Source organism: Lissotriton vulgaris, chromosome 1_1 (assembly GCF_964263255.1).
Source record: "Lissotriton vulgaris chromosome 1_1, aLisVul1.2, whole genome shotgun sequence".
Classification (NCBI taxonomy): domain Eukaryota; kingdom Metazoa; phylum Chordata; class Amphibia; order Caudata; family Salamandridae; genus Lissotriton; species Lissotriton vulgaris.
This window is the reverse complement of record NC_141685.1, coordinates 1,646,488,754-1,646,560,842: the sequence shown is the minus strand read 5'-3', so window position 1 is coordinate 1,646,560,842 and position 72,089 is coordinate 1,646,488,754. Positions and strand designations below refer to the sequence as shown.

At 46.5% G+C, this 72,089-nt stretch overlaps 1 protein-coding gene across 1 annotated transcript; it reads right to left on the bottom strand.

Annotated features, from left to right (window-relative positions):
- Positions 1 to 15,485: 15,485 nt before the first annotated feature.
- LOC147750978 (uncharacterized) lies at positions 15,486 to 47,831 on the bottom strand. Its single transcript, XM_086931890.1, has 2 exons — positions 46,766 to 47,831; positions 15,486 to 15,628 (listed from the first exon to the last, which is right to left on the bottom strand). The coding sequence occupies exons 1-2, from the start codon at positions 47,829 to 47,831 to the stop codon at positions 15,486 to 15,488; spliced, it is 1,209 nt and encodes a 402-aa protein (XP_086788016.1).
- Positions 47,832 to 72,089: the final 24,258 nt, after the last annotated feature.

Sequence of the window (72,089 nt, the reverse complement as noted above, 5' to 3'; positions counted from 1 at the left end):
GTGTTAGTCTAGTATAGATTTCTTCATTTTTGTAGAAAACTGTTGTACTCCATTTCCAATAATCACCGAAGTCTTCTGTAATGAATTCACTTCACGTTTATTGGCAGAAAGGGAAACCTGTGTCCAATGAGCCAGACACCAACAGGTCGTTTGTCACGTCCCAACTAACCACCCTGGAACATCTCTTTGTCACTAGGCCCTTCCCTCCCATGCTCACATTCCATCCTCCCATGCAAATGCCACGGGCATTAAAGCAGTGTCCAACACATCTTATACTGTATAACACATCCCCTTCCTTTCAATCACTGCACATCACACCCACGTCCTTCAATCACAGACATCCGACACATGAAGACCAACTATGTACATGTGTGGGGAGAACAGGGACAATACATGATACATGGGGAACGACATGACCTACCCCCAAAACAAAATACAGGAACCCTACCTACACACACACACACACATACACAAAATCACATAGCCAAGGTAGAGGTCTGCGACACTTGACTATCATGCACATCACTGCCCTTTTCAGCAACCTGATCTCTGATAATCTCGCTCCCACACACTGCAGCTGCTTGGAAATCACCATCATTCCTCACCATTCACCCTGAACATGACCCAGAACCTTTATCCAGTACTGAGTGACTTTCACCCAATTGTGCCTATCAATATTTACTTTGTAAGGACCCCAAAACATTGACAAACCAGGTCTCAACCCACGCGGCGTAACCTTCACCCGGTCTCCCAGACAACCATGCCTTCCCTTTGACATGCATCCTCATGTCTTACCACCTGCTCACTGCAACCCTCTCGCAACTACAACTGAACAAACTTGGTTCCTGGTTTCCTAACCCTCTTCATCTCAAAGGGTGCTTTCCCTGTGGCAGCATTGGGGTGGCATGTGACTCCCACAACATGTCCTTTACTGCACTCTGTACACTCAAACCTACTCTTCTGGCCAACTCCATGGTTCTTTTTATCAAACGGTTCACCCTTTCCACTTAACCATTCCCTTGCAGGTTGTACAGTGATGTGCACAGGTGCTTCATACCAACACCATCCAAAAATGACTTTATCTCACATGATGTGAGCTACATGCCATTGTCGATACTTTGGCAGGTATACACTCTCGCCTGAAAATGTCCTCTAGTATAGCAAAAGAGGACTTAGTGGTCACATTTCTCAGAAACACTACTTCAAACCATCTCAATTTGGTATTCACTAGAGAACAGCAGCAAATTTATTTTGTTCGGGCAAAAACTCAAAAGTGCCAATAATATCTAGGCTATTCTTCTCCCATACTGAATTTGCCTCTGGCATTTGTTGAGGACTGTCCTTGCACCCACCCCTCCTTTGAACCTCTTCTCTGAAATGCTGTCTAATCGATTTTGTGCCACCCAGCATTTTCCTTCAATCTCCAAAAATCACTGAAGTCTTCTGTAATGAATTAACTTTACGTGTATTGGCAGTAAGGGAAACCTGTGTCCAATGAGCCAGATACCCACGTCCTTCAATCACAGACACCAGACAGAATCATGAGGAACAACTACGTACTTGTGAGGGGAGCACAGGGACAATACATGATACATGGGGAACGGCATGACCTACCCCCAAAACAAAATACAGGAACCCTACCCACACACACACACATACACACACACATACACAAAATCACATAGCCAAGGTAGAGGTCTCCAACACATGACTATCTTTTCTTTTCCACAATGTTGCTTTGCACAGGCCAGCATGGCGTACCATAGATAGAGATCACGAGCAACAGGAAAAGAGAATGACAGAGAAAGAGAAACAGAGAGACAGAAAGAACCCTAGAAATAGAGGCCCTAAGGAAGTGACAAAGACCCAGAGAAATTTTAAGATATGGGAGATCCTCGGACAGAAGCATAGAGGGAGAGGAAGAAATACATTAGTGGTTCAAAGTAAAGGAGGAAAGATTTACTTATGATTTTAAGGCAAATGGGCCTTCAGATGTTGTTCATGTTTATCTTAAGATGTTCTGTTGCTTATTTGATTATTTATATCGTTTTTGTAAGCCTCCATAAATAAGATCATCTCAAAGCACGGGGGAGTGGGTGAGAGAAAAAATGGAAAAGGCAGAGAGAATGCGAAAGAAGACTTGTGAATGTAGTAGGTATTGCCCAAGGCATTGGTATCTCACAGGACAGGCAGCAGTACAGGGCGAGAAGCCTTAGGCATGTTATAACAAGTAGGGAGTGAAGACCTTGTAAATCATGGTGTACTATTAAAGTGATGATGAGGTGGGTTAGAGATTGTCCCATTGAGGCAGGAAAAGGTCCAGCTGATCTGCATTATCAAAAGGCTGATCTCTCATGAGCCTCCTCCTAAAAGTAGCATTTAAATGTGTGCCCACTGCTGGAGATGGAGTTTTGGCGTAAGACCTGTGATCCTGTGTGGGCAGAGGGCATAAATGTTAGGGATTTTAAATCTGTTTATGGGGGCGTGGCCTGACGCAGATGAAGATGGCTGCTTGAACGACAAGCTCCGTCGGGGCCGAGCCCTTAACACCCTAAAATCTGTCGCTAATCCAGTAAGAGTGACCCAAATATACTCCCAACATTTGCGAAACAACTCCGGAACAGCTCACCACAAAATCTGGCCCCTTGCAGGACACTTTGGGGCTGCTCCATAACACCGAGGAGACACCCCAACTGCCAGTGAAGGCCGTGCGTGGCCTGAAGGTAAAACCCCCCCAGGCGCCTCCCAGCTCGCTCTTCGCGGAGGCCCAACATTATGTGACCCTACCGGCGCTGCCCTTCCACGCTCTTGCTCCCTTTCTCCCGCTACGGCGCCCGACGACCCGCTTCCTTCAGCACTCGGGCCTGCGTGTGTTTCAGCGGCCATGCTGGGGGAGCGGGAGCGCACGCCACCGGATTCCCTGACACTGCATAGCGCTGGGCAAGGAGGGCTGAGCATGGCTGCTCTCTGAGGCAACATCAGACGGAACTGAGTGGCTGAGAGTGGCAAACAGAATAGAATCAGCGGGGCTTCTCCTGGGCCCCTCCGTTCGTGGTACCACAGGCCTGCATTTTTCTAGGGTCAGACGGGCCCGGCGGGGCTCCTGCATGGAGATGAACAAGGGCTGTGGTGATTGGGAGCAGTGGACCCCTCCTCCCATAAATATGGAGGGCCAGTCGGCCCATCAAAAAGTATAGGGTGAAATTGGGACCCACGCCGGGAAGTTCGTGCGCCATCAGAGCCAGAAGTGGAAGCGTGCAGAGGGGGCCTATTTTCTCCAGTGTAGGCCGGGGCAGCCAGGGTGTAATCACACATACACCGGCCTGGATCAAATCATATCAGAACCTGTACGCGCCACCCACGCTGGAGAAGGTCGCGATCCACTGGACGCCTCTGGCTGGTGTCCCCGTGTGAATGGGGGGACGGATAAGCGAATTGTGGGCCACAGGAAAACTAATACCTGAGATAGAAGCGGTGGTATCACTCAAGACCTATCGGAACTGGCCCTTTCCCTATCGAACTGGCGCGCTCGCCGCAACTTCATTGGAAGGCGGCCACCGGGGACCATACCTGACGCAACCAGCGCTCGATCACCCCTACTGGTGCAAACTGAGACACTTCAAGAGAAAACACCGCAGCACTGCTGAGATACTCAGGCTATACGAAGGTAGAGAAACTATACTCCCGCTGGGTGGGCCGGATGTGTGTGCCCTCACAATGAAGCCCAAGGGCAGCGCAGCAGTACAAACGAATAAGGTTGACAAATATGCTGTCTCAAAACAAAGCACCACAGAGGAGGGAGACCAAGGTGGACCAACTGGAGACGCTGAACCATCCCTCACATCCATAATGGCGGCCATCCAGGTGCTGGGTGCCACACTCGAAACAAAAATTGACAAAGTCTCCATCAAGATGAACCTGCTGAGAGCAGATATGAGTAAAACCTCGGACAGAGTAAAGGTCAATGAAGCAAATGTTCTGGAACTTCGAAACTCCACGAAAAAGCTCGAGGAGCGGGTACAGCACCTGGCCCACCAGCACCGCCAGATGGCTCTAAACCTCAAAGATCCGGAGGGGACAGCCCGCCAAAACAACATAAGAGTGGTCAGGGACCTGGAACGCTCAAAAGGGCCGAGTATGGCTCTCTTCCTGGAAGACTTGATCCTTAATCACCTCAAGCGAAGCGGCTCTCCTCCCTATTCACAATCAAGTGGGCACACCGGGCACCAATTCTCAGGCCCAAACCGGGAGCAGCACCCAGGACTATAATTGCGAAAATTCTCAACTATAGGGACCATGACGCAATCCTACAGGCTGCTCGAACACAAGAAGACCTACAATACGAAAATGCAACGGTGCGATTCTTCCCTGACTTCACGCTTAAGGTTCAACAGGAACTGCGCTCCGTCGACAGGGTCAAGAAAGAGCTCAGAGAAAGAGAAATCAAATACATGATGTTCTTCCCTGCAAAGCTTAAAATCATAGTACATGGCAAATAACTTTTCTTCACGACTCCACCGGAGGTATAGGACTGGTTGGACAGGGTGCCCATGCGGAGATCAGCGACGACCACAGGTGTCAACTGGAGAAACACCCGCACCCATTCGTCGGGCTCAGCGGATGGCAGATCAGACATTGACAGGCAGAGTCAGCGTTCCTGGAGATCGAGGTCCAGTAGCCCGAGGACACTAGTGGCTCAAGGAGACTAAGCAAACTAAACTTTGTGGTGTTGAACTCATGAACCTGCCTCAACAAACTGTAATGTATAAACTTTACAATGAGAAGGTGGGCGGGGGATATTTCGTGAGTCGCTGAGTTGGCACGATTCTGGGGTCCTTAACCTGACATTTTGTTTCTCCATGGGTGGGGGTAGACCTTTGGTGGCCGGAGTTGGTACTAGCCCATATTTCCCCATAAATTGTTGACTTGTTCAAGGGGCGATAGGCACTCTGCTAGTTGGGGATGTGGGTAGTTTTAAACCTTCGTGGCAGGGTAGCAGGGAGGGGGGATGGCTTCGAGGGAAGGGTACTATTGTCAGTCTTATTGTAAGTTTCTTATGTCAAAGTTGGGGGGAGGGATCGGGGGATGATTATTGGTCATGCAGGAAACGACATTTCATGATTTAGTTTGGTTACATGATTCGCGGGTGTGACAGATCCTTGATTTTCGAAAGTGAATATGCAGTGGGATAAGAGTCTAAAACTCATCAGTTGGAACATCAACGGGCTTGGGGACAAGGTGAAAAGAAGCATAGTGCTCCAACACATAAAGCACCACTCCCCAGATGTAGCATTGCTCCAAGAGACACACCTAATATTAACAACTCTAAGGCACTAAACAGATGGGGATACACAATGGTGGCACACGCTGGCTTCACTTCCAGGTCCCGAGGGGTGGGTATCCTTCTCAAACGTAGATTTCCACTCAGTATCAAACACACATGGACAGATCCACTGGGGCGCTATGCAGCGGGTTCGGGACACTAGGAAGGGCAAACCCTTTATGCTACTAGTGGTATATATTCCACCAGGTCTCCAAACACAATCATATAAAGTTCTTGGGACACTTGTACTCTTCCTTCCTGAGGGGCAACTCATACTGGGTGGGGATTTCAACTCAGTTGTTTCCGGTGTTCTCGACTGCCAACCACCCCTGGACATTAGCACTGGGCACAACTGGCTCTCCAACTTCATTGAGGCTTTCGGCCTCACGGACCTCTGGAGAATGCACCATCCAGACCTCCGACAAATGCACTTTCTTTTCAGGGTCACATCACCCAATCTCTGGAATAGACTATATTCTCATGCCCATTCAACAAAACACGATTACGCAAGAAGTTAAGCACCTGGCAAAGGGCATTTCTGATCATTCTCCTCTCTGGTTCTACCTTACCTTTGGGGAAAAAATGGTAAGCTGCGTAGGGCCCATCAACCCATGGTATCGCCGCAGCCCGGAATCATTTTCAAGAAAACGAAGGCACATTTGGCTCCCCTACTACCTTATGGGAAGCGTTCAAAACAGTAATCAGGGGGCACAACCTCTCGGCCATAGCTGGGCTGCACAGGCAAAAGACGGTGAAGACCAAGCTGCTCTCCACAGAATGCAGCTCAAGGAAGTTGAGTATAAAGCGATAGCAACTGATGCTGAAAAAAAGACTAGCGAGAGACAAGGACGGACGCATACACAACCAAGGAGACAAAGCAAGCAAACTGATTGCCTGGTTGGACAAAAGAGAAAAGGTGAATAGGCTAGTGCCAGAGCTGAAGAGTAGTTCACGTACTGTGTTGACAGAAACCCATGACATAGTAAGCGAGTTCGCTACCTACTTCGCACAAGTGTACCGGAGTGGTTCAGCACTGCCGGAGGAGGACTCTTCTGCACTGCTTGCAGACATCCCATTACCCATCCTCACCAACTCCGAAAGAGAGGCATTAGAGAGTTCCCTTACCAATGATGAGCTAGCTACGGCGATTAGAGATCTACGGCCAGGAAAAGCCTTGGGGCTAAATGGTCTGCCCCTTGAGCTATATAAACTCAAGCCAGACAAACTGGCCCCCTATCTAAAAAGCCTGTTCGAAAATATTAAAGAACTGGGTATACTCCCACAAGACCAACGTATCGCCACACTAGTGGCCATACCTAAAGCAGGGAAACCAAAAGATGACTGTACCTTATACAGACCCATTTCCTTATTGAATGCCGAGCCCAAAATACTTGTGCAGCTACAGGCAAACCGATTAAGGCAAGTAATAGACAGATTAGCTCACCCCGACCAATCGGGCTTTATGCCACATCCAAACACCACACTTAATTTGCGAAGACTTCAAGGTGTTTTGGGGCGACATGCCACCATTCATGAAGACGCCAATGTTGTGTCGCTAGATGCAACAATGGCATTTGACACACTCGAGTCGGACATACCTAATGGCGGTCCTTCAAAAGCTGGGCTTTGGGCCCAATTTTATTGGATGTGTGCGGCTCCTATACACTGAATCACTGGCACATGTGGTAGTAAATAACAAAATCTCAAATGTATTCACCCTCGGCAAAGGGACACAGCAGGGGTGTCCCCTCTCACCCCTACTTTTTGCTCCGTCCCTCGAACCACTGGCAGTCTGGATACAGAGGGAGCCTTCCATTAGGGGATTTCGATGGGCCGAGGAATGGGAAGATCGAATCTCACTAAACACAGACTATATCCTCCTATATCTGACCTCCCCTCGGAAGTCATTAAGGGTGGTCCTCGATATCTTCACAAGTTCTGGAAAAACTCTGGCTATAGTATTAACTGGAGCAAGTCGCTCCTATACGTTGTGCATGGTGATTCCCCCACAGTACCAAAAGACTGCCCGATTCAAATAGTAACGGACGGATTCAAGTATTTTCATCTCAACAGATGCTAAGATCCGCTATGAACGGAACCTCCTCCCACCCTTACAAAGGTTCAAGCGAGACACAGCTACCTGGAAGACACTCCCACTCTCGTTACGGCGACGAGCGGCACTCTTTAAAATGATGGCATTGCCCTGTTTCCTTTACGCCCTCCAGAATTTCCCAGACCCAGTTCCGCCGGGATTTTTCAAAGACATCAAAACTACTCAAAGAAACCTACTGTGGGATGGTAAACAGCGCATATCACTCCAAAAATTGACACTCGGCTGGTAAGATGGAGGTATAGCACTACCTGATATAAAAAAATATTACTGGGAGGCACACCTCTCAGCCATAAACCAGTGCACTTACCGCAGTGGGGATGACCCGGGTTACAGGATGGACAAGTGGGTACTCCCAGGTGGTAGCTTCACAAGGACACTATTTTCCAGACCCAACAAACATCTCCTGACAGGACCCACACAGCATTCAGTACAAATCTGGCATGTGGTAAATCGCAATCTAGGGTGGGCCAACAAACTCACACTTGCCACTCCACTATGGGACTCCCAATCCCTGGGCACGCTGGGCCGAACTAAGGGGTTTGACAAATGGGACCTAACAGGACTTTCCCGAATTGGGGACATCTGGGGGCAGAACGGAATGATCTCATTTGCTTAATTACAACAGACACACGAGTTAGCTGGATCAGAATATTTTAGATACATGCAGGTTAGGCACTCCCTTCAAGCTAATTTCCCAGAGGGGTCCCACCTACTGGAGACTTCCCCTCTGGAGGACAGATTGCTCAATGGGCACCTGCCGGAAAAAGCTATCTCTATCACATACAAAAAGTTAATACGCAACACTACAGATCCTCTAACATCATTGCGGGAGAAGCTGGGGCGGGACGGCCTGGAATTGGACGATGAGGAATGGCAGGAAGCACTCTCCTCACCGAAGGAGGCCGCCATCTCAGCAAAAACTGAGGCTGATCCAATTAAAGGTACTACATTGTGTATATCTCTCTGGTCCTTGACTGGTACTGATGGGCAGGAGTGAGGAGGGGCTACCTAAAAGACATTGTGGCCTAGAGGGGTCCTTTCTACATATTATCTGTGAGTGTCCACTAATCCACAACTATTGAGTGAAGTGTGGGTGGTAGAAATGCGGCTCAAAGCCAAAAGATGTCTCCTGAATGTTTGGGAGCCCATGGACTTGAACACCAAGGGCAAACTCTGGACAACGCTTGGCCAAATGGTAGCTAAGTGGAATATTACCTGCCTGTGGAGAGCAACAACACCACCGACACTTATCACCTGGAAGATCGATATGGACTGGTGTATGATACAGGAGAAAACTATATGTGGCACGTGGCTGTCCCCGAAAGTGGATAGCGCTCTGGACGAAATGGAACATTTATCGTGGTAATATATGTGAGCCCCCATACGTCCCCCGACGAACCGCAGACACCTTGATATGTATAGATAACTGCTATCCTGTTTCTTTCTCACTGTGATAATGTAACAAAATAACTGATTTGCGAATCTGTGACACGACTATAATTAATGATATACTCTATGCATTGACCACTCCACCTGAACTGTTCAATAAAAATTATTTTAAAAAAATCTGTTTAAAATTATTACAGAGATGGGAGTGATATATTTAGGTTAATAGGGGGAGCAGTGTTATCCAAAACTGTTTTCTCAATTGTGCTGACTCGGCCTACTTCACTACTGATAGAAGCCAGTCTATCATTGTTCTAATAATACATTATTACACTTCTACTGAGCATTACCTCTAGAATGCATAACTCATCCTAGACAAAATCAAAATGTGAGTGTACAAAAGAGTAATTTGTTTGTCATGTGATGCCTCACCAGCTCAGGTACATCTAGAGTTCGGATTACACCATCAAATACTCCATATGAGGTATGAGACAATTAAATTCTGGTACAAAATATGGCTCAATCGTGACCTAGAAATCAACTCGGCACTCTGGGAAGCTTTGCAAAATGATCCAAAATCCTACTATGCGAAGTACCTAAATACCTCACTAAAAATAACAAAGATGGGAGACATTCGGCGAATTAAATGACCGTGGACATCATTTCAGCTGATTGTGAAAAAAGCGTCAAACTCGCACTCTCTAACTGAAGATAAAGCAACCTTAAGCCAACGTGCGCATGCATGGATAGTTTTACAATCCTATACAAGGATTGAGCCAGCAGCATACTTAGGCCTTGCTTTTTGCCCCCACCTAAAAACGAAGTATTTGGAGTTGCGCATGAGGAAATTGCCCTCCAATGCTGACCAACCGATTAGGAGGACTCCGGGCCCAAAGGATTGGAACCTATGTGGAGCATCAGTTCAGGACTTTATACACCTGATATGTATTTGCCCGGTATTGAGTGCAGTCGTTGGAATTTACTTAGGAGGAAGTTTAATGAAAAAGGCATCCGCACCTGTCGATCAGCAATACTTAAAACCCTGGACTCGGAGGACCCACAATTAATCTGTCAATTAATGAAACTTTTAACCTATTTTGAGAATTTACTAAAAGAATAATACAGGTCATAATAATAATTTAGCAATTCATGCTTGTTTTAAAAAAAGGTACATATTATGCAAACGAAATTCAAATTTTAAATGTGGTATTAATTGTTTATATCTAACAAAGTACGTGAAGGAAATACATTTTATGCTTTGTAATATTGTAATGATTTTAATTAACTGTACAATAAAGAATTTTTCACGTTCATATTTCATTCTATTTTGCTTCACACAAGGATTCCCTTTGCATAAGATATATGCACCGTGCCATCTGTAAAACATTATGTAAAAATTCCACCGACTTAAGTTTTTAAGTTGTAGCATTTTATTCTCAAAACACTGTTGCTAAATATTTCCAGAAATCATTACCATTAAATACTCTCATGCTAATAATACTCATGCATGTAAAGCATGCTAGTGTGTTGGTGCTCTTCTATATTTGTCTTGAAATGACTACACTAGCAAAGGGGGAATGACATCACACATCCTTTTACCATGAATGGCAATACAAGGATGATCCGTTCTCCTACCAAGCGTTTCTCCACAGCCTCCCACGACTACTCAGAGACCAACTGGAAGAACAGGGTAAACCAGAAGACGTTTGACTTATTTTTAATATCTGATCCTGCCAATGTATTAATGAATCCCCAAACCAGCAGTAGCAAGGACAATGCCATCATTAAAAAATGGTCTAACAAGTTTTATCGGTTGATACCCTAGTTAGCTAATCACACTTTACTCTCCGTGTCTGTTGTTTATGTGCTTTTAGCAGCAAAATCTTTCCAGACAAGAGTTGTATTTCAGCCTGTGGCGCTACCTAAGTTTTTCAACATGACGGATGCATGATGGGAGTTGGAATTCAGAATTACCAATCAGTAGCACTGAATATAGCTTTAACAGTTTGTGAGTTAGAGTATTGGCAATGAGGCATCCTTCTAATAGACAGAAAGAAAGCTGTCACTTTTAATAACCATGAATTCTGACATAAACCTATTGTGTGCTGAAAAAAGCACTATCAACAGAACAATCAAAAAAATGTGTTAAACTGCACCATTTTCTACCTCTTTTTAAAATCTTCCTTTGTGGGAGAATGTTTTAAGTTCCAGTAGGTTGAAACCACTTCAACCGGGTCTGGGCATTTTGGAATGCATTCTTTGCTACATATTGTTCATGAAATTCCACATCCTTTTCAGTCTACTCGAAATAATGTTTATTAAAATATGGCATTTGGCATTCATTATTCTAAAATTCATTGATGGAGTATCCGTAAACCTCACTAAAGAATATTAAATCGAGACCAATGTTACTCTCCAAGTGTACTTTAAAATGCACCAATGTTCACATACTGTCCAGATCAATCAACCAATCAATCAATCAACTGGATTTGTAAAGCGCGACTGATCACCCATGAAGGTATCCAGGCACTGGGGGTCCTACTGCATTGGTGGGCTAAGTTGAACACCCAGATCTTGAGTATTTACCTGAATTCCGGTAGAAGATGAGGTCCGAAGGTGAAGGGGTAGGTTGTTCCAGGACTTGGCTATGAGGTAGGGGTGGGAGCATCCACTGCAGTTGCTTTGACGGATGCGAGGGGTGTGAGCGAGAGAAAGGGAGGCCGAGAGCATGTGTCTGGCAGGTTGGTGGAAATTCAGGCAGTTGTTGATGTATGCTGGTGGGTGGTTGTGCAGGGCTTTGTAGGTGTGGTTCAGAATCTGGAAGTTCCATCTGTTCTGAATGGGGAGCCAGTGGAGCTGCTGTGGGTTCCTTTGGGAGGTCGAGCATAAGACTGGCTAATGAATTCTGTATTGTCTATAATCTCTTCAGGAGGTGCGAGGTAATTCCTGCGTTGATTGCATTGCTGTAGTCCAACTGACTTGTGACTAGGGTTTGAGTGATGGATCATCTGGTGCTGACGGGGAGCCAGCAGGCGGAGCAGACTGTGTGGATCTGGTTTTTCATGGTGAGCTTAACATCCAGGACGAGAGTGAGATTGAGGGGGTCGTCTGCCAGAGTGGGTGAGGATTCCAGTTCAAAAGACCACCAGGAGTCATTGCAAGAGGAGGTTTTGTTACCGAAGATCAGAACCTCTGTTGTGTCTGTGCTGACTTTCATCCAGTCGGTGAAGATGTCATACACCTGTGAAAATTGGCTCTTGTGGTGGAGGGCTCCTCTGAAAGCTAGAGGATGAACTATGTGTCCTTGGTATAGGATATAATGTTAAATCCATGGGGTCTGACGCACTTTTCCTGTACAATCCATGATCCGGGCACTTCTGTTGGAACACAAATTTAATCATTGTACAAAACAAAGTGTCATTATTGGCAATTGGATGTACTAACTGTATTGAACATTTTTTCATGTCTTACATGTTTCTGTCTGTGTTTTTTTGATTATGCGGGTCATAATCGATTTCGTATCAGTTTAATTTTATTGCATTTTTTGTCTAATTATTTTAATTGATTTTTATCTGATGTGTATTATATTGTTTTTTTATGAATTGTATAAAAAAACATTTAATTGAATAAATAAAACAGCTGTTTTCTTAACATTTTGCTACTTATTCTTGTTTACTAGTGTACTAAATTGTGATTTTAGATCAAGGGGATAGACTCTTTATAGGTGTTTCAACCTTAGTTCCCTTGATTCAATTGAGGGGTACCTCTCATTTCATATACATTGTCTGACAATGTTGGACAGGGGGGTCATGTAGGTGTTAAACAGAGTGGGGCTGAGGGATGAGCCTTGAGAGATGCAGCAGATTATGCTCTTCTGTTTGGCAGTAAAGGGAGGAAGGTGGATTCACTGGGCTCTTCTGATGAGGAAGGAGGTGATCAATTTGAGTCTGTTTCCTTGAATACCAGTGTGGTGAAGCCTATTGATAAGGTAGTGGTGGATACAGTGTTGAATGCCACTGAGAGGTCGAGGAGTATCAGGACTCCTGTTTCTCCTTGGTCCAGGAGGGCCCTGATATCATTGGTGGCAGCGATCAGGGTGGTTTCTGTACTTTAATTGCTGTGGAATCCTAACTGGGAGATGTCTAGAAGGTTTTTGTTCTGCAGGTGTTCTGTTAGTTGGCGGTTGATGGCTTTTTCAAGGACTTTGGTGGAAAAAGGGAGCAGTGAGATGGGGTGGTAGTTCCTGAGTTTGCTGGGGTTGGCAGATGGTTTTTTGAGAAAGGACTTGGCTTCTGCGTGTTTCCTTTCTTCAAGGAAGGTGGTGGAGAACCGTAGCCTTTAAGCTCGGCGGTGGCACGCACTTCTCTCTGCGTAGTAGGTACAGACATCTGAGAAATAGTCTGAATACGTTCTGGGGTCAATCCCCGTCCCTCCTTCGACAAGAGATTACCTAAATAGGTAACCTCTTGGCGGGCATGTTGCAACTTAGAGGGCGACACCTTATGATTTAAAGCAGACAAATGATGCAACAATGCAACAGTCACACTCTTACACACGTCTTCCGTATCAGCAGCCACCAACAAATCATCCACATACTGAATGAGCGTTGCACCTGGAGGCAAAGAAAAAGCATCAAGTTGTGGCTTAAGAGCCTTGCTATAGATGGAGGGACTTTCACAATAACCTTGAGGTGCTCTTTTGAATCGAAAACTTCGGCCACCTAGAGAGAAACCAAAAATATCCCTACTTTCCTCAGCAATAGGAATACTAAAAAAAGCATTTTTGAGGTATATCACTGAAAACCAAGCTGCCGAAGCAGGAATCATCGTCAATAAGGCTGTAATGTCTGGAACAACAGGAAACTGTGGCACAACAATTTTATTGACTTCTCTAAGGTCAATAACAAATCGATAAACAGGGGGCTGTGAAGGATCAGTTATCTTAAGAATTGGGAGAACAGGACTATTACAAACATTGCCTCCTGTTTCTTCGACCACACCCTTCTGAATAAAGTCATCAACAAAAGCCAAAAGCGCTCTCTCACCATCGCTAGAAATACGGTACTGGGGAATGCGTGGCATTCTAACGTTTTCTTTAACTGTGACAACATACGGCGGGATCGCAAGACGACCCACATCATTCGAACCCGTAGCCGAAAGACTGTCAGGAAGAGAGAGCAACTCAGGTGGAAACTGATCTCTGGATAAATACATAGGCGATGTCATTTTCTTCCCTAACGTAAGATGCATGCCAGATGGAGAACAATACAATGTTGCATGTAGACTTTCCAACAAATCCAAACCCAACAAATTCTCACCACAACCAGTTGTCAGAAGAAGGGAAACATCTAATTCATAGGGACCAATCGAAACAGGCAAGGGACAAGAAACTGGATTACGAACCGGGGCGCCAGAAAATCCTACAGAAGTATTTATTAAGCCAGCCAAAGGTGCCCCAGGGAGTTTAGAATGAATAATAGAACTTCTCATTGCACCAGTATGCAAAAGAAACGGCTCTGAAACACCCATAGCATTGACAGTAACATACGGTCCTTTTTGATCTACTGGAATCGACACAACTCCCTTACTTAGTCCTTGGCTGTCCTATTCAGTAAGGAAATCTTCAATCCTATCTTCAACACGACAATCATCATTATAATACTGCGCAGACTGGACTCTCTGCTGATCAAAGAAATTTGTAGCAGATGGAGGGAAAGAACGCTGCTCCTGAGAGGACACACCTCGTCCTCTACCACTAGATCCTGACTGAAAATTACCACGACCTCGTGGAGCAGAGATCCCATTATTACACTGCAATAAAACTGGACAACTATTCTTAAAATGTCCTTCTTCCTTACAGTACGCACATTGATTAGGACCTACCAAAGATCGCGGTACAAAAGACTCAGGCTTCTGGAACACCTTCTGAAACTGGGGAGGTTGAGAAAACTGAGACTGTGCAGGACTTGGAGGATAAGCCTGCTGCAAAAGAACCATCGTTTTCAGATATTTATTTTTCTTCTCTTGTCTTTCTCCTCCTTATCTCTATTCTCATTATACTGTACAATTGTTGACCACCCTCTACACTCAGATCCTGACCACTATGGTCAATAAACGTCTCTTCGAAACTAGTGAAGAAATCCAAAACGCTTTCGTCTTTCTTCTGCTTGCACGCGGCCAGCTTATCCCAATTTACTCGCACCGCAGGCATCATTGTCTTTATCAATTCAATTATTTTGCCAGGTAAGGCAGTACTCAGATCATCTGGTTTCGCACCACCCACTTGACCTGTATCAGCGGCTCTAATAGCAGCCCAATCACCACCTAATTCAGCAACATGATTTTCTCTACAAATTCATGCCCATAATGCTTGCGGAACAACATTCCCAAATAACATGTCAATATCAGCCAAATTCATAATACAAGCCTCAACTGTTTGAGACAATTCTTTAGAATACCCAGCAGGATTTTTCACGGGGGTCCAGAAGAGTCTGTTTAAGTGCCAATACTTCAGACCTTTTCCAGGGTTCGTGGACCCATATACGCTGGAAATGGGCAGGTATCTGTGGTGGACCAACTACCTCTTCTCTCCATACGGGAGGAACTTCACACATCGGATAAATCTTAATACCCTGTCCTTTAACAGAATCAGTCTCAGAAAGAGTCAAGGACAGAAACATGGCCGAAACGCAACAAGTTTATTCACCGCGTCTGCAACTTGTGTTCCTACAATAAAACCTTTATCAAAATCAGCTTGTAACTTCAGTAGCTCCAAATGAACTGAATCTAACTCCATATCTTCCCATCCTTTAATAAGAGTTTGACACATAACGTTAAAAACATATCTCTGAGTGGGCTCCACCCACTGATGAAAAGAACTCATAATGTCCTCTGTACTATATTCTAGTCCTTTCTCAATCAATTTATGAGCAAGAGATCCCAAAACTACTTTCTCGTCCGTAAGAGGAAGTTGTCAACGAGATTGTCGTCTAGAGAAAGCTGGAGACAGATTCAAAGATCCAAGAAGAGGAGAAGAGAAGTTCGAGACTGCATCTGCTATTCTCCTCTGTGAGGTAGGAGAATCCCTTAAGAGAATAGGAGGCGAGGGAGGAGCTTCGCGGGCAACCAAGATGGCTGCGTAAGCTCGGAGCTCCGCGGACCTTCCGATCCTCCGCAACTATCCTGCCCATAATCCTGATCCACGAGGGTGGATACTCGTTGCTGATGGCTACCTGAGGCGAGCACCGTTTTCAGAACTCAAATCGGTGTCTCCTACGCGGAGCTACGTCGAGTGGGACTCCGTGCCAGTCCGGTGCCATTGTCTCTGCGGACTCCGCTATTACGTCTTGCTGAACTGCGGAGTGCCAGCCTGTTTTCGTCACCGGAGAAGTGTGTTGGACAGCGGTACTAGTTGAGCGGCGAAGCGCACCTGGAACTGTCTTCCGCTGACGTCCCGGACACCATTCCGGGTTTCTGGGCTTGGACTCGCCTGGCATAGCCCTTTGTTCCTTGAGACCTAACATGGCGGGCAAGGGGGACCTCGACAAGCCGTCTAATAGAGGAGGGCGCACTAAACCGCAACAACAACAGCAGAATCGGATTGAGCGCTACACTCAGCTGAAAACACCGCCTGCTACAGGTCCCTCTGCCAAGGGTATCCCGCACTCGGGCTCGCCGGACGGCTCTGAGCCCACTTTGACCGACATTTTGGGAGCCATCACTAGTTTCCGGGAAGACATGCAGCAACAGCATGAAGTCCTCACACACAAGGTGGATGGCATGGCCGTTGATTTGTCCCTCATCAGAGCTGACCTGGGCAAGACTAACGACAGGGTTAAGAACCTGGACATTAAGACGGCCAGTCTCACAGAAGACGTTTCGGATATTGAAACGGAGGTCCGGAACCTACAGAGGACGGCGGAGCACTTCGCGAAGCGGCTGGACGATTTCGAAAGCCGGGCCAGGCGGCAGAACGTCCGCATCGTCGGCGTACCGGAGGGTTCGGAGGAGGCGGCGACGGACCTCCTCGTTGAAGATCTGATCAGAACACATCTTGCCCCGCCTGGCCTTAGCAACTTTTTCTCGGTGGAGCGTGCCCACCGGGTGCCGGGTGGCCCGCCGAAGACTGGCGTGGCGCCTAGACCCATCGTGGCCCGGCTGCTTAACTTTCGCGACAGGGATGCCATCCTGCAGGCCTCCAGGCGCCATGGCCCTCTCAAATTTCAGAACGCTGATGTTCATTTCTACCCGGATTTCACCAGGACAGTGCAGCGACAGCGCCAAAGCTATTCTGGGGTGAAGCGCCGGCTGCGGGACCTGGGCCTTAAGTATTCTATGATGTTCCCTGCTAAGCTCCGGATCGAATACGAGGGCCATGCCCTGTTCTTCGACTTCGCCGAAAACGTCAGTGACTGGCTGGACACTCTACCACCGCGCCGAGAAGCACAGGAGGACCACGAGGGTGGCGCGGCTGGCGGCCCGGGCCCATGAGACTTGGTTCTGTAATGGGTGACTAAATGACTTTCTTGCTTGCCTCTGGGGCTATCCAATGTCGCTCTAAGTTGCCGAATTATCTTTTCTGTCAGTACATGGAGGGTGGCGGGAGGAGTTCGCGGAGAGTCCTTACTCCCCTGGGTGTCTTTTTGTAGAGTAGTTATGGGGCGACAGGCACACTGCTGGTTGGGGGGGCTTTTTAGTCACATGCAGGGGTGCAGGGTGGGGGGTGCAATTTCGTGGGGTTTGTTCTGTGTTTGTTTTGTTTCTTTTTCTTCTTTAAGGCAATGGACAGTGTGTTTTGTTGAACAATGTATGATCGGGTCGAACGGAGTCGGGTGGGGCGGGTTGCTTGGGGATGGGGGGTAGGAAACTAAAAGTGCTTAGCTGGAATGTCAATGGATTAGGTGATAGGGTCAAGAGAGGGGTGGTGCTCCAGCTGATAAAAAGGAACATGCCTGATGTGGTTTTACTGCAGGAAACGCATTTAGTGGGCAACTCTTGTAGGGCCCTGAATCGCAAGGGTTACAAAATGGTCGCCCACTCTGGGTTCTCTTCGGGCTCCCGGGGGGCGGGCGTCCTTGTACGTGCGTCCCTTCCGCTTGAGATAGACGTCACCCTGCTAGATGATAGGGGGCGTTACGCTGCTGTGGCGGGGAGGTGGGAGGGGCGTTCCCTGGCCCTGGTGTCGGTTTATGTTCCCCCTGGTCTCCAGTCTAGCACCTTCCGCGACCTTGGTGGCGCCATTTTGTCTTTGCCCTCGGGCCTGCTGATTCTAGGGGGGGACTTTAACTCAGTCTGCTCTGGTACCCTGGATCGTCAGCCACCGAGAGACCTCCCGGGTTCCCACACGTGGCTGCCGACCTTCCTTGACTCTATGGGTCTGGTGGACTGTTGGCGACTTTTACATCCGGCGCTTCGCCAGTTCTCGTTCCTCTCCGGTGCTCATGGAAGTCTGTCCCGCTTGGACTATGTCCTCACCCTTGCGGCGCAATCGCCTGCATTTCTGAAGCGCGTTTTTTGGCAAGGGGAATTTCTGACCACTCGCCGTTGTGGATCTCCTTTGACTTTGGTGTCCTTTTGTCCAACCGCCCGGCAGCCGTAAATCCCTGGTACTTCCACAACCACAACATGCGAGAGCTGCTGGCCAAGGCCATAGCCTTATACTTCACGGAAAATGCTGGCTCTGTGGGCTCTGCGGTCACCCTTTGGGAGGCCTTTAAAACGGTGTTGCGGGGTGAGGCCTTGGCTCTCATCGCGGCGGCCAAAAGAACTCGTGATGCTGATCTCCTGCAGGTTGAGGAGGAGGTCTTGGACCTCGAGTCCCGTCTGGGGCCCGAGCCCGAACCCGCCCTCCTGCATGAACTCGCACTGAAGCAATCGAAGTATCACGATCTTGCCACGGATGCAGCTCTGCTCTTAGCGAAGGAGCAGCAAGGCCGCATCTATGACGTCGGAGACAAGGCTGGTAAATTGCTGGCCTGGCTGGACAGGCGGGAGATGGCGAGCCGAGTGGTTCCGGAGATCCTGTGCGATGACGGAGTGGTGGTCACTGATCCGAGTGCCATCGCCGAGTCCTTTGCTGACTATTTCCGGGGGGTCTACACCTCCGGGTCAGATTGTTCCGAGGCCGACTCGGCTGAACTTCTCTCGGCGATAGACCTCCCCTGCCTCTCTGAGGAGGACAGGGTGGACATTGACCGGGACATCACGGCGGACGAGATCGCCTTGGCGATCCGCGCTTTGCGTACGGGTAAAGCTACCGGACCCAATGGCATACCGGTCGAACTATATAAGATCCGGCCGGACGTGATCTCTCCTCACTTGAAAGACATGTTCCTCCGTGCCCGTGAGGATGGCGTCTTCCCCATGGACCAGCGACTGGCCACCATTGTGGTTATTCACAAGGATGGAAAGCCGCGGGATGTTTGTAGGTCCTACCGCCCTATTTCTCTCCTCAACGCCGAACCCAAGATCCTGGCTAAACTGTTGGCTAACCGATTGGTCGGGGTTATTAGCGACCTGGTGCACCCGGATCAGTCCGGTTTTATACCCCGCCGCAATACTGCCCTCAACCTGAGACGCTTACATGGCGTTATGGCCAGAGTTCACGCCCTCACTGAACCGGCGGTGCTGGCCTCCCTTGATGCCACAATGGCTTTTGATTCCTTGGAATGGAATTATCTGTGGGCAGTCTTGAAGAAGCTCGGTTTTGGGCCGGGCTTCCTGGGCTGGGTGCAACTTCTTTATTCTAGCCCCCTGGCTGCTGTTACGGTGAACGGTCGTATGTCTGCTCCCTTCGCACTTCAGCGAGGCACCAGACAAGGCTGTCCCTTGTCTCCGCTCCTGTTTGCGCTGGCTCTGGAGCCCCTCGCGGCGATGTTGCGCTCGCACCCCGACTTGCATGGAATCTCCTGGTCCCCGGGCTTTGAGGACAGGGTTTCCCTGTACGCGGACGACATCCTGCTGTATCTCACCTCCCCTTGTAAGTCGCTTATTGTGGCGTGCGATGTGCTCCGGCTGTTTGGGCGTTACTCCGGCCTGATTATTAACTGGGCCAAATCCTCCCTTTACATCCTAAAGGGCGACACGCCGCGCCTTCCCAGAGGCTGTAATATCCAACTGGCGAGACAAGGCTTTAAGTACTTGGGAATTTATATTTCACATAACCCTAAGGCAAGGTATGACCACAACTTGCTCCCCCCGCTCCACCGTTTGCGGCGGGACGTGGAGAGTTGGCGTAAGCTCCCTCTCTCGTTGCTGGGCCGGGCGGCGTTATTTAAAATGATGTCCCTGCCCAGATTCCTGTATGCCTTGCAAAATACTCAGGACCTTGTCCCGGCCCGCTACTTCAGGGAGGTCGAGAGTCTGCAGTGTGCCCTTCTTTGGGACGGACGACCCCGTGTCGCTGTTCGGAAGCTCACCATACCATGGTATGATGGGGGCATTGCGCTACCAGATGTGCGGAGATACTACTGGGCCTCTCAACTTACCGCCATCAATCATGGTTTTTACGGTCCCGTGGACAACCCTGGTTATGCCATGGACCGCTGGCTTTTGCACGGAGGCAATTACTATCGCGCCCTATACTCTAGATCCTTTGATCGTAACCTCACTGGCCCGACCAAGGCGGCGGTCCACACGTGGCGGACGATCACTAAGATACTTGGCTGGCAGGGCAGGCTGACGAGATCTACCCCACTCTTTGATTCCGATATTTTGGGCAAGCTTTGGCACACCAAGGGCTTCGAGAAGTGGGATCTCATAGGCATCTCGAGGGTTGAGGACATGCTCTCCAGGGGGGTGGTCAAGACCTTCCCACAGCTGCAGGCGGAGTATAAATTGAGTGCTACGGAGTTTTTCCGCTATGCCCAGCTACAACACGCAATAACTGCCGCCAGGCCGGAGGAGGGTGACATCCCCGAAAGTTCCCCTTTGGAGGACAGGGTGTTGGACGGGCATATGCCTGATAGCGCCATCTCTCTGTCCTACAAGAAACTGATCAACGTCCAGGTGGACCTCCTCCAGCGCTTGCGGGAACAGTGGGTGGCCGATGGGCTTGAACTGGACGATGAGGACTGGCAGAGTGCTGTGTCCTCCCCTAAGGAAGTAGCCATTTCCTCGCGTCTGAGATTGGTCCAGTTTAAAATCCTTCACCGAGTGTATGTCACCGGCCCTAGGCTGGTGCACATGGGCTTCTCGCCGGATGGCCTCTGCCGCCGTGGCTGCGGGTCCCTTGCCACCTTTCTTCATATACTGTGGGAGTGCCCCGTTATTGCCCCTTATTGGGAGAGGGTTCATAGAGTGATGCGGGAGGTGACTGGAGTGGAGTTGGCGGCGGAGGCGCGTAGGTGCCTCCTGAATGTTTGGGAGCCTAATGACTATGATACGGCGCAGACCCGATGGGCCACACTGGGCAATATGGTCGCTAAACGGGACATAGCGCAGAGGTGGGGTTCTAATGTGGCCCCCCTGGTGGTACAATGGAAGGCCAACATGGACTGGTGTATGTTGCATGAAAAGACTGTGTATACTGCCAGGGGGCGGCCTCAGACGTGGAACAAGGTGTGGGGTGCCTGGAATGCCTATAGAGGGGACTTGTGTTTACCACCTGCACCGTTGCCACGAGATGAACGCTTGTCACCATAGACGTTGACGACAGCTGTGCTACTCTTGTATTGATTCTCCTGTTCTTCCTCCCCCCCCCCCTCGCTTTTGCTACATTCTGTCTCAGTTCTTTCTATAACTTCTCCAGCTCCTTCCGCCTCCTACCGACTAGTGGTCTTCTTCATTTCCATTGCCTTCTTCGCGCCCTCGGGCGCTTTGTTTCAGTTTTTGTTTTAAAAAAATAAAAAACAACCTGCATTGTCCTGAAATGAATCGTTTGGCACTATGACCGTTCTATACTATGCTGCCTTGCCTCCGGGATGTTAGGCTGAATAGCTGTGTGCTTTTTACAATAAAGGTTTTAAAAATTAAAAAAAAAAAAAAAAAGAGAATAGGAGGCATTACAGATTTAGAAGGCAACGGAGACTGAAACGTAGCCGACTGAGAAACAGAAGCAGGGGATTGTAGAGAAGGTGGGGGCTGAATTACAGAATGTAAAGGCGGAGCAGAGGCAGGCAAAGGAGCATTAGTAGGTTGAGCCAGTTGCTGAACAACCGGAAATGGAGCAACCACTTGTTGAGCAACAGGAGGGGGTAATGGAGGTGGATTAGGAGTTTGGGCATAGGGCGGAGGTGAATTCAATAAACAAGACATTAGGGAATCTTCTTCCAATTCCTTACTTTTATCTGAAGGAGAAGTAGGCAACATCGGATAGCATCTATTGATCGCCATGCGGTGTTGTCTTTCCAGTATCTCATTCGCACCATCTACTTCATTATTTTTAAACTGCTGCGCAGCCTGTATAATTGACATGTCTTGTGCTTTCTTATCTTTTTTCGCTTGCCTAATTTCTTTCTGTTTGGCTTCCTTACGCCAAAGGCGGAAAGAGTCAAACATTGCTGGCCGGGTTTTCCTTCTAAACAGAATCGCTTCCAAATTATCTAATATGGCGGGGTCAAACCTACCATTTTGGGGCCGTCTTAAAACTCCACTATTTTTTGTGTATCGGACCCATGTCTCATTAAAGGTAATGGGACCAATATCATGTTTCGAATAGAGCTCATAAGTGGGAGTTCCACCTGGAGGAATCGGACATGAATCCTCTAACTGGGAATCCCTAGTACAACCTAAACAACAAATTCTTTTAAACTTACTCAGTCCAGGTATCGCTATTTCTCTAGACTGCTCACAAACAACAAGGGGTATGAATTAATAAAACAGCACAAACGTACTCACCCCTTGCCTTCAGGTATTGCAACAACTGAATAAAAACCAAAAACAAAACCAAACAAAGTTTGTGGGAGCAACCCACTAAATACTTAACTAAGAATCGTCCTACACCAGCGAAGGTCCGTCTATCGTCTCGCTTTACCAAACGTCATCAAAGGGTCCAAGGCAGGGCGACAGTCAGGGCAGCAGTCGTCAGCAGCCGTCAGAAAGAAGTAGCCGTGCTGTAAAAGACCTTCGGTCCACTTTTGACATACAGGGGTCGATCACGTGGTGCGCTTCCTCCGGAATTTTCTTATGGGCTCCTCACGACCCTCGGGCTTAACCGCTACCGCTGAAGTCGCCCCACGTTGGACGCCAGTTGGAGAACCGTAGCCTTTAGGTTCGGCGGCGCACGGTACGCCTGAAATCCCCGGAATTCACCTGCCTTGTCAAATACAGAGACACGGACCCTTCGTCTGGCGTAGAAGATTGTATTTATTAGCTGCAGCTAGTACAGTGGTCTTAGAAGTTGTTGATATAACGAGGTTCAAATGAGACTGCCACTTAACTCCGTGGCGCACAGGCTTATATACAGTACAATACAATGCCAAATACAAACACACAAGAGCATAAGGCAAAGGCAAATGTTATAGACAATGCTTTAAGTCTCAAGTAACCCAAGTTCCCGTGGTTATGTTTGTCACTCGACCCCTTAAGTAAATTTCAAACGAATCCACACAATTCAGTTTACGAGTAGAGAAAACACAGTCGTATACTCTAGAAGGACAGTCGTGAAACAGGAGAATGCATGAGACGTGTAGCGAAGGACAGCAGATAAAATAACCTACAGGAAAGAATGGTGCAATCCAAAAAATAGTCCGGACGGGGATTAATCAGCTCAGACAGGAATTAGTGTACTCGGCCAGACCCTGACACTCGTTAGTAAACAAGGGCGAAGAAGCCACCTGACACGTAAATGCAGAAAGGACAAAAACATCGGGCTCGCCGTGCTGCCTGAGTGAGGGCAACACAAAATGGCGGCGGCTACAAAATGGAGACTGAGCACGAACGAATTCGCAATTTACAGAACCTCAGTGGCAGTGGTGATAGACACATTGAAGATGGTGGTGAATTGGTTTCTGATCGACTTGCTTCCTAGGTTGAGAAGGTGGTAATGACAGGGGTACGTGGGTGCTCCTGAGTAGATGGAGTTCATGATGTCATTGGTAGTTTGTGCAGTGAGCTGGTTCCAGGTGGTCCGCAGGTGGTCGGGGTTTAATGGTTGTGGGAGTGGTGAACATATAGGCAGCAGTGGGCTGGAGTTCGAAGTTTTTGTAGATAGAAGAGATCTTGTCGTGGGAGAAGTCTGCCAGAGTGTCTCAGAGTTCCTGGAAAGGGGTAGTGGTGTTTTCGGTGACTGAGGGGTTAGAGAACTCGTTAAGGATATTGAATAGTTCTTTACATCAGTTCGAGCTGGCTTCAATGTAGTTGGATAAGGGATATTTTTAAAGAGGTTTGGTCTCCGGTCTTCTTGCTGATATGCCATTTCCTTTCAAGTCACTTGCAGTTGCGTTTAGTGGTTCTGAGTAGTGGTTTTGAGTTCCGGGGTGTACCAGCTGGTTTGTTTGGAGGGTTTCTTGGGCATTAAGGTCTTGACAGGGGCGACTCAGTGTGCGCTATCGCTGATCCAGGCTGCGAAGTTCTTCACCACCTGTTCCAAGTTGGTTGAAGCTTTCGGTACATTGGTTCTCTGACACATTATTCCAGCTTCGGTAAGAGGTGTTGGGTGGTTTGGTGGCAGTATTGGGGGGACCTATGATGGTGAAGCGGATGATGGTGTGGTTTCTCCTGTTGCTAGCTGTAAAGATGGGGGGTCCTGTGATGTGGGTGGGGTTGGTGACTAGTTGAGTGAAGCTGATGTAGGTCATGCTTTTGAGGAGGTTGGCAGAGTTGGTGTTGTTGAGGTGGAAAGTGAGGTCTCCCAGGAAGATGCAGTGTTTGGAGTCAATAGCAAGTGGGGCGATGAAATACGGGATGGTATCGCAGCGGTGGGGCTAAGTCCTGGGGTCTGCAGGTGATGGTGCCTCTGATGGTGGTTTTGCCGTCGGCATGGAGTTGTAAGTTGAGACGTTCCCTAATCAGGGTGGAGTTGTCAATGGTGGTGGATGGTTTCCTTGTGGATGATGGTGATCATCCCTTCGTGTATGTTGTTGTGGTCTCAATGTGCTATCTTGTATCTGTCAGGGGTTTCTGAGACTTTGTAGGGTTTGGGAGCTGGGTTGAGCCAAGTGTCTGTGAGAAAGATGACATTGGGGTGAGGGAGGTGGTGGTGTCCCCGATCTAGGTAGCATACTTGCAGAGAGATTTGAGTTGAGCAGGAGGTAGCGGAGTTGGTCCGGGTGGTTGTGGTTGCGGTCGTCATGTGTGCTAGTGTTCTGGTACTGCCGAAGAGGCCAATCCTACCGTAGATCGGGGAGAGGTGCTGCAGCAGTTGTTGTTGCGGAGTCCTGAGTCCAGGTCGTGGAGCTGGGCAGCGGTGTAGCTTCAAGTGGTGGGAGAGTCAGAGTTCCTGGCACTGGATGCAGTCCAGGCACACTGCGGCCTCCATAAAGAGGTCTTAGGTGGTGGGCATGAATCTGCTAGAAGCTGGAAGTGGGAGGGAAAGAGCGGGGGAAATTGGCAGAAAACTGAGCGGGGATTGATTGTAAAAACAGAAAAAATGGTAACAGGAGGGCAGATACAGAAACAGAAAAACAATAACAGAAAACGACAAATCTAAGATAGCGTATACAGAGTAAAATGGACTATGAGGGCTAGACAATGATAGAGCTACAAAGCAACATGCAGAATTATGTCTATGCAAGTGGGGACAATAACAGTAGAGTCAGCTGACAATCAGGATTAGTAAACCAAAACAATGGCTAGAGCACCCGAGGTTACAGCAGCGAGGGGGAGCTGCATGAGGACCTGTCAAGAAAAATACTTATTATATTATGCAGGATTCAACAATAGTGAAGGGAGCCCCAACAAGTCTTTTTGACCCAAGTTCTGAAGATGCCACCCGCCATTATTCAAACAAGGCATTTGACAAGGACACCAGGGACCAGATACTAGCAGCATGCTAGGGAAACAGCTTCCAGTTTCCAGGTTGCAGGCGCTATAATGTAAGTTCTGTTTAAGGGATCTGGATTCTGGGAGCCCTATGTAGGTTTGTATGCAGACGTGTAAATTGGCTGATATGATCTAGTAACTTCCTCTGTGAAGTTATGCACCACAAGGAAGCAACTGTGCATCACCAGCTCTGCAAAGATTGTGTGGGAATCTTCAGTTGTTAAAACTTGCAGCAGTTATAGAGTACATTTTGACATATATTCATGCATAAAATGCACAGACAGTGAAGCCAGCCTGATAATGCCAGGGCCATTCCCTAAGAAACGAAAATGTTGACCTACAAATTGAAATATAATAGGATACCTCTTTTCACTGGAACATCGGCCATTTAACAAAGGCACCAAATAAACACTTTGGAACGAGAATCAGGTTCATAACTAAACAAAAGCATATCTCATTTGCATTCAAACCAAGGCGGCAGCCATCTTACTTTTCAAGTATTTACTTTCTGATGGCGAAAGAATGGCTTTAGTGCTTTGTGTAGGACATCGTAATCTGGAATAAATAACAACGCTGATAGACAGCGCCCCAGCTCAGAAAACTGCCCTGCTGTTAATACGTTTCATAGCTATTGCAAAATTATCACTATAACAAAGAGAGCAGGAGTCTGTTTACAATGCCTACATGCATCTGACCCGAAGGGCTCGCGAGCTACAGGGAGTGGCGCTGGTTTGTATTCATAGACATTTTATTCTCGCTGCTGATGTTTTATCTAGTCATTCGCAGCAAGGTATGCTTCATATTGAAACCATGGGGTTTTCCGCTGAATCTGCTTTTTCTAAACCTCCAAGGTAGTAAAAACGAAAATGGCCCTATAATTTTACCCCAGGCATAATCTGAAAATCAATTTGCGCTGGAATGGTGCCACGACACAATTAACTCGGCTCACCTTTACCAGTCCCTCCCTCGTCTGAGATATATCGCTCCGTCAAGTTGTCCCGCATTCTCAAATGAGAATGTTGGCAGCCCTGGATTTAACGGGGCAGGGGGCAGCGCGGAACCACTCGCAGCTTACCGGAAGCACCGGGATGGAACGCCATCAGGAGAGAGCGAGAGGGTTTAGAGTGGGTGGGAGACATTTGGGGATCTCAGGAGGAAACAATCATTGGCAAAGCCAAACGGCTTCACATTTGGGACTTATTGACTTTGCCAATGCTTTTTTTTTTTAGCAAAGCTGTAGAGCATCCTCGATCCTGTGCTTTATGGTTAAAGAGGAAATAGAAAAAGGTGCCACAACGTGGCCATATCATTTTCTAGGAGTGTGCACAGGGCACGAGTCGGGGTACCACGCGGGTGGACGGCATCCCCCCACTTATTTTCGAGGGTTTTTCAGGGTGGACGCCGTCCACCCTGCTAAATCAAAACCGCGTCCACCATTAAAAAACGGGAGCGCGGCGCACAAAGTAAATAAAGTATTTCCGGTTGGGCGAGTGGCTGGCTGAATCCTGAAGTTACCAAGCACGCCGGTGGTCACCACGCCCCTGCCATTTGTCCGTAATTTTAACCGGGCACAGCTTGCCCCCACCTCGCTACTTGACTCCGATGCTGTATGAAAGCTGACCCCCAGCAGTACTGTAGAGGCACAGCGGGATGGTAACCCTCACACCTCCAGCCCTTGATGAGCTGTTAAGAGGTGCTTGAAGGTGACAGAGGGGGGGGGGGGGGGGGGCGGCAGCTTCGGAGCAGGAGGCATCCATTCACACGCAAACAACCCTGAATGCGTCTTGTATCTGCTATTTAGAGGGGGGCTCACACATTCCATTTCTACCCAGGGCCCCAAACATCCTAGACTCGGCCAGATTACACCCCAGATTACACCGAGGCAGCACCTGCTTCTCTTCACCGAGCTTAATTACTGTCACTAATTTGTAAGCAAACCTCGGTTCTTCCAACATGCATAATGTAATACAATAAAGAAATGGCACAATCGCACTCACACTGATTAACAAAGTATGGAGGACAATCAGTTCCATCAGTTCTCTCGGAGTATCTCCTGTAAGTACTGTACATCACAATGGGGGATGGCATTTTGGACAGAGAGCCTGTCTTCTCGTTGTCTTGTGCAGGAGGGGGCAAGAAGCCCAAGATGATACTAGAATACTGCATGCCCACCCCTGTGCCCACCCTGGTGGATCACGTTCCCTCTCCTGTGATGACTCCTGCTCCTGTCCCCCATGTGGTGGCTCCAGTCCACCCCTGCCTGTGATGGCTCTTGTCCCCCCCTGCGGTGGATCCTGTCTCCGCTTTGGGTGGCTTCTGTCCCAGTCCTGGACCGGCCCCTGCAGCGAGGGTGAAGTTCTTGATGGGCCTCTTCTCAAAAGGGCTCAGCTCAAAATGAATATGGAAAGGTGGGCCTGTAAGTAAGTGAAGGGATGTGTGAATGGCTGGATGAATTAGTGAAAGGGTGAATGGATGAATGAAAGATTGAATAAATGGATAATGAGAGAGGATAGATGGATTGATGAGTGAGGGGAAGGATGGAGAGAAAATGTAAATAGCTGGATATATGGGTGGAAGGCTAGCTGGATGATTGATGAGGGGAAAGATGGATGAGGGGAAGGATGAGGGATGGAGGGGAAGGATGGATGAGGGGAAGGATAAATGGATGAGGGGAAGGATGGATGGATGGAGGGGAAGGATGGATGGATGAAGGGCAGGATAAATGGATGGGATGGGTGACGGGAAGGATGGATGAAAGGAAGGATGGATGAGGGGAAGGATGAAGGATGGATGGATGAGGGGCAGGATAAATGGATGGGGTGGATAGATGGGTGAGGGGAAGGATGATATATGAGGAGAAGGATGGATGGATGGAGGGGAAGGATGGATGGATGAGGGGCAGGATAAATGGATGGGATGGATGGATGGGTGAGGGGAAGGATGGATGAAAGGAAGGATGGATGAGGGGAAGGATGGATGATGAGGGGAAGGATGGATGGATGGATGATGAGGGGAAGGATGGATGGATGGATGGATGGATGATGAGGGGGTGGGTGAAAGGATGGATGATGAGGGGAAGGGTGGATGGATGGATGATGAGGGGATGGATGGATGGATGATGAGGGAATGGATGGATGATGAGGGGGTGGGTGAAAGGATGGATGGATGATGAGGGGAAGGATGGATGGATGATGAGGGGAAGGATGGATGGATGATGAGGGGAAGGATGGATGGATGGATGATGAGGGGAAATGATGGATTGGCGATGAGGGAAAAGGATGGATGGATGATGAGGGGAAGGATGGATGATGAGGGAAAAGGATGGATGGATGATGAGGGAAAAGGATGGATGGATGATGAGGGGAAGGATAAATGGATGATGAGGGGATGGATGGATGGATGGATGATGAGGGGAAGGACAGATGGATGGATGGATGGATGGATGATGGGTGGGTGAAAGGATGAATGGATGGAGAGTGGGTGAAGGGATGGATGGATGGGTGGGTGAAAGGATGGATGGATGGAGAGTGGGTGAAGGGATGGATGGATGGATACGTGGGTGGGTGAAAGGATGGATGGATGATGAGTGTGTGGAGAAAAGGATGGATGGATGGATGGATAATGAGTGGGTGGGTGAAAGGATGGATGGATGAGTGGGTGGGTGGATGGTGGATGGGTGAAAGGATGGATCAGTGGATTGGATGGTGGGTGGGTGAAAGGATGGATGAGTGGGTGTGTGGATGGTGGGTGGATGATGGAGGGTAGGTGGATGAGTGAAATGATGGATGGATTGATAAGTGCAAGGGTGAATGAATGGACATATGAGTGAAAGGGTTGATGCAAGTATGGATGAGTGAGTGAAAGGGAGGGTAGATGGACAAAAGGATGAATAGATGTGTGAAGGAGTGAAATGATAGATGGATGAGTGATATGGGCAATGGATGGATTCATGAGTGGATGAGCAGATGGATGGATGGGTGGGTGGGTGGGTGGATGGATGGATGGATGGATAATGGAGGATGAGTGAAAGGATGGATGAGGGGATGGATGAGTGAAATGATAGTTGGAAGGATACATGATGGATAGGTTTGCAAATGGTTGAATACTTTTGGAAATGGCTGGGCTTACTTATATACTATTGAGCGACCTCTGATGTGTCTGTAAAACGTACCTATTGTCCTGAAGTTTTGTCCTGAATTTTGACCTCCTGTCCAGAATTTGTGTCCTGAATTTTGACCCTTTGGCCTGAATTTTTACACTCACCATCCTGAATTTGCACCAATGCCAGTTGGTCACCCTAATTCTAATAAAATAAATAAATCTAGCCACAGCTAGAGAGAGGCAGCTGAGACAAAACTATTTAATACGGAGTCGCTAGTTTACAATAGGTGGGGAGATAACATATAACACTCATCGATAGAATAACGTGAATATGGAGCCCTAATGTGTGTAATAGTCATTGTCGAGTGTGGGAAGCAGCCTCTCTGGGAACCTGTAATGTATACAAAATCTTGCAGTCAAACTTTCCTGTAGCGTTTTGAAAATGTGTTCATGTCAACTTCGCCAAACTTCATCCACATTTGGGCTGCTAATTCCTCCAGGCAGGGACCTTGAGTCACAGGCTTAAGAACCAAGCAGCTTCAATTGTTAAATCTTGCATTATATGCAAATGATAGATCTGCCTTACATGTGATGCACTTCCTGTTGTGATGTCACTTCCTGTTGTGATGTCACTTCCTGGTGTGATGTCACTTCCTGGTGTGATGTCACTTCCTATTGTGATGTCACTTCCTGTCGTGATGTCACTTCTTGTTGTGATGTCACTTCCTGTGACCACGCCTACCTTGGAGAGTCCCCCCACTTCTTTTTTTAGGACTTGTGCCCTGAGTGTGCACCACGCAAATCCACAAAATGAAGCAGCCGTGTTTTTGTCTTTTTAATTACTGAGACGCGATGGAAGAAACAAGCATTTGCAATGCAATTGGTCTTGCATTTGCGAGAGTTTAAGCTATTGGCATTGTAAATGATAATGCCTTTTACTTATCTGTTTTGATAATTAACCCATAAATAAAAGGCAATGTCATTTACATTGGTATTAGCTGAAACTCTTGTAAATGCGAGACCTATTTCATTTTAAAGAAGTGGCCACCATTGTCTGCTTGGAAAGTGAAATTGCGCATGGCGCAACAAATGTTGCAGGAAAGCATGTTGTGCCTGAAGTAGGAGAAACTCTTTAAAGAAAACAGTGCTTACAGACTAAATAAGACATACCAGTGTAACAAAGAAGTAAAAGGGCGAGTCCTCATAGGAAGTTTACAAATGAAGACAAGGCGGTACTAAGGAGGGACTAACAAGCCTATTAGCGAATCAGAAGCCAGCATTTACAAAGGACAATGACACAAGCCAATGATAAATATGGGCAGAGAGTGGGCAGAGCTTCAACTCCGTACTCGAATACAGCATGCCTCGCTGAGCAGTGCATGCGCTGCCCAGGCTCTAACCTGAAAACATTCAAGTCCCCCGTCTTGACAACAATGTCACTAGTGCACAAAAGGTTAGAGGTAGGCAAGGCGAAGAATGCTTATTCTGCTTTTCACGCCTTTCCAATGCCAACAAACTGGGAACTGTTAAATTGGGAAAAAGAAAATCAAGTTACTTGTTAACACTAAGAAAAAGCAAACTGCAGCAATTTGCGTGATAATAAAAACAAGCCATTATCAATTCCTGAGAGAAGATTAGAACAAAACACTCAAATTCCCTCTGCCTTTCAAAGACTTTGAAGTTCTCTGTGTATTGTAAATTACTTATAAAATAGTATTGGAGCTTTAAACTTGGTGCAGAGTTCCTACTGAAGAGGGGCTGAGCTGGTGTTGAAGAGCGATTCTTCTAGTACAAATTACAGGGATTTTAAAAAGTGCCTTTTTTAAGTCAGGAGGGCATGATGTATACATAAATACATCTTTGTAGCTGATTTCTTACCTTGGCTCAGAGTGATACCCCAGAATATAATCATTTATTTTTACTTCAGCCCGCAAGCACCTTTTTGGTGTTACAAGGCGCTACATACACGATCTTCTTCCTTTCCCCCCAGATCCATTCCTTTTCCCTTTTGCACTGCCCCCTTTCATGGCCTCTCACTTATAATTTAGCATCTGAATATGTGTTTCAGGTGAGGGGGGGAGAACGTGATCTGTGAAAACGAAAGCCACACTCGCCACACACGAAAATCGCCCAAGCCCCAACCTTGTCAAAGGCCAGCCCTGCATGTACTCTCCCGGCACTCAGGAGCCCGAGGAGGCCTTGCAGGTCAGGAGCCACCTTGAAGCTCGACCCACAGGGGGCACAGAGGCATGTGTTTGTTTTTTCCAGTTTTTTTATAGAGTGATCTCGACTCAAAGGTATTGGATTGCTTTACATGAGCACCAGTCACGTTACACAAGGACACATTAATTTCTGACGGAAGGAATTGAAGATGAGCACTGTTTTTTCCTTTTGTCTGAAATGCATCCCACATCTCAGCAGACCTGAGATATTACAGACAAAAGGAAAAATAATGTGCATTGTGCTTCTGGTGTAATGCAACAGGTAAATGCACTTCATCATGCAGAGAAGGAATAGTTGGAGACCCCACGGGATGAAGGGTCATTTTGGGAGCCAGTCGCGGCTTGTGTTCCGCTTGAGGGTCCAACAGGACCTCACACGGAGCCATAAGCAGACATCCTGCTTGAGCCATGGTCGAGGTTGCAAGGGCTCACCCACCGCTAACACTTCAGCACAAACATTTTAAGGCAGGGGCAAAGTGGGCATTTACCCAGGTTCCCACCGGTCAAGGGCCCCCTGAGAAAGTGAACATCTATTTTTGTAAGTCAACCACTATCCTCTCTGGCTACCGCTACATCTGACTCTATATCTCTTTGAACACTGTTAATGTAAATATTTTTTGGGGCAGCTGGAAAAACATATTTCAACTGTTTTTGTATGACCCACGTTCTGAAAGATTGTTTACGTGGGCTTGAAGTAGAATAACATGGGTAGTAATATTCAATATTGTTCAGAGCAAGGGACATCAAATATGTCTTACCCGGCCGGGACCCCAAAAATCCTTACGCTAACACTTCTGTACATCTGGTGCAAAAAACACCCTTTGCCCTAGGTTATCACCGCTGGAGACCACTTACGCGGTCACGAACGCTCTAACTTGATTTAGACCCATGCGTTTTTGGCATTATCCTTGAGATTGACTCCTCGAGCGCTTCAACGAGTGGTGAGTGGTAGTAAGCGCTATATAAATCCAATTACAGTTACATCTCTTGACCTCTGTTTGCTCAGACACTGAACTCCTGCTGGCCCGTTTCCGAGTTTTCTCCTGTGGGAGTGCGCTCCTTTGCACTGCTGTCATTGAGTATGTCCCTCTGACCAGTGTCTCAATATCTACGCTTGCAGTATGAACCCAAAGAGGTCTACTTCCTCCATTTCTTTCCCCTTCCCAAAGCTCATGCACACAAAAGTGTGATCAGAGTGTTTGGTGTCTTTTGTCTTGGTACATATCGGACGATGACCTCTAACCTGGAAAATACAAGCAGCCGAGAAATGTTCCTACAGGATTCTATAAGGTGCGTGGTGACTTCACAGGGGAGCTGGTCATTTCTATATTTGTGATCAAGAATTTGAATACCTGTGTGTTTTTTTCACAAAAATGCTAATTTTGCTCACCCTTGTTTGTCTGAGGGCCCCACAACTTGTTTTTTCTACAGCGCCAAGAGGCCGTATCTTGAGCTGAACATGCGCTAATAATAGGTCGGCTTTCTGTGGTCATGATGAGAGTACTTGGACTGAATATAGGAGAGGAGCCGTTGACATTACCGAGCATGAGGAAAACATTTGAGTGACGTAGATTGACATAGTTTGGGCTGAATATGTTTAGGGGATCTGTTAATTACCTTTTTGGTTAGCCGTAAGAACGCAAAATAAAAATCAAACAAAGTCTTAAAAATAGTCAAGCCTTCCAGTTATATCCTAACAAAACAAATGGACATCGATTTAGTTAAATGTGTGGCCCAATTAAAAATTCAAGAGCGATCTATAGAATGACAAGCATTTGCAATGCAATAGGACTCGCATTTACGCGAGACCTAGCGCATTGCATCACGGGCAACGGGAGGGGAGAGCACGGACAACAGGAGTGCGGGGAGGGGGAGGGGGTAGAAGGGGTGAGAAGCATGGACAAAGTAGTGCTCACAGTCTAAATTACACATAGTACCCTACTGTGTAACACTCAGAGTAAAGGGGCCAGTAGCCTTGGGAGGGTACAAATGATGTATCAACAAAGAAGACTAGCTGTATATGACTTTATGGGTTAAACTCTGACTAGTTTTGTCAGTTGGCACCTTAAAGGTGTGTTCACGAAGCCCTCACCCACCAACCTATTTGGTGGCATGCTTCATCATCGGGCCCAGCCAGTAACACCTAATGTGTCCCGGGTGTGCTACAACGCCTGATTACAGCGGAGCTGGTATATTGCTGAGAGTGCAGTGTTGGGGTTTTGTGAAGTGACAGTTAAAACGGCTTGGCGGAGGTACCAGTACCCGAGGGTAAATGAAACTTTAATAACTGGGCCGCCGTCAGCGGTTAAAATAAGGGAAGAGGATGTTTGGCGATGAGCTACGACCTCCTACATCCATTATTGGTCGACATGTTTCAGCCAGTGCATTAGGATTAATCTGGCTTTCATCAGGACCTATTAAAAGAGTGCTGGTGCAAGTTAAAAAAGGTGGGTTAGTGAAATACAGACTATGTGTTACACTCAATAAGGTGTTTTTCTAGGTGTAAAAGGGGGATTCCCTTATCATGCATATTCTGTGAATTAGCAGCTAATGCTTCCTTGATTGAAGCGACAAGGGGTTGACCTCTTGTTGCTTCAATCCAGGAAGCATTGGCTGCTATTTCACACCTTTTTTAACTTGCACCAGTACTCTTTTAATAGGTCCTGAGGAAAGCCAGATGAATCCTAAGGCACTGGCATCCTCTTGCCTTATTTTAACCGCTGACGCGGGCCCAGTTATTAAAGTTTAATTTACCATCGGGTACTGGGACCTCCGCCAAGCTGTTTTAACTGTCACTTCACAAAACCCCAACACTGCACTCTCAGCAATATAACAGCTCCGCTGTAATCAGGCATTGTAGCACACCCGGGACACATTAGGTGTTACTGGGTGGGCCCGATGATGAAGCATGTCACCAACTAGGTTGGTGGGTGAGGGCTTCATGAACACACCTATAAGGTGCCAACTGACAAAACTAGTCAGAGTCTAACCCATAAAGTCATATATAGATAGTCTTCTTTGTTGATACATATAATCCCACGGGGACAAGGACTAACTATCTAGTCCTCTCTCTCTCTCTTGATACGTCTATAGGGTACAAATGATGACATGGCCATAATAAGAAGGGACTAGCAAGCCCCATATTCAATCAGACGCAACATTTACGAAAGTCAGTGACACAAGCCAATTAAGAACCGGGCCAGAGAGAGGCCGCAGCTTATACTGAGCATCTACTCCATACTCCATGACTGCATGCCCCGCAAAGCGAGCAGCGCATGAGTGCTGCCGCTATAGGCTCGACCTAAAAAGTAATGCAAAAGTGTTTTTTTCCCCAGGCACGACTGTGGGGAAGAAACGAGGGGAGTCAACACCGGAAAGAGGACGCAGACAGAGGGGTGCGGAGACAGAAACAACATGGAGGGTGCTTGTGGGGTAAGCAGTAAAGTGTGTGGCACAGCGAGAAAGAGAGAGGGGAACATGATACAGGGGGAGGGAGAAGCCCATATACTAAAGAGAGGAACATGGAGCTGGCAGGGAAAGGCACATAGGTGAGAAAGTAACATGATGGGAAGCCCATTAAAGTGAGCACAACACTGAGAGGGCAGGGGAGAAACACTTGGGTGACAGAGAGCAACACAGAGCTCAGCAGAGGGGCTTATAGAAGTGCACACGGGAGACAGCAGGAAAAGATATGGAGTCTCAAGGAGTGCTTAACCCTGCTCCCCCCAAAAAAGTAGTGCCCAAAAAGTAAGAGTGGAAGGCTCAAATAATGAGGCCGTGCTGAACGGGAGTGACAAACACAAGAAGAGGAACGAATCCCACACAAGCTGACAAATAAAAAGCAAACACATGAGAGTGACAATCAAGCTAAGGAATGGTAAGGAATGGGTGGGCTTTCACCCCACTGTAAGCTGACAGTAGGTATTTTTACAAACAGGCAGCTTGCACTTAGTGGTAGGTGAAACCTGAAAAAGGACGGGTGGGTAAGAGAAGCAAGAGAAAAGAGTCTGCAGCATCTACTAAAAGTGGTCACCAGCTTTGGGGTATATTCCTTTACACTGAGTTGCTTCTTTATGAAAATAGTTTTATTTAGCATAAAACAGAGTCATACCAAAGAATGGATTAGAGTGATGTTCAAGTTTCTTCGGGAACAAAAGAAAACTCTAAATACAAAAAGTTAAAATAACAATACAAACTGTGTGTGCTGAAACAGAACAAGAGCAATTGTGTCTTTAGCTGCATATGTAACTCGAGAGGTGATTCGGAAATTTTGACAGAGTCCACTCAAGCATTGTGGTGCCCTCCCTATGTTTTTCTTACAATTCACCATGGGCAACGATACATTTAATCAGTAAGTCATCAGTCAGTTCCGGATCATTTTAGGAGCCTTAGACATAATGGACCTTATTTATGAAGGACTTGCGCCACTTTTACGTGACTTTTAAAATGGGAAAAAGACACGCACCGGTGGCGCAAGGCCTTCATAAATAAGGCCCAATATGTCTTGGGGATGTCCTATACATTCTTGCAGGGAGTAGGAGCAAGAATACAGCGGAGATGGTAGTAAAATGTACTTCCTTTAAAATCTGCTGGTAGTCAGCGTGGCTTTTATTCTGTGTACAGAGACTGTGAATACTGTAATCAGGACTTTCATCCAATAAACAGTCCCAGTACGGCAGTTACCTAAAGTGTGTCTCTCTAGCAGGCGTTTTAAAATTCACATGTGAAAAATAAACTAAAATATTAAGGACTCTTCAAAATCCTCGCTGAGCTTTTAAGAAAACAGTTTATACCAGGTATAATAATCCCACACAAAATGAATCTATAATAAGCATTTTCAAAGCTTTTACCATTTCTAAAGAATGATTTAGTTTCCTAAAGCCGCTTTTACAGTGTGATGCTTTATCCATCTGCAGGTATGTCTTTTTTGCTATCAAAATCAAGACTAGAGTAATCCGTTTATAGGGTGTTCATGGGAAGACAACTCCCAAAATGTGATGCAGGTGTAGGTGAACGGTTTACTCCATGGGAAAAATATTTTCTCGTTGAAGAGAAAGAAATAAACAATGGTGCAGTTTCCCTCATGCATGGGCATCCCCCATCCCAATTTAGCCATGGTGAAAGGCCATTGAATGCTCGTAAAATGGAATTCAAACACATTTTCAGACGCACTCCTGGAAATCATTGTACATTTTAAGAATGTATAAAAGTACATGCATGTGGGGGGAGTAAACATGCAGGTGCGGATTTCCATTTTTGGGGGGAAATACGCCCTACCTTTATTGCATATAATGATTTGCAGTATATTAATTTAAAATCACCATTCCCTGGAGTAAGCCTGGACTGCTGCTCTGGACCACCTTTGGTTGCCTAATTGGATTGCAAAAGTACCTGCAACACCATTGGTAAATAACAGTCCCACCACAGACACAGCCCACTAAAGACTCATGGGAGATATTCACAAGAACGTGTGATAATGACAGCAGAATTAGCTTAACGCGACTCTTTGTATCGCAGTCTATCGCGGGACAATAACGCTGTGTTAACGTAGCATTCACAACATGGCGGTACCATGCCATAGGCCCACAATAAGGCGTGAAATGTCCATGATAAAGTCAATGTGATGCCGCAAAAATGTGAAAAACAAAGGTAAAAAACTTGTGATGAGGCCAATCGCGATACAAAAGTCAGTGAAAACCAGTGACAGGCCTGCAATCCCCACATGTAAAGTGGGAAAAGGCACCATAAAAGCAGAACAAAAACAAAGGGAAACAAAAAGAAACCACATAGCAACATGGATACACCCGGACCGAGTGCAGAGGTCAATGCAAACCCCACAAGCCCCACAGACCACCAGCAAGGAACAACGGGGTCGGTGAAGGCCAAGGAGAAGAGGGAGAGGAAGACTGGGTGCAGTCAGCAGGAAAACCAGATCAGCGTCACGGAGGAGACAGAACACTACCATTGACTTACCTACAATTAGACTAACGTGAATGCAGTCGGAACATCGAGGAGGTCAATGGAGGAGACCAAGAGGCGCTGGCATGATGTGAAAAGCAAAACCAAGCACAAACCCGCTGCCAACAGGAAGGCTTTTTATTACAAACAAAGGTCCTTAAAGAACATTTTATCATAATAATGAATATAGACTAGGATCAGAGCTATATTGCAGGATGTCCAGCTGGACAAACAATTTAATAATTCCAAGAATTGTTAGGCATATTTAAGAACACAAAAAAGAATAGAGTGGGACACAATCCTGCGTCCTACATGCAAACAAAAGACAATTACATTTGGACAATTAGTATATCAGGTAAAAAAAGAAAAAGAAGCTTATGGTCAATGATGATAAATGACAAGCTTTCTATAAACAATATTCACACTGGTTTTAACGCAATGGTTTAACGTGTAAATATGTTTCAAAGGACGTTGACGTTTTGATCCCCTTTTGCACAATATTGGGATCATCATCAGGACAGTATAGTTACATGCCTGAGTTTAACATACTGCCAGTAAAAAGAAGGAAAAAATAGGAAGGCAGGAAAACAACATGTTATGACATGGAGCTGAGAATGAGCTCCTTTCAAGGAACCCTGTACTTGCTACTTTAAACTATTGTTAAACCATGCAAGGCCTTGAATGTGGGGGTATGAGGACGGGCTCTCCGCTGTGAACCATGTGTGAGGGCATGGTTTAGGTGATGTAGCGGTCTATCTGAAGGTGTGTGAATTAAAGACATAGTGGATGCCATGGGGAGTTGGTGTGACCAATCAATTAAAGTTCCCATCGAGTAATCATGCCATGAGCAATTTCTGCGTGTTCTGTGGCCAGAGATTGGTTGTAGGCTTGAAGGTGAACAGGCGCGTGAACATATAGAGGAACTAATACATGCGATGCGAACTTATGAGCAGGTAACGCGTTAGGCGGTGATCAAAAGCATGGAGCTAGCTCAAAGCCGGAGGTGAAGCTGAATTAATTTGATAAGAACGTGACGCTTAAAGTTAAAACGAATCTACATGCGGAGCGGACCTTAGACAAAGCCATGACAAAAAGGACGCGTTAAAGCGGTGGAGATCGGAGGTTAAATAGCTATTGCTAAGGCAGGCTGCGTTACTGAGGTAAACATTGGTAGATGTGAGATGCTGGTTTAGTGTCAAAGGTTGATGCATAAAAACTAAGAGATCGGAGGTTAAATAGCTATAGCAATTGCCGGCCTCGTTATTACAGTAAACAACGGTAGACACAAGATGCTGGTTTAGTGTCAAAAGGTGGCGCATAAAGACTAACCCTAAGAAATTAAGGGCAGAATCCAGGAAAGGCGGGGTTGACATCGGCCCCGCCGCAGTTATGGCGGGGCGCACTGGCCCCCACCCGCCCCGGGTCCCCTGATGACCCGGAAGTGATTGAGTCACTCTGGGTCACGAAGGGAACAAAGGCCAAGCCGGTTAGATCCAGCCTGGCCGATGAAGGGTTAAAAGGCCGTGGAGCGCAAGAATCTGCCTCTTTGAATCCTGCGCGCCACGGCCTGCCCTTCCAGCCTCTAGGAGGCTGTAATGTAGATTTTCCTAGTTATTATGACAGAAAGTCTTAATTTTATTAAAGACACTGAGGCGAGTATTATGCTTTCTTATCTTGCATTTATTTAGATAGCAGCCAAGATAAGTGCAAGAACTACAGTTCCAAGAGGTTATACAGCTAAGAGGGTTTTTAGGGTGTTCCAGAAGGACTAGGCGCACAACCTGAGTAACCGCAAAGTGTAAAGTAACATAAAGTAAACAGTATAGGCAAAGGGGCGAGCGGTAATCCCTCACAACCGCTCAAGGTTGGACCAAGGAGATCCACACAAATTGCAAAAACACAACGCAGCCCCTGCACTATATATGGTCAATCCTTTCTTGGTAAATTTGGTCTTGGTTAAGCTAGTAAATTGCGCACATCAAGACTTTCAGCGTCAGCATTCAAGGTAGGAAAACATTAGTGCAAATATAAAAGTTCAAAAGACGTAATGTTCTTGGTGTTGTCCACCAGTTTAATGTTCCTCTGTACAGGCCAACACGTGTTTCATCGCAGGGAACAGACTGCGAATCTTCAGGGCCTCATAGAATGTGGGCGAAATTTTATGGTCAGAAACACCCGGTTCGGGTGAAGTATAAAATGCGTGAAAGTTGCTTGCGTAGTTAGTTGTATCTTTTTTATTCTCAATTAGAGCTTTAACCGGGAGGAGAAGAGATGAGAGTGGTGGTCGAGATTTGTTTGAGGCAGTAGCGCTCAAATAGTAAAAAGGCGGGTACACCTCATTGTTTACATTCCCCCTCCTAAAGTTCCCGGCGCCGTTTGACGAAGACGTCTTCGTCAAACGGCGCCGGGAACTTTAGGAGGGGGAACGTAAACAATGAGGTGTACCCGCCTTTTTACTATTTGAGCGCTACTGCCTCAAACAAATCTCCACCACCACTCTCATCTCTTCTCCTCCCAGTTAAAGCTCTAATTGAGAATAAAAAAGATACAACTAACTACGCAAGCAACTTTCACGCATTTTATACTTCACCCGAGCCGGGCGTTTCTGACCATAAAATTTCGCCCACATTCTATCAGGCCCTGAAGATTCGCAGTCTGTTGCCTGCGAAGAAACACGTGTTGGCCTGTACAGAGGAACATTAAACTGGTGGACAACACCAAGAACATTACGTCTTTTGAACTTTTATATTTGCACTAATGTTTTCCTACCTTGAATGCTGATGCTGAAAGTCTTGATGTGCGCAATTTACTAGCTTAACCAAGACCAAATTTACCAAGAAAGGATTGACCATATATAGTGCAGGGGCTGCGTTGTGTTTTTACAGTTCCCAGAGGGCCAGACAACAACTGGGCCATGGGAATGAGAAAAAACGAGAGTACAATAACCAATCAGCAGTCACCACATAGATAAGAGTACACACTGACTGCGCAGCTTCCTCTTTTCGCTGAGAGCCAGTCAGATAACAATTGAAAATAAAGGAAATATAGCCATAACCAGAAAGAACGCCAAAGTCCAGGAGCAGAAATCCTTAATCACTGGAATCCAGAGCCAAAGTCCAACGAAGGTATCTGTAGAAGGAGCTGGAAGGACCGGAGGGGAAATCCAAGCAGGAGAAGAACGGAGCCGCTGAAGGGAAGATCTTCTATGATGAGGCAGGCGGTAAGGCCGGATTTGCTGTTGGGAGGGAGAACACATGTTAATAGTGTAGCGGCGGGATAATACTCGCCTCCGTGTCTTTAATAAAAATTAAGACTTTCCGTCATAATAACTAGGAAAATCTACATTTTATGGCAAGACCGGAGGCTCCTATTATGCTTGTTCAAAGCAAGTCAATAACATCAGAAGCAACAGAATGAATAGGCTTACAGTAAAATATGCGGAAAATACTGTCATTGGACCAATCTGCTGATCTCAGTATGTCCTCTAAGCGGGAGCCAGTCCAAAAGGCCTTAGAAGCCATGGCTCCTCTAGCCGAATGTGCTCCGAATACAGAGACATCAATACCGGCAAGGGACATAATCCAGCGAACCCACCTGGCAAGGGTAGGGGAGGAAACAGGGAGGTGGGGTTTGCGAAAGGAAATAAGGTGTTGAGAACAAGAGGGCGTTCTGAGATCAGCGGTCTTTTGTTCATACATTTTCAAACACTGTCCCACACAAAGTTGGGGTTGATCGGGAAAATAGTGATAAAAAACAGAGTCTAAATTAGTCTTCGTGCATCTGCGAATCTGGAACAGCACACCTGTAGGGGAAAATTGGCGAGATGAAACATCCAAAGCTCTAACATCAGAAACCCTTTTAATAGACACCAAACAAAGTAACATAGTAAGTTTGGCTGATAACATTTTGAGAGACAAAGCAGAATTAGAGGGCCAATTCAAAAACAGTTTAAGTACAACAGAAACATCCCACAAAGAGGTATACTTAGCCAACGGTGGTTTAGAGCATCGAACACCTTTGAGGAGGCGACAAATCAGAGGATGAGCACCTACAGGTTTCCCATCAATTAGGGCGTGATTGAGGGAAATGGCAGAGCGGTAGAGGTTGATAGTGCGATAGGCCTTCCCAGCGCTGGCCTGAGAAGCTAAGAAGTTGATAACAAAACCTAGAAGGGCTGAAAAGGGATCGAGAGACCTTTCCAGACACCAGCTTGCCCAAAGAGACCAGGCGGATTTGCAGGCTTTGGAAGTGCCTGGAGCCCAGGCCTGGCTGATAAAGTGAGCAGCCTCTTGTGAAATGAGGACGTTAGAAGGGGAAGGCCGGAAACTTTCCAAGCCGACAGAGTGAGGGAGTTGTCCAAGATCAGACTGTGACGCTCGCCTCGAGGGTTGAGAAGCAGATCGTCGAAGGACGGCAGAAGTACAGGAAAATCCATCGCCATTTCTAGAAGAACAGGGAACCAGATTTGAGCTTGCCAGAAGGGGACTATCAGTACTAGAGAAGTTTCCTGACGGCGGACTTGCGCCAGCACTCTGTTGATCATTATGAAAGCAGGAAAGGCATAATTGAGGTGACGAGACCAATCCTGGACGAAAGCATCCGTGGCTAGAGCTAGGGGGTCTGGACGCCAACTGAAAAACTGGGGCAAGTGGGAATTGAGGCGAGAAGCAAAGAGATCGATGGAAAAGGGACCCCATAAAAGAGAAAGAGAGTGGAAGATGGAGGGACAAAGCCTCCAGTCGCTGGAGTCTCGCAGGAACCTCGAGTGCCAATCCGCCACAGAATTGAGGTCGCCTGGAAGGTATTCCGCTGTCAAAGAGAGATGATGGGCTAGGCAATATTCCCACAGACTTTTCGCTAAGTCTGCCAGAGGCTTGGACTTGGTTCCGCCGAGATGATTTATGTAGCGAACTGCAAAAACATTGTCCATACGTAAGAGTATGGAACAGCGGATCCTGTCTTTGGAAAGACTTTTGATCGCAAAGGAACCAGCAAGCATCTCTAAACAATTTATGTGCAGTCTGGACTCCTCTCTTGACCATGCTCCTCCAGTTGAGATTGGACCACAGCGGGCGCTCCAACCCGATAGACTGGCATCGGATTCTAATACAAGATCTGGGGATGTGGCGAAGATAGTGCGCCCGTTCCACGCATCTAAATGGTCTATCCACCATTGCAGTTCTGTGCGGGACTCTTGGTCTAGAGCAGAGGTCTTCAAACTTTTGGATGCCGAGACCCCCCTGTCAACATTTTCAAACGTAAGGACCCCCTCCTGACAAAAATTTCTAAACCTCTAGGTTATGAGGAAGGTGAGGACCAAATTATGCGACAGGCTTGACTAAATTGTGTGAGTAGAAAATGTAAATAATGTTCTGTGATGTTGCGTATTTTGGGGTAGCATTGCTTTATTATTTAGAATTTTTTTAAACACAGAAATACTGAGGAAAGATTTCACCCCATCAGTACCAGTTTATAACCAAAATACAGCAATTAACATCAGAAAGATGTCTAGTCAACCTCTGTGAAGGGCCTCCCAATCTGCAGGAATACGCGCTGCCACATTAGAAGCTCACCTGGCCATGGCCGGGAGCAGCAAGGGTGCATTCAAACCGTGGCGGTCTTGTGCAGAGTTAAACAGTTTACCCATGCCCCTTTCCTCTCACCCCCTTCCTTCCATCCCTCTCTTCTCTCCTCTCTCAACCCAGGATCCCTCTTTCACATTGCAGGCAGATGGTTATTAGCCCCAGGACACCTTTTGGTAACAGTAGCGCACTACAAATGTAAATAATAGGCAGAAGCAGGGGATCCAGTAGACCCGAACTTCGGGGGGAGGGGGGTTAACACTCCCAGCCAGGGATTGTCCAAGCACTGGTCGCACACGGTGCAATAGTCTTCCCACCTTCTCCATGAATCCCCTCACTACCACTCACCAACAATACACCTCATCTCTCTATAGCACCTGTCTGACAAACATTTCATTTTTTTATAGCGTTACTCATAGTTTACTCACACTCAGTTCTGTGATGTGCATGGTACATCTTCTTTGTACCAGGCACTTTACCCTTCTGCACTGTGTGCGTGACAAGAGTGCCCATGTGACTGCATGGTGAGCAATGCAACAGTGTGAGAGTAGGGTAAAAGTAGTGACTGCAGGGTGAGTGAGGTGACCATATGAATTTGGGTTCGGCTGTAAGTGCAGAGTGGGACGAATTAGTGCATGGTTAGTGATGGCCTTGTTTGAGTGAGCTACAGATTGAGTAGTAAGGGGGGGAGGACAGGTGAGTGGAGTGTCACATGAGTGCAGGGTGAGAAGTGTGCTCGTGTGACTGTAGGGTGAGGTACAGAGTGAACAATGCAAGCAAATTTTTAGTGCAAAGTGATCACTGTGAGAGCAGGGTGAATGGTGTGAGTGCATGGTGATCACTGTGAGTACATTATGATCACTGAGAGTTCAGGGTGAGCGGGTGAATGGTGTGAGTGCATGGTGATTGGTGTGTGTGCATGGTGATCAGTGTGTGTGCATGGTGATCAGTGTGAGTGCATGGTGATCACTGTAGGTGCAGGGTGAGTGGGTGAATGTTGTGAGTGCATGGTGTGAGTGCATGGTGATCAGTGTGAGTGCATGGTGATCAGTGTGAGTGCACTGTGATCAGTGTGAGTGCACTGTGATCAGCGTGAGTGCACTGTGATCACTGTGAGTGCAGGGTGAACGGGTGAATGGTGTGAGTGCATGGTGAATGGTGTGAGTGCATGGTGATTGGTGTGAATGCATGGTGATTGGTGTGAGTGCATGGTGATTGATGTGAGTGCATGGTGATCAGTGTGAGTACATGGTGATCAGTGTGAGTGCAGGGTGAACGTGAAAGTGAAGGCGAGAATGAGAAGTGAGTAGTCTGAAAGCAGGGTGCATTCCCAGAAACTTGAAGCGTAGGGTTTCAGATATAAGTTAAACTATTGCTATAATGGCATTAATCAGGGTTCGAGGGTGGAGGAAATAAAAAATGTGCTGATCCTGCAACAAACTTCCAGTCTAATGATTAGGGTTACCAGCTCATTATTTTGATGGCCCAGAAATAAGCAGTCACCAAAAGCTGTATTTTTTGCACTTATCTGTGAATACGTAGAACAGCAAATACGAATAGAAAGCACTTTTAATTGTGTTCTAGGGATGCCTCAATGATCAATGAATAATAATTAAAGAGAATAAAAACAGAAAAGTCACATAACTAATTAATACATACTTTTTTATTCATAACTCATTTTAGTGTCAAGAGCAGGTCTCTGCAGGATCTTTAAACAACACATAGCAGGCATGTTTCTTTTGGCAACACAACTTTATATTTCTTTTCATTAATTGCATTCACACACTACAGCAGTAAGTGTAAAAATACAAATGTAAGAAATAGGCAGAGTGGGGGCCAAGGGGGTACTGAAACCATAAAAAAACGAAGCGTTGGTAATCAGTTAACAAAGGCATGTAAATATGCTAATGGTCTTAAATGACCTGTGAAAAACTTGGGCCGGAGATAAGGAGATAAGACTCCAGACACTGCCCAGCCGAGGCCCCAGGAGCGCGAGCTGCACTGCAGCAGCCCAGGCTGAGCCACAGGATGGGGGAAGAAGGGGGGCTGAAGCCCTGGAGGCCAGGGCAGAAGTGACACTGTGAAGACGCAACCCCCTTTGCATCGCTCCACGGCCCCCCTGGGGGTCGCGCCCCACAGTTTGAAGACCCCTGGTCTAGAGCGATGACGTCTGAGTAAGCTAGACCTTGGCGAAGGTGCCTGATCTTTAGGCGTTGGAGGGCTCGATAGTGCAGGGGGCCCGAAAATATTGCCTGAATAGAAGAGGAAAGAAGACCGACAATCCTGGCCAGAGATCTGAGGGAGATGAGAGAAAGATGGAGCACAGAGGCAATCTCCCCCTTGATTTTGGAAATCTTTGAAAGGGGGAGGCGTAAAGACGCCGCTACCGAGTCCACAAGGAAGCCCAGAAATTCCATGTTCTGAGAGGGAATCAGAGAAGATTTCTCGATGTTTACAAGGAAACCCAAGTCCAGGAGAAGACACTGAGTGGTTTGGAGATCTGCAAGGAGACCCTGTTTGTCTAGATTCAGGATTAGAATATCATCTAAGTATATTATGAGTCTGATACCAAGAGAGCGAAGAAAAGCGACCACCGGCTTCAGAAGTTTTGTGAAGCACCATGGTGCAGAAGAGAGACCAAAGGGAAGAGAGGTGAAACAGTAGGTCACTCCTGACAACTGGAACTGAAGGAACTTCCAGTGAGACTGGTGGATAGGAACAGTAAGATAGGCATCCTGGAGATCCAAGCGAACCATCCAATCGTTTTGCCGAAGGGTATCCCTCAGATGCAGGATCGTCTCCATTTTGAAATGACGATACACTACAAAGTGGTTGAACCATTTTAGGTTTATGACAGTGCGTAATTTCTTGTTTTTCTTTTGGACTAGAAAAATGGAGCTTAAAAAGCCTGTAGAGTCGTAGGGAAAAATTTGAATGGCTTGTTTCTGTAATAAGGACTTTATCTCGGTTGAGATGAGGTTTGCCATGTGTGTAGAGAACACTAGAGGAGGAGGGAAAGAGGTCTGGACAGGAGGACAGTAAAACTCTATAAGATAGCCTTGAACTGTGTTGATGACCCACGGGTCTGCACTTATGGAATGCCATTTTGGAAGAAACAGTTTTAATCGACCCCCTACAGGAGGGAAAGAAGAGAGGCTTACCTTGTTGATTGGAGTTGGCGTTGCGATAACCTTTGCGCCCTCTGCCGCGGAAACCACGTCCTCGTTGAGGATAGAAGTGCGGCTTGTAGTCTTGGGAGTTGTCGTAAGAACCTTTGGAGCCTTGATTGTAGGGACGGCCGGAAGAGCGACCCCTGCCTCGTCCGCCCCGTCCAAAAACCCGAGGGGCGAAAGTCTTTTTTATGGATTGTTGAGCCTTGTGAAGAGAGGCACAGGTAGAGACAAAGCGGCCTATATCGCGAACCAAATTCTCCCCAAAGAGGAGGCCATTTGCCTTAGAGCCGGGGTCCATGGGAGCAAGGTTGGCAAGCTTGGGGTCTAATTTGATCAAAAGACCCTTACGTCTTTCGAGGGTAATGGCTGCGTTGGCATTGCCCAAGAGGCAGAAGGCACGCTGCACCCACATGGAAACGTCTTCAGCTGAAAGATCAGAGCCTTCAAGACGGGCAGACTCTGCCATGTCAAAGATACGGGCCAAGGGACCAACAATGTCTAGCAATTTGTCCTGGCATGTGGACCATGCCTTGTCAACCCCGCGTCGGGGGTCTTTACCAAATTTAGAGAAGAAGGTAAGGAGAGGCTGATCAATAGAAGGGACAAGGGTGATTTTATCAGGGAGGGCAGGTTTGGGACACTCAGACTTTAATCTGGAACGCACCGCTGCCTCCAGAGGGAGACGAAGACGGGCAGAAATATATTCACCAACGTGATGAGAGGGAAGCCATTCCGTCGAGTTGGGATGACGGATGGAGGATGGGTCAAACATTGGGAGACCCTCCGAGTCATATACTGGATCAAAAATAAAGGAATCATTTTTGGGAAGTTTGGGGGGAGGGGGATCTGTGACGTCAAAGATGTCGAATAAATCGTCAGCATCAGGCATATCGTCATCCGTGTCCAAGATGGTGGAAATTACCAATTTCTTAGGAGACTCTGTGTGCTTAGATTTCTGTTTCTTCTTGCCCTCTGAATCGACAAACCCCTCCTTAGCAGGAGGCCTTGGAGGCACAACGTCCTCATCCATAGGCGAGTAAGACTCGCTAACCATTGCTGACGCCTTTTTAGGCTTTTGCACAGAAACAGAGTATTACACCTTTCGTTTTCTGCTATCCCCCGTAGATTGGGCCAAAACCTTGGACAACATGCTGACCATGGAATTTTCCATATTTTTAGACATTCTCTTCATAGAGACTTCCATAGCTTGTTCAACAGAATTGTTAATAAATCTATTCAGGTCCTGTTTAAGTGACCCATTATCCATTTGAGAGGAATTCTCCTCAGAAGAGCTCCCCATCTTCAAATATGCCAAGCAAGGTAGGTAAGGGTTAATATGAGGAAGGGGGGTGTGAACAAGGGCGGGCCGGCTCGAACAAAGGGAGGAGACCGGCGTGAGGCAGGCAGGAAGCAGCTCCGAGAGCCGAGAACACAATACTTCCAAAGCGGGAAGCGGAATGCGGGACAAAGCCGGGAAAAAGCCAGAAGAAAGGCTGAAGGCAGGCTCCGGCTCCGGTGAGAGGAAGAATGCTCCGAAGGCGGTAGGAATGTTCGCGAACAAGCGCGAGCACCGCGGAGCGGGCAAGACCACTGCAAGGAGCGGGGAAAGGGGGGGAGTGGGGAAATGGACCTGAAGCGCGCGAAGCGCGAGTCAAAGCGGCGCAATAGCGCTCGAATGAAACCAGCAGTAAAAACCTGAAAATATTATACAAGCAGTAAAATAACATGTTTAAACAACAACAAACACTGTGAGCATAGATAAGAGAACACTTATCTGACTGCGAGCAGCAAGAAAAGAGGAAGCTGCGCAGTCAGTGTGTACTCTTATCTATGTGGTGACTGCTGATTGGTTATTGTACTCTCGTTTTTTCTCATTCCCATGGCCCAGTTGTTGTCTGGCCCTCTGGGAACTGTAGTTCTTGCACTTATCTTGGCTGCTATAGAAATAAATGCAAGATAAGAAAGCATAATAGGAGCCTCCGGTCTTGCCATAAAATTATTTTCTCGTTTTTCATCCTTTCGTCCTTTGCAGGTCTTCGGGGACTACTTCATCAAAGCTGTTGTGGAATCTGCAGGCGCTGGATCGGTGGGGAAGCTTGTTTGGCACGTCTTCCTCGGACCCCACTAGTCGGTCGAGCGTAGGCTTTCACTACGGAGCGGGCGATCTTGACTGCCGGCGCTGTTTGGGCCGTGACTTACGGAGGCACAACGAGCGAGGAACCAGCATTGCCGGTCTTCGGGAGCAGTTCAAGGAGTCGGGCGCTGTGCAGTGCAGGAGGTCCCATCTGAACAGCGTTCGTCCCAAAGGGCTTCAGTGGCACGGACCCTGATGAGGCTGTTTTTCTCCGGCTGCAGCCGATAGCGGGGACCAGAGTGTAAGTACTCCCGCTCTTGCCGCAAAGGCGTAGGCTGCAAAGTTGGATGCGTTTCACTGGTAAACGGCAGCTGTGCCTGCTGGGGCACCTCAGTGCCAAGGGTCACTTCATGGCAGAAGAATAGTGCAGGGCTAAGTATGCCTAATGCTTTAATGAAGGTGGTGCGCGGCGTTGGAAAGATCATGGCGAATGCATGCACTATTCCAGTGATTTAGGGGCATATCTTAGGAATGCAAATGCATATTTCTATAGGAAGTGTGTGCCCAATTTAAAGGAAATTGGACGCACAATGGGCAGACGTGTAAGTTAATTCCAATGTATGTCTGAATGACACACAGATATCACATTTAGTGCCTGCTCTTCATGACTGCTGTTGATAATATGATGCGCAGTGTATCTGTCTGCCTCCTGGGATCCTGCACAACTATGCTAGAATATGGCTCCGTGGGCCATTGTGTTTTCCGTGCTCACTACTTCAAACAATGACTGATCCTCGTGCCAGAGGGCAACTGCTGGTCCTCGAGCTGCTCCCCAGGGTTCCAGGAGCGAGGCGAGTTACCATAAATACTTCCCGTTTTCAAGGCTCAGCCGCCGATCCCTGCACGTGCACGGTGAGTGCAGCCTAGTGGCGTAGCTAGACCTGCGGCCGCCTGTGCTGGCGATTTCTGCGGCGGCCGCCACCGCCCTTGCAACAGCCGTACATAAGGGGGGGCAGGCAGATTCTGGTGGGTGTCCGGGGTATCGAGAATTGGTAATCTTACAGTTAGGTATGTCGCAATAGGACAGGGCTTTCGTAGGAGTTTTTTCAAATTGCTTTGTTTTATATTCATCGTATAAACACGACACGCGGTGAAGAGTTGGCTGCTAGGAGAATCTAAAATTAGCATGGTTTCTGGGTATGTGTTGGGTTTATTTAAAAAGAGCACCACTTAATTTCTGCTACGAGTCTTCCCCTTGATGGCAAACTGAGATCTTTTCCCTATACCGGCACATTTGAGGGTTTCTTACTCCATGTTCTTTTCACAGGCAGTTTAAAAAACGATTTAAAGGCACACAAACGAGGTCACATGATCCTTTGTAACAGAAGGGAAGGATAGTGGCGGGGGAATACGGGCCCAAAACTGCGGGCGTTTCTTGTTTTTCATGCTTTGGTGCCTACAACTGATGTGTAATATGGCTAAATTAAGATAGGCATTACTTAATTGATTTTTCAGCATCACACTCATTAGTAGTGGACACTGGTTGCTCCTCCTTAGTCACAGTTTAACACTCAAACATAGCAATCAGCAACGCACAACCTGCTAATTGGCTCAATCTACGGACAGAATTGGTTTTACAGTTGCAACAGGTAGTGTTTTAGTTGTGCCAATTTTTGCTAGTCTCTGGGACAGTACTCTAACGCTTGGTCAAAGTTGTTTACCTTAATACTGGTAACACTACGTATTGCACCAAGGTGATTGCTGGTAATCTTGCATATTGTGGCCACTAATGAGATCATGTTTGATATGGCCACTAATAATATTAGACATTGATTTTATAGTTAAAACAATCTTTGAAATTCTCTATGCTAATACTCTCTGTTTTGGGTCCTCCTTGCGAGTAACGTGTATCTAAGTCTAGGGCTGAACGATGGTGCGAAGTGGAATTTGCAGTCCCAGACAGTTTCCCTGTACCTAGATTTGTCTTTACCAGGGTATTAAATTGATGGGAATAACACACATAACAGTAAAGGGTTTTTAGTTTTATTATGGGCTTGGAAAACCAGTAGTGTGTAAAAGACTCTTATCTCATTTATTATTATGGGGAGACCAAAACGCTAAGATCAGCAAGGCACCTGAGGTGAGCAAATTTAGTGTGCCGCTGATGTTGAGAGTGCTCTATATGGGAGCTGCTTTCCACCTAAACTTGAGAACTACCCAGAGTTCTCTGCTTCTTTATTGCATAATTTATGCAGCATTTCTGAACAGGTTTTTTTTAGACTTAAACTGGGTGCTCCCTTGGGTAGGGAAAGAGCTATACCTCTCTGAGGGCTCTAATGAGAGTGAAACACATGGCAGGGGTTGCTTTTAATCATGTCAGGTTGGCTTGGATGGTATTTTACCAAAAGCCAAAGCTGTAATGTTGTGCTTGGAGTTGTAAAAGGGTTTGGGCCATTTTACAGCTCAGCATGGATAGCACTGTGCTAATCCTATGCTTAAAGACTTTGCTGCTGAACAGGCAAAAGACTGTGTCCCTTTCGATCTTATATCCTATGCCTAAAGACTTTGATAGAAAAGCAGACATTGGAAGTGATGTTATGGGCTTTCAACATCTTGTCTTATTCAACTGTGCTGGATTCACAACGCTCCGAGTCCCTTAGCATCATGTCCACCAGTCCTGACAAGAGCCAATGCACTATTACATTAATTGCAAGTGCTCTCATTTGGAAGTATGACGTCAAAGTTACTCATGTAAGAAAAATGGAACTGGACTTAGCGGGGGGAATCTTTCATAAGGGACTGAAAGAGCTCCAATTTATACTCTATACCTTCCTTAAGTAACCATGAAGGCGCTATTGATTCATTGCGGATACGACATATGCCCTTGGTGGAAATTGTATCAGTAACTAGGTTTACGTTTTTTTCTGGAGCTATAAGGGGGGTGCCATGGCCTGTAAACCAAATGCTGGTAGTGGGCTTGCACCACCGGTAGGGCTATCCGCAGGGGTGTACCTGTTAAATGTGTTTTCAGCCCTATCACTGTTGGGTCAGCTCACGTAGTTAGTGAATTGCCAAACAGGGCCCAAATCTTCTTTTCTTTACATGTAGGTTACCTCTGGGGCAGGCTCCAGGTTTCAACAAGGGGTCAGTACTTACTGAGGGAGGTATGCTTAGCATATTACAGCAATTTCTTTACATGGCAGGGAGGTCAGGCCTACTTGGCAATGGCCTCGGGGAGGGTCACTCAGGTACAGTCTCAGCACTGACGTCAAAACAGTACACCCCAGGCCCTGTTGTCATATCTTTTAGGGTATCCCTGATCGCAGTTGCGGAGGTACTTTGGAATGCAGGGCCTGTGTCTAAAGCCCTAGGCACCAAGTGGTTGTACACGTAAGCTTTTGGGGGGTGTCATGTCACACAGATACGCTCATACACGTATGTGTAGGGGGCTTCGTGAATGCCAATAGCATCGGCCTGGCAAGAAATGTGCTGGGCTGCAGCATACCTTTTAGTAACCATGAATGTGCTATTTCACTGCACTTCACACTGTGTACTGTCCTGAAGTAATCATGAAGGGGCTATTGCATTCACTGTAGACTCCAGGTCTATTCTTTAAGGAAGGTCTTATTACCAGGCACCCTCACTGTAACACTAATTTAAATGCTCCGCATGTGACACAAACTGATGCTATGCTAAATACTCGCAGTTGCAAGTTTGATGGGAATGCATCTGGTGCTAATCTTAGCTAAGGCTTAGCATGTGACAGCAATGTAATACGGGCATGTGTACTGGATCTTTTGTCAGGAATCCAGAAACACTAATCATTTGTGTTTGTTTTTTCATTGATGTATGACTGGATCCATGGCGAATCCCTGGGAAGTGCTCCACACCGCAACAACTGCAAGAGGTGGACAGCCAAGGGGACCTGTACACCCAGAAAGGGAGTGTCAAGCAAAGGCATCAAGTGTGATGGGGGTCAATTCAACGGCTCAAGCGGTGCCAGCATGAGAAGTTGCTACCCATGCATTATAGTTGAAATGTGTGAATGCCACCCATTTGTGTTGCCAGTTGTGGGAAATGGGCAGTGCACTGCATTACAGAAGTCTACCATCACAGCTTGACCAGGAGCACAAGTATTATGGAGGAGGCATCACAACAACTCCCTTGTTGTGAAACAGTGACTTCTATGACGGCGCCTAAGCTCGTGGGCGCCTTAATTATTGGCAATGCGTGGTGTTAGGAGGCTCCGTAGTAGGAAGATAGGCTTGCCGCGGTTAGCCTTACAATCGTATAGTTGCACCAACAAGGATTAGCATTGACAGGGGAGGCGTGAATATCCGGTGCACCATGATGCTGATGATGGAGGCCAGGTAGTGGCTCCAAGAGGAGGTGTCAAGTTCCTATGAGTAGGCCAGCCCCAGCTTTATGACCCTGCAACTTGAGCAGGATTGGGTGGTCAGGAGCACTGAAGTAGGTTGGTTTTACACGTCTAGGGTCAAGATACGCCCTGTCACAGCGACTCCAGGGATTCCAAAGATGGTGTCTGTCTGTCCAGAGTAGGGAATGACACCTTCGGACAGATGTTTAGGCCCAGTTAGTGGTGTATAGTGATGCAACCTGTTGGTGCACCAGGGTACACCCAGACATTCCAGAGCCTCCAAGGGGAGGAAGCGAGTTTGTGGGGCCATTGGGAACATACCTAGTGACAAACTGCTGAGGTTAGCTAGGGCTTGACACTTAGACTATAGCACAGGGGTGTATATGGGGGGAACTGTGCTTCTTAAGAAGACGGTATCCATTTGTTCACACCACACCAGAGGATGAAGCAGTCGCAGGGGATCTTCTTGCCTAGTTAGGCATGTAGAGGGACATGGCATGACCTTGCAGTGAGTTGGTAGGGCCTGATATTTGGGCTCAGAAAAATATAATGGCTTGGCTAGGGGAAATTTTGAGGCAGGGCATGACCTTTCAGTGTAGGAGGGTAGGGGGGGCCAGATAGTCGGTCAACTACGCTGGCTTGTGGCGGTAAGGTAATGATTGGTGAGCAGTTAATTTAAGGTCCTTAGGGAGTGGCGCCATTCTCGAATGGGGTCGCCCAAAGGGGGGGACAAGTGGTCTCTCCTAGAACTCCAGGGGCAGTTACAGCCTGTTGGCTACATGGATGCGGGGGAGGGGAGAGTAATGCTTTCTCTAGGCTGGTTGGCCACCCCACACGTGCACAATGATGCCAGTAAACGGCGCAGAGATGCAAGGGCCCCCTTTAATGGAGCTAATAGAGCGTACAGGAGTAAGGGGGGGCAAAGTACCCTCACGTTGTGCGAGCCCTCTGCGCATGCGCACTTCGACGGAAGGGCGTGGTTAATAAGGCGTACGGGGATAACCAGGGAGGGGATGTACCCCTCACGGTAAACGGGCCCTCTGTGCATGTGCACTCCGACAGGAGGGCGTGGTTAATAGAGCATATGTGGGTAACAAGGGAGGGGGTGTACCTCCACGGTAAACGGGCCCTCTGCACATGCGCACTCCTTCAGGAGGGTGTAGTTTAGTGATAAGGATCTGACACCAGTTATTGACCTTGCCGTAGGCACAAATAGGGACGCAGAAAATAATTATTGTATGTGATTGATATGTTAGTCTCAGAAAGGAAATACCTTGTACTAGAAGTATGTTAAGGTTAGCCATCTGATATCTGTATATATCAATTGTAATGTTTTCTGCGTAATTATGTAAATATTGTTTATTTACATTTTATTTATTTTGTATGTTTTAATAAATACGGCCCGCCTTCCAGAAAAATCCATCTCATGTCCTTTTGATAATGTTAACGGAAGGGTGGGGGTCATCCGGCAGTCCCTGCCATATCAATACATGTTATCCATGGAGGATTTTGTTAGCCGTGTGGATGCGGTGATCGAGCGGAGATTACTTGGGTCTAGGGGAAGAAATACATCGGTGTGGTAAGGGCAGGGCCTGGGAGTGCCTAAATAACCAGACAGTGAAATTGCCAAGACTTTACCCTTGCGTATAAACTCTAATTGAGCCGAAGGAGATAGGTTAAAATTATGCTGGATATCAATGAAGTCCTAGAAAGGGAATCAAACAAACCCTTAAAGAATAGCACAAGATGGTCTGATGGTAAGAATGCCTAGTGAGAGCATTGACGCTTACCGGTACGTGAAGGCACGATTGCCGGATATTGGGATACCACAAGTGCGTTGGTAGTAATGCGCAGTGGGTGTGGAGGCACGTTTATAAAGGCATGCAGTACAAGTGAATTACATTGATTGGCGTCGGCTTTATTGGGTTAGGGGTTTGACGAACATGGGAAAAGGTCTATGTATAGTGATTAATACGGTGATTTACAGGTGCATGGAGGGGGTGAGCCTTAATTAAAGAGTAATGAGCATTAGAAGAAGACATTTCAAAAATACATGTCCTGTACATGATTGTTTGATGAGCCGAGTAAAAACAAAATACATCTCATAAAGGTAGAAGGATAGCGAGAATCTTATAAAAATAAAGAATCTAAGTATTTTGGAGGGAAGACATTCAAAGAAAAATATCAGAACATACAAGGCCTGCACATAATTGGATGGAAACAAGAGTGGTGGCCGTATACATTTTGCAAAATTGTTAGGTATTTAAAATACCACTATTACAGCATCTTGATAGTTCATTTGGGTAGCAAGGTAGTGCAAAATTGTTCAGTGGTTTGCATGATTAAGACTTATAGTAAGGAAGTCCAATCTTCGTTTCTGTTTAAACCGTTTCTGATAATGTCCATACGGATTATCATTTTCAATTCCTTCTTGTTGATCAGTAGAGCCATATCACCTCCTCTTGTGGGGAGTTTCGGAACATTTAGAACTGTCCATTTGATGTTGTCCTCATTGTGTCCAACAAGATTGAAATATTCAATTAGTGGCGCATTTAGTGTTTTGCATCTCACCCTACTGCGGTGTTGACCAATCCGAGTTTTTATCAGCAACGGCGACAGGAGGTGGGAGTCCAGCGCCACTGGAGGAGCTGGAGGAAACAAAGGCCACAGTCATCAGTGTGGAGACGGTTCAAGGAGTTGGGAGTACAGACACAGCTCGATAGGACCTGACACAGCATCAACAGGGTGAGTAGCGACCAGGAGGAACTGGGGGGACAGGGGAGATTGGCACAATGACACACATGCACAACGATGTGTAGCACACTGCACACCCACAATGACCCTGGATCATGTCCCTGATCCGGTGTCACACTGCAGCACACACACATAGCAATAACAGCACATCCACATTGACGACAATGTGGTACGATGTGTCACCCCAACACTGCAGAACAGAGGACACAACTGTCTCCACCCATGTGCAGAAACAGGCCAACTACATCTAACAGAGCAGGAAACTGTGAGATGGAAATGTACGTGTACAACCTCACATCCCTCATGTAGTCCAAATGTGTGCTGTCCGGCATCAAAATCCAGCACCTCCTAAACAGTCACAATGTACATTGTCAGATAGTCTGCATGTAAACAAGAATAATGCGCCAACATACATTTATTTATTTTATTTATTTATTTAACTTGTAACGCGCAACAGCTGCCCACAGTGGGTTTCCCGGTGCTAGGGATAGGCTCAAGAAGAAAAGAACATATCAGGTAATACCAGCAAACTCAGGACGGCGGGGCTAACTAAAGACAAAGATCACTCAAAAAGCAAAGTCTTGAGTCCCTTCCAGAAACGTAACAGATTATTCTCTATTTTTAAGACAACTAGTAGGGTGTTCCAGAGCTTGGGGCCTAAATGAGCGAAAGATCGCCCACCCATTCTAGCAAGTTTCAATCTCGGGATACTAAAGTCACCATTGCCAGAAGATCTAAGGGTGCGGTGTGTCCTATATGGTTGAACTAAGTTCTGTAGGTATTTTGGGGCTGTGCCCTGTCTGATCTTAAACAGGTAACATAAGGCTTTACATTTAATCCAGCTTGAAATTTTAAACCAGTGTAAGTCCCGCAGTGCAAGCGATGCTGAAGTTCTCCTGGGAATGTTCCGAAGCAATCGGGCAGCTGCATTTTGGCCTACCTGCAGAATTTTAATGGTTGCAACATCAGCTCCCAAATAGAGAACATTCCCGTAGTCCAGGCGGGAAACAACCAGCGCCTGGACAACAGTTCTCTGAGTGGAGAGGGGCAGCATCCATAAGATTTTCTGTAGCCATCTTAAGGTGACAAAACAGATCGCGGCAACCTTTTTAGCCTGTTGCCTCATAGATAACTTGTCGTCAACAAGAAAACCAAGAGTACGCACCACTGTAGCTGGTTGAGGAAGTGGTCCCATATCGCTAGGCCAGTGTTGGGGCCCCATAGATTTTTATTTTTGCCCAGTATCACCACTTCTGTCTTCTCCCCATTTAATTTCAGACAGTTCCTCTGCATCCACTCGGCCACACGTACCAGGCCGAGCCTTAAAGCAGAAGGGATGTTATCATCACTGCCAGACAGAGAGAAGACAATTTGGGTGTCGTCAGCATAGGAGTATAGCGTCAGCCCCGCTTCCTCCACAATGGTGGCCAGGGGTCTTACGTAGAATGATGTTAAACAGTAAGGGGCTGAGTATAAACCCCTGGGGAACACCATGAGCCGATGGACAAACTGCAGATGTCGCTTTGGCCGAAAAAACCTGGAAGGTACGCCCTCTCAAGAAGGAGGCAATCCAGGCTAATGCCGGACCTGCCACTCCCAGGGAACGGAGAGATTTCAGGAGGATGGAATGGGACACAGTATCGAACGCGGCACTCAAATCCAACAGGATGAGTGCAGATGTTTCACCTTGATCGATACTGTGTCGTAAACTCTCCGAAACTCCGAGAAGCGCGGTCTCTGTGGAATAGTGGGCTCGGAAGCCAGACTGGGAAGAGTGTAAAAAAACAGAACTCTCCACAAGATGATTCAATTGAGTATTGATATGCCTTTCCAGGATCTTCGAACAGATGGGCAACAGGGAAATGGGTCTGAAGTTAGCAGGATTAGAGGCATCCGCACCAGCCTTTATGGAGGGGCACCACCATCGGATGTTTCCATGCCTGGGGTACATGAGATTCCCTTAAAGTAGCATTAAGCAAATTTATAAATACCTGATACAGGTTTGGGTCTAACATCTTCATGATCTTAGCAGGTAGAGAGTCTCGGGGAGACCCTGATTTCACACTGTTCAGGCATGCAAGGAAAGAAGCATCATCAAACAGTTGCCATTCCGTGAGCTTCACTGGAATAACAGGACTTTCGGGCAACTAAAGGTCCAGTCAGGGATTTCTCTGTCGAAGGGGGAGAGCTCAAGGAATCGTAGATGCGCTCAACCTTAGAAATAAAAAACTCCGCCAGCGGCTGACATTGAGCCTCATCCAAGGGAGGGGGAGTTGGAGTGGTATCAGCTCCTGCTAATTTCTTAACAACAGAAAACAGAACTCGGGGACAGTTTTGCGCTTGCGTTACTGTGTTCACAGTGTAAGCAGCTCTCGCACTTTTGCACTGCTTATGGTAACCTCTAAGGGCTTCCTTATAGGCCACTTTTCCGCGAGACGGAATAGTTACGCCTCCATCTCCTTTCAAGTGCCTTACAGTTGGCCCGAAGAAGCTTCAACTCCTCTGAGAACCACGGCACATGCTGACAATGTGACATGGAACACTTCGATGTCAGAGGAAGCATGGTGTCCACTGCATTACTCAGCCATTTGGATACCACATCGTTGAGCTCTGATACGGGCCGATTAGCATCTGGAAGAGACCTTAAAAGATGCCGATTAAACTTAATGGTATCGAGTTTACCCAACGACGTATCTGCACGTCTTTGCTTTTACTGCTCCTGACCTTGTTCTTGTTTAGTGTTTGAAGATTTGAGAAGATTGGATCTAACAGATGACCCACAGAGTGAGTAGGTCCGGAGTTACACAATAAGAGATTAAGGACTTTGAGATCAGATACGAGATGTTGACTTAAGGTAGAGGATGAGTCTTCTAAATGAAGATTAAAATCTCCAAGAATAGTGAAGTTAGCCACCCTCAGCATCAAAGAAGCTAGAGCTTCCACCAGGGAAGACACCCAGGAATTGGCATTACCTGGAGAGCGATATATCAAAATACCCGACAAAGTCAATTGGGCATTAATCGTAAGCTTAAAAAGGGCAGCTTCACTTCCATGGAGAGGGAAAGTTTCAAGTTGGCATGTGTACAAAGATTTAAAAATTATAGCTATACCCCCCTTTGCCTGTATCTCTGTCCTTTCTCATTATTACATAGCCATTCGGGATGGCGGCTGCAATGTTTGGCCCAGAGCTCTCGTGGAGCCAGGTCTCAGTTAAAAAGACAGCATCCGGATTTTCATCAACAAGAAAGTCATGAATATTAAACTTGTGCTTGGGGAGGGACCTACAGTTGATATTCCAAAATTTCAGCGGAGGGTGAGCCAGGGCAATTTTATTTTTCCTCAGCCTACCGCGTGCTTGAGTACGAGACATTCCTTTGCACCTTGACATTTTTCCCATATGAAATTATGCGCTGGTAGGACACATAAAATACAGTCGGCGTGCGGAACTTGCCTCAGTTGTTTGAGTTCCTCACCGGTATATTTATGAACAATGGTTGGAGTAGCATCCGAATGGGAGAATAGTCCAGGGGATCCAGCCCCTGGGCCCGACCAGGCGCGGACGGGCGCAGACGGGCTGGACTCAGGCGATATTCCGGCGTTCGACCGGCGCTGCGCGCTACTGCTGCGCGCTAGCGTGGCCATCTTAAATACAGCTCGCGAGTGTCCTGCTGGACACTAGAGCGTAAACAAAGATGGTGCCTCCAGGTGTCCCGATTTCCCCCAATATGGCCGCTAAGTCGGTAAGACAAGGGAGGGGGCCCGCTTAAAGAGCGGTGAACTAACAATTATGGTGCAAGTGTGCAAAGTGGACACCTAATAACAGGGGAAAAGACAAGTAAAATAAAGCAAATGACAAAACGGGGAGTTTTAAAAAATGCCACAAAATGCGTCGATAATTATGCTAAAGGCGCAGTCTGACCCGCGCTGATCGTAGAGTCCCTGGTGTTACCTTAGCAAGGGCTAACACTGGTCTTGCCCAGCTTAAATACAGCTCTCGAGTGTCCTGCTGGACACTAGAGCGTAAACAAAGATGGCGCCTCCAAGCGTCCCGATTTCCCCCAATATGGCCGCTAAGTCGGTAATGCAAGGGAGGGGACCCGCTTAAAGAGCGGTGAACTAACAATTATGGTGCAAGTGTGCAAAGTGGACACCTAATAACAGGGGAAAAGACAAGTAAAATAAAGCAAATGACAAAACGGGGCGCTTTAAAAAACGCCACACAAATGCGTCGATAATTATGCTAAAGGCGCAGTCTGACCCGCGCTGATCGTAGAGTCCCTGGTGTTACATGTCAATACAATTTCAACATGTTTCTCCACTTCACATTGCAGACGGACAAACAACACCTCCAGCAGAGCAGACCAGATAACTCTTCAGTGATGCTGGAGAGGACCACCACACCTTCGACACCAAGGCCCTACAACAGCCCATGGACATCCCGGCAACACACCGCCAAGCTACATTGAGGAGAACTCAGCCCCTGCACAGACCACCCAGCAGGAAGCACCCGCCAGCACGGCTGGCTCCCAACATTTCACAGAGGCACACATGGAATTCCAATGCCAGGTTTCAGAATGCCAAAAGGAGGTGGCCAAACAGGTGCAGGTGGGGTCAGAGTTCATGGAAGCCAGACTGGATCACATACGTGGGTGTCTAAGTCTCATCAGGGACCACCTACACCCCACAAAGGAGGCCCACACTGCAACAGAGACACATGCATTTGCACATTTCCTGTACTGAACCACGCCCAGAAGCATGCAATTATCATTCACACACCCACGCTGGACCTGCATACGATGGCCCAGCCCAATCCTCTTACGTATTGATTGTGTGACGACAAAGCTTCATGTCCAAGTTCTAACCCGCTGACTGCATGACATGTTTACGTCCGTTGTACACAGCACAATGTAATGTTGTAGGGCCTGGAGCCCTCATGCATACATTATGACCACACAGACACGGGTCATGGGCTACAGGCACATACGCCCAGCCCCTCTATTGGCATGGCCACATATACAGTGACGCCTGTGCTGGATGTGTATGGGGTCAGTGTGAGCCAGCCCTTATGGAGTGGTTGGTGTTGCAACAACTTGAACATGAACACTATTAAAACGGAAACTGAAAACACCAGCATAACTAAGACAACTGCAGAGCATCATGGAGGTAACCAGAGCAAGTACAGAGGTCACCCAACATGCAAACAGAAGTGTCCATGAGTTGCAGTGCACTGAGGTTGGGTACTAGAGCTGAGCGCACTCATGTGAAGAAATTGTCTAGGATTGTGTCTCTTCAGGTCATTCCTGATGCAGCTGCAGTGGGGTGTGTTACACCTACATCATCTTCCTCATCATCATCCCAGGTCTCCCACACTGCCTGAGGTGACATTGGTGCGTAACCTCTCCACAGCACAAATCTCAATCAGTAACGGTCTCTGGGTTGAGGTGCACTGAGTTAGTGGCACCTGGAGTGCTGAGCAGGCAGATGATGGTATCCACAACAAATGTTAGCTACTCCGTTAGTCTGCCAGTACGACTGTTTTGACTCTGGCAGTGGGCATTTGGAGGTGGTCCTGGCGGTGGTGGTGTGTGCCTCCTGCGGTGATGCGGCATCCGGACCAGTCAGGACTCAATTTGAAGTGTGAGCTTTGATGGACCGTAGTTGAGACTGGAGGCAGCATACAGCACAGGGCCACAGACACATGGTGTTGATGACCACAAGTCCATCGTCTCAGAGGCCATCCAATATCTCATCAGACATGATGAGATGAGCTGCACTCTAGTTAGTGGCCCAGGATGCACTGAGGCCGGCACAGACACACCGCCACGGGACGGAAGTAGGGTCTGAGGTAGGGCCCGGAGGACTGAGTGGGTACTCATCGATGTTGATGGTGAATGTGGCGGAGGGTTGCGGGGGTCAGTGGAAGGTGTCCTCCAGGGCATGATGCAGAGGGCAGAAGCCACCCGGAAATGGCAAATTGAGGAGTGTAATGCTACAGCCTCTTTATTACCACCAAGTCGGTATCAGCTACATGAGGAGAAAGACAAGCCCCAGTCCATAGACTCAAATGCCACCACAGTTCAACCAGAGAGTGTCCATGAATGTCGGGGAACAGACTTAGTGGCACCAGGACAGAGAGGGGAGGCAGTCTGCAATGGTGCTGGTACAATGATATGAATTCTGCCATTGCTAAATCAAGACTCAGTCCCAAATGTGTGACCTACTTGACCGCAGTGTAGGCCGGAGGCAGTGGTCAGCAGTGGCTCACAGCCACGTGTCATTGACTTGCGATGCACAGAGTTAGTGACACCAGGGCAGTAGTTTGTAGTGTTCGATCACCTCCGTAACAATTATCCTTTTTTCCTCCTGACTGAAATGCGTCATCCTCTTACACCTCTCCTTGCGTGCAATGATATGTACTCTGCCATTAAAAAATCAAGACTCAGTTCTAAATTTGAGACCCACTTGAGCACAGTGTGGCCCAAGAGCAGTAGTCCGTGTGGGCCCACAGACACCTGTGGTTGGAATGCTATACACAGACTTGGTGGCACCACATCGAATGGAGTATAGTGATATAAACTATGCCATAAATAATGTTCTCTGCCATACTGTAATCAAGACTCAGTCCCAAATGTGTGAGCTACTAGTGTGCTGTGTATGCTGGTGGAGTACGTCAATGATAAAGGAGTACTGTTGGCCTTGTTCGCGGAGGCTGTGATAGTCTGAGGAGGCAGCCAGGGTCATGGCCATAGGGCTTGGAACTTGCACCGGAATGTGGTAGGTCCTCTTTGAAAAATGCCAGTGTCGGCTGGTGAGCATTGAGGCCTGGGTGCACAGGGGTGGACAAGATGGTTTCTGGGACCAGTGGCCCGGGGTGCAGCAGTCACACAGGATCGCAGGCAACATGGCTCACGGCGTCGGAGCCGGCCTCATGGCGGGGTGAGAGGAGCCATCCTGGCAGAAACGTTGGGCATTCCGGAGGAGAACCACACCCAGAGTTACGTGCTTTTTATTCACACCCCTATGCTGGCCTGGTGTACGCCGGGCCAGCCCACTCTGCTCACGGGTTCGGGGGCGTAACAAGCTATATTTCCATGAGCTTACTCACTGGCTGGGTTGAGATGGTTGCATCCACTGTCCACTACACTCCAAACACCAGCAGTGTATGTGGACATGGATATGTGTGTGGTCTGCATACTGCAGTCTGGCCATCACGTCCACGCCACACTTGGCATTGTGTACATTCTCATTCCTGGGTCACTTGCCTCCTTTGCACATGCCTGGTTTCCACCTCTTCCCACAATCTGCTATTGTGAGGCTGAGGTGCCATGCCATTGATGGCTTATGTACATGGCTGGCCCAGGTTCCCACAGTAAGTTGTGCTGTTGTGTCTCGTGGGTGGGAATGTTGTTTGGCATGTTTTATGTATGTTTGTAACATGTGCATTCCCAGTGTTGTGAGTTGCATAATTGTGGAGTTGAGGTGTTTGATGTGTTCATTTGGTACTTGCCAAAGAGCAGTGCATTTCCGTAGGTGCCAGCCTGGAAGCGTTTGTCGAGTACCTGTCTTTCCAGCACTTTTCTTCCGGAAATTCCGCTAACCTCCTACCAAGATGCTGAGGTCTTATAGATCCCGACAGCAAAGAGGGGGAAAAGGGGATTGGGATAAAGAGAAACACGCCACATCTTCTTTCAGCTAGACTGGACCTCACTTTTCTTGTGTCTTCTTCCTGTGGGAAACAACAACTCAATACAATTTCCAGTACAACTACTCACAGCCCTATTTCTACGACCCACACTGTATTACCTGTTCTAGCTGTGTGGCTAACTGTTCTCTTGATGTCTGCTACAAGGTGTCCGCAATTGAATTCTTAAATGTGACAGTTCTAGGTAATATATGTACAAGAGATTAATTTGTATACTTCTCACATCAGAACATTTATATGCTTTTTCCTTGACCTTTATTATACCTTATTGAACCCTGTAGTAATTGTCTTTGGATCTTTTTCCATGCAGGCTTGAAACTCTCTCACTAGAGGAATTCAGCGATAATTTCCAAGGCAAGGATGAAGCACATCTTTATATATATATGTATATATATATATATATATATATATATATATATATATATATATATATATATATATATATATATATATATATATATATATATATATATATATATATATATATATATATATATATATATATATATATATATATAAAAAACATACACCTACTTGCAGACTTGCAGGTTCAGCATCTAGAATTGCCTTGAGTCTTTTCTCTTGGAAAATGTACTTCTAATGGGAATTCAATATTATTGTCGTGTATCAAGAGGGAGAGAGAGGACCAGCTAGCCAGTCCGTATCCCTGGTTTATATGAAGTTTAATCAAAAAGGGACTAGCTAAGTTTAGGAGGGGTTTAGACAAGATTAGTTTTGAAATCTAAGTGACTCAATCTTGTTTTGTCAAGGGGTTATGGCACCTGATGGGTGTCTTTATAAAGCCCTCACCCACCAACCTAGTTGCTGGCATGCTTCATCATCGGGCCCACCCAGTGACACCTAGCGTGTCCCGGGTGTGCTACGACGCCTGATTACAGCGGAGCAGGTATGTCACTGTGTGTGCAGTGAAGGGTGAAATGATTGTGAATTAAAACGGCTTGGCGGGGGTCCCAGTACCCAAAGGGTGAAGAAACTTTAATACTGGGCCTCCGTCAGCGGTTAAAAATAAGGCTGTGGGACGTTAGAGGCGAGTTACGACCTCCCACGTCCTTTAGTGAGTCAACATGTTTCAGCCAGTGCCTTATGAGTATGCTGGCTTTCTTCAGGACGATATAAAATAGTGTGTGCAATTAAAAACTAGTGGGTGTGTGATACAGACTATGTGTCTACACGCCCTAAAGTGTATCTATGTGTGAGAGGGGGGGGGATTCCCTTCTCAAGACCACGCTAGTTTTAGATTGTATTCTCCTCAAGGTTATTGAAGTGGCAAGGGGTTGGTCAGGATTTCTGGCCAGAGCCTGCCTTGGACCTGTTGTGCCTCCTTCGGTTCTGCAGGAGTCAAGGTACTACTTGGAGGAATTACATAGGAAAAGTCTACTGCTCCAGACTATATCTACAGTTGAGGTAAGAATGTGGAAGAAGGCTATACTCAACTAGACAACTCTTCCCAACTAATGAATTATCCAGAAAATAACCAAACCTGAACTCACCACAGCCGCAGTGAATTTACTGCTCTTCCGCGAGTCTAAGTAACACTCACGAACCGCTCACTCCGGAATTGAAGCGCCGGTGAGAAAGTTGCGGCCGGTTCACAAGGAATCACAGTTGAAGTGCGCAGTTTAGCTTGTGATGGAGCGCGAGCACAGCTGCGATCGTTACCGGTAAAAACACAAGACCGGGAACCGCAATGGGAAATTGGCGGCCATCTTAGAAAACCGCTGCAATTGCCTTAACAGATTCCTGTGCACAAGCAAAGTCCATTGCTTAGAGAGGGACTTAATTGGTTTAAAATGACAATCCAGGTGAATCTTAAACACTGCCAAAAGCCAATGAGGATTCACTAGTGAATTTCCCTGTTCGGTCCTGACAGTACCCCCCACCAAAACTCCTCTCTGCACCTCCCTGGGCTTGTTTGGGTGTCTCTTATGAAATTCTTTGATCAGTCTTGGAGTGTGTAAATTGGCCACTGGTTCCCAAGTTCTCTCTTCAGGACCGAAACCTTTCCAGTCCACCAAATAAAACAATTTACCGTTCCTAATCTTAAAGTCAAGGATTCGCTTAAATTCTAATTCTTCCTCTGACTGATTTTGTACAGACATCGGTGGACCCTTCTTTCTCAATTTTGGTGGACTCTTTCGTAACAAGGAAACATGAAACACGGAGTGAAACTTAAACTTCGGAGGAAGTTGGAGCTTAACACTAACTGGAATTATCATCTTTTCCACCAAAAATGGACCAATGAATCTGGGTTAGAACTTTCGATTCCCTTTTAAACGTAGTTTTCGTGTTGTAACCCAAACCTCATCTCCAGATTCATATATGGGACTTGAGCGCCGCCTTTTGTCTGCCTGTTTCTTGTAAGATCCTTAGCCCTAATTAAATTGCAAGTTGCCTGTTTGTAAGCCTTAGAAAGATCCTGAACCACTTCCTCAACCCTGTTTTCCTACAAATGTTTTTGGATGCCTTCCTGAATTTAAATAAAATGGAGTGTAACCAGTGGAGGAGTGTAGAGCCTTATAATAAGCAAACTCTGCTGCCCAAATTGGATCTGGCCAATCTCCTTCATGGTCCTTCAGAAACAGATGCAGATACTGCTCTAGTTCCTCATTTACTCTTTCCATTTGTCCATCCGTCTCTGGATGAAAACTGGGGGACAAACGAGAATCTATATCCAGTCTCTTTAAGAATGATCTCCAAAATCGTGAAACAAATTGAGGCCCCTTATCAGAAATGACAACCTTTGGAATCCCATGCATTTTAACTATGTGCTGTGTAAAGAGGGAAGCCAACTGAGAAGCATTTGGTAGGGACTTTAATGGAATGAAGTGACTCATCTTAGAGAAATGATCCACCACCACCCAAATGACTGAAAACCCCTGACTAGAGAGCAATTCTACAATAAAATCCATGGAAACTGTATGCCACGGATAAGGGGCAGGGGGCAAAGGAAGTAGTAAACCTTGCGGAGCCATTCTTACTGCTTTGCCTTTAAAACACTGCTCACAAGAGGCTACATATTGTCCCACCTGAGTTTCCATGGACGGCCACCAGAAATCACGTTACACTAATTCCAAGGTTTTCTTTACTCCTTTGTGTCCAGCCAACAAGTCATCATGAGAATGTTGGATAATCATTGTTTGAAGTTCTTCATTAGGTATGAACCGTTTTCCTTGAACATATGTTCGACCATTCTTCACTTCCCGAGTACATCTTCCTTGACCCATTCTTCAAGATTGAAAGAAACCAACTCCTGATCCAAAAGCATTTCAAAATCGGGAAATTTAATCACTCCAATGATCCGTTCTTGTGGGATGATCAGTTCTTTCTTCAAAGATGGAGAATCTTCTCCGGTAGTTAAATGGGAAAGAGCATCCGCCTTACAATTGATGGAACCAGGTTTATAAGTCTAAACAAAATTATAGTCAGCAAAAAATAATGACCATCGCAACTGTCTAGGGTTCAAAGTTCACGCAGATTTTAAAAATTGGAGATTCCGATGGTTAGTGAATACAGTAACCTCATGCCGAGCTCCCACCAGGAAATGCCTCCACTCCTGAAAGGCATCCTTGACAGTCAGCAACTCCTTATCGGCAATGGAGTAATTCAACTCAGCTGGAGTTAACCTTCGAGACCGAAAGGCAACTGGGTGAAACTGTCCGGTAGATTTATCCCACTGAGCAAGAACTCCTCCAACCGCCAAATTGGAACCGTCAGCTTCAACAAAGAATGGCTCATCTAGATTGGGATGCATCAACACGGGAGCTGTAGTAAAGACTTTCTTTTATTCAGAAAAGGCTCTCTCTGAATCCACTGACCAATCAAATTTGCCCCCTTTCTTTAACAATAGAGTTAGAGGGGAAACCTTCTCGGAAAATTTTTCAATTAAGCTGCGATAAAAATTAGAGAATCCAATGAAGCTTTGCACTTGTTTTACATTTTGAGGTGACAGCCACTCCTAAATTGTCTTGACCTTGGAATCATCCATGGAAACTCCATCTGGAGAAAGCACAAAACCCAAACATTCCACTTGACTGGAATTGAACACACACTTCTCCAGTTTCACAAATAGTTGGTGTTCCAAGAGCTTTTTTAGAATAGCTCGTACATGGTGAACATGTTTCTGTACATTCTCAGAAAACATGAGAATGTCGTCTATTTTTTTTTTTTGTCCTCATTTGTGGAACATTGTTAGTAAGGAGATGTCGGGCCCCTTTTTTAATTTGTCCTTTGCCTTCACTGCCATAATGCTGGGTGTGGGTGTGGGCAATCCCCCTACGGAGCCTTGAAGATAGAGGGGTCCCCTTATTTCCATTACTTTAACAAAGCTTTTTCCGAAAGGGGTTGAGCTAGCCATTCTGGCTACTCTTACAGGCCTTCACTTGCGTTTACATTGCCAACACATAATCATTGGACTATGAAAAGAATGAATTTGTGCTAACCATTATGTTAAAACATTGCCAGTAGGATTATCTGTGAATTATCTGAGATTATCTCAAATGGTGGTTTTCCCATATCTCCCAAAATTTGTACTTCTTCCTAGGTGGTTTCCTTTTATCCAATTTCTATATTTTTAATACTGAGGCCAACCATTCTCTGTTGAGCGGAGGCGCTGGGCTTACCCATTTCACACAGATCTATCTCCTGGCTAGGAAAATCAATAGGAATAACAGATCTTCCTGTGATTTTGTCAATTTTTCTAAAACATTTGCGCCCATTACCCCAAAAATAACTAGGTCAAAACTTATATTCAGATGTCTTCCCAATAGTAATGTCTTACCCACATCATTCCAGAAACCATCGAGAAGGGGCACTGCCGAAACATATGTAGGTCATCAGCCTTTTCCAAACCGCATTTCGCGCAATTCTTCAATGTGGCCCCATTAAACTTGGAGAGCCTTTTCAGGGTCCAGTATGCTCTATGGGTGGAAAATAGATGGTTCCTCTTTAGGGCGGCAGATGTCACAATTGACCAGCATTTTCTCATAGATACTTGCCATAGGTTATTTATATCCAGCGTCGGCAGATCATTCCCCCATATTCTCTCTGGAATCAGGAATTCTTCCTCCCCTGCTAAAATTAGGGCCCAGTACCAATAGGAGATTTCTTTGTAGAAAGCTTCCTTTTTTAGCATCGCAGTTTCAAAAGTTATGTTTCCTTCTCTGACTTCTTTTAAAGATTTCGCCCAACTTGAGAGCTGATAATATTTGAATTTTGCTAGGGAAGTATTTGTTGTTAAGGATAATATCTCCCAATCCATTATTTTGTTCTGAGTGAAGAGTTGTCCCCACTCTACTATTCCTGCTGTTTTTAAAGGGCGTGCAAGTTTGTCTATGAGACACTCCGGGGTGCCCGGAGATTCCCATATTGGGGCCAGATCGCTGTAGTAAGGAATATTCAGAGTACATCTTATGCAATACCATAATTTAGAGGCTGACTTTAGCATCTTTAGTTTTATTTTTTTGAAGTATTTCGGATGGCCAAATTTGTATAGGAAATGACTAGTTTTTTTGCTCATTGCTTTGTGATATGGTGGGTAGTTTTCAAATGTACTTAGCAACTTCCTACTTGATTTAAATTGGAAGGCTCTGCAATATTCCAGAAGATCGGGTTTGGCAATTCCCCCCTGTTCTTTTTCTTCTTAATTTGCTCCATGCAATTCTGGGGCTTTTTGAAGACCAGATAAAACTTGTGAGTTCTCCCTGAATTTTCTTTATTGTATCTCTCTTGAATTCTAGCAGGATAGCGCCAAAAGCAAAGGTAAATTTCGGGATGATTGACATTTTTACAATGTTGGACTTACCCAGCAATGTCAGCGGTAAGCCACCCCACACTTTTAGTAGCTTTTTTACTTCCCCTTCGATTCTATGGATGTTGATTTGCGCTACTTTATCCATAATCCAAGTCTTTAACAAGATCTATACCTAAGTATCTGATTTTATCCTTATTGTATGGGCTGATTGTGTGCTCATTCCAGGTCATAGTTTCTGTTTTGGCTTGTTTGATTTGGTAGCCAGAGATTTTCCCGAAGCTGATCAGAGTCTCTTCTATTGTATTTAGGGATCCGTTCAAGTTGTTAGTGAAGATCATTAGATCGTCTGCGTAGAGGGCCACCTTCTTGATCCAGCCTTGGTAGGAAAAAGGGGATAATAATGGTTGATTTCTAAGACTCTTTGCCACTGGTTCAATATAAAAATTGAAGAGTAGTGGGGAAAGAGGGCAGCCCTGTCTTGTTCCTCTTTTTATCTGGATGTTCTCAGTAAGGTTGCCATTAATTAAGATTTTCGCCCTCGGAGAGCTATAAATCTTTTCCACCATGTTTTGAATATTTACCCCCAGATTGAATTTTTTTAATTCTTCGTTCAATTAGATCCAGTTGACTCTATCGAAAGCTTTGGCTGCATCGATGGTAATTATTGATAGGGGGAGTTTCTCATTAATAGCTATGTCTATAGCCCCGATCAGTTCTTGCGTTAAATCTTTTAGGTGTCTTCCTGCTACAAATCCTTTTTGATTACTATTTATTAGAGATCCTGCTATTTTCCCCAATCTTTTTGCCATAATTTGCGTAAAGATCTTATAATCGCAATTCAAGATAGAGATTGGGTGGTATGATTCGCATTTTTTGGGATTTTTGCCTGGTTTTAGGAGGATGTTAATAGTGGTGTCGTTCCAAGATTCTAGGAGGTCACCTTTTTCCAAGAAAATTTCATTAAGCAAAAATGTTAGTGGGGAACCCAGTAAATCTCTTAGTTTTATGTAAAACTAATTCGGGATGGAGTCCGGGCCTGCTGCTTTACCTCTCTTAAGATTTTTTATGACTTCTTCTACTTCTTTGGTTGCTATTTCAGCATTGAATTTTTCTCTCATCTCAGATGGTAGAGTAGGGAGGTTCTGGGCGTCTAGCAAATACTTTATTTCCTCAATTTCTGGGTTACAGTCCTCCCTGTAAAGATCTGAGAAAAAGGCGGAGAAATCTTGTTTTATTACGGCCTCCTCTGAGCCGTTGTGTATGGCATTACAGGGATCAATGCTAGCGATTTTATTCCTGGATTGATCGGTCTTGGATTTCCATGCCAGTATTTTTCCACACCCTTCCCCATACTCGTAGTGGGCGGGCTTGCTAGCTTCCCATTTCTCTCTGACTCTATCTTCCTATATTTCTATTATATTTTCTTTTTGTTTCAATCTATCAACCTCCAGGCGTTCACTGCTGGAGGGAGATGTTTCCGCAGATATCTGTAGATCGAGGGATTTGATATTATTTTCCAAATTATAGATTTTTTGTTTAATTCCCTTAGATTTATATACTGCCAGACTAAGGATTTTCCCCCTAATCACTGCTTTATACGTGTCCCATGCGGTCTGTACTGAGGTGCCTTCCTTATTATTCTCGAAGTAAAACTCTGTCTCTTTTTTGAGCTGTTCAACAATCTGGGGGTCTGAGAGAATTGTGCGATCCATTGTCCATCTTGAACCTTCGGTACTATCCTTCAGTTGTAGAGTAATCTGGACCGCAGAGTGGTCCGAGAGATGAGCTGGAATATGTACTACCTTTAGTGTTTTTTCGACTAGTCCTTGATCCACCAGGAAGTAGTCTATTCTTGAATGTATTCCCAGTTTTTTGTTTTTGAATGTAAAGTTATTTTGTTTATCACCTTTCTCTTTCCAGATGTCAGCTAAACTCAGGTCCCTTCTACACAGCCCTAACCAGTCCTTCATTTTCGGCAAACTTGTTTGTCTTCCTCGAGGGAACCGGTCCACTTTCGGGTTGAGAATAATATTGAAATCTTCACCTAGGATAATAGGGGACTTAGCCGAGAGTAATTGTGAATATAGAGTTTGTAGGGGAACTGGATCGTCCGTGTTTGGACCATAATAGCCGGCCACTGTAAAAACATCGCTAAGTATCCTTACTTTAGCCATTGCCCACCTTCCTTTTGGATCTGTTTCCGCTGACTCCACTTTCGCTTTTAAAGACTTTTTAAAAAGAATGGCAACCCCCTTAATAACACAATCTTGATCTGTGCATATATATGTATCGACCCAGTGTCGTTTTTTTATAATCTCCTCCCACTCTTTTTTTAACAAATGGGTTTCTTGAAGGATTATGACTTCACTTTCTATTGTTTTCAGATATTCTAGTATTCTCCTTCGCCTTCTCTTGGTTCGTAACCCGTTAACATTCCAGGAAGTTATTATCACATATTTTAGATGTTTTTCCATTTCTTTCTTCCCTTTTCCTTCTGCCAGTCCCCAATTTCCCCTTCTTTCTTATACCTAGTGTAATGCTGAGGACATATTTTTGTTCTTTTTTCCCTAACTTGCTCCCATCTCCCGTACATGTTTTTCTTCTGTCTTTTTTTTATTTATTTTTTTATAGTGT

Bases quoted from the DNA above. Each gene is read 5' to 3' on its own strand.
- LOC147750978 (XM_086931890.1), bottom strand. From the start codon at position 47,831: ATGGTTAGCGAGTCTTACTCGCCTATGGATGAGGACGTTGTGCCTCCA. The intron at 15,629-46,765 runs GTAAGCCTCTCT...CTCTTATTAAAG, and splicing joins CGCCAACTCCAATCAACAAG to GATGGGAAGATATGGAGTTA.